Source organism: Pteronotus mesoamericanus, unplaced genomic scaffold (genome assembly GCF_021234165.1).
Source record: "Pteronotus mesoamericanus isolate MK-2021 breed Mesoamerican mustached bat unplaced genomic scaffold, CSHL_Meso_final scaffold_409, whole genome shotgun sequence".
NCBI lineage: Eukaryota > Metazoa > Chordata > Mammalia > Chiroptera > Mormoopidae > Pteronotus > Pteronotus mesoamericanus.
The window spans coordinates 950,885-1,011,433 of NW_026555316.1; the positions used below are offsets into that span (position 1 = coordinate 950,885).

The following is a 60,549-nucleotide window of genomic DNA, read 5'->3' on the forward strand; positions in this document are numbered from 1 at the left end:
CTTGCATATAACTTTGCTGTGAACATGGGTGTACAAGTATCTCTTTGAGAGTTTGTTTTCAGTTCTTTCGGAGGTACACCCAGGAGTGGAATTGCTCAATCACACGGTAATTTTATTTTTAACATTTTTAGGAAACACTATTATTTTTCACGGGGGCTGCACTGTTTACATTCTCACCAACACCGCACCGCGTTCCAGTTTCTCCACATCCTTGTCAACACTTGCTTTCTGTTTTATTTCTAGTGGGTAGGTTGTGGTATCTCATTGTAATTTTGATTTTCATTTCCCTAGTGATTACTGATATTGAATACCTTTTCATGTGCTTATTCATATATCTTCTTTGGAGAAGTATCTATTCAAATCCCTTACCCATTTTTGAATTGGGTTATTGTTTGTTTTGTGGTTGTTGGGCTTTAGGAATTCCCTATTTATTCTGGATATTGATTCCTTATCAGATATGTGATTTACAAATATTTTCTCCCATTATTTGGGTTGCCCTTTTACCCTGTTGATAGTGTCTTCTGATGCTCCCAAATTTAAAAAAATTCCTAATGTCTCTTTTGTCTATTTTTTCTTTTGTGCCCTGTCCCTTTGTTGTTATATCCAAGAAATCGTTGCCAAAGTCAGCATTGTAAAGCGTTCCCATTTTGTTCACATGTTGCTTTCTTGACTTTCTCTATGTCATCCTGTGGTTCTTCAAACATCTTTAAGACAGTGGTTTTAAAGTCTTCACCTAGTTTGTTTGCCATTAGGTCTCTTTCAGGGACAGTTTGTGTTGAATTATTTCTTTCCCTTGAGTACACTATACTTTTCTGTTTCTTTGTAGGCCCTGTGATTTTGTTGTTGTTTTGAACACTGGACATTTGAATCTAATGATATAACTTTGGCAAGTTCCTCCTTCCCCAGGGTTTGCTGTTTTTCATTACTTTATTATTATTTTTATTGTTGTAGGCCGTGTGGAAGGATCAGCCTGAGGTGCAACTGAATGTCCTCTCGGGTGTTTTCTGAGCCTTTTTCTGGGCATGTATGGTCGCTTTCTAAGTCTCTGTTTATGCATTTGCTTTTTATGTTGGGCTCCTCAAGGGGGAAAAAGTCTTTCTTACAAAATCTTCCCTGAATTCAACCTCAGGTATCAAACATATTATTGTAATTTTTAGTAACATCTTCCCCATTTTGATCTTTAATTCACCTGGAACCCACCTTTGCATATGGTATACAGTAGGAACCCAGCTCCCCCCAATATAGAGAAGTAGTTTCCCCAACAATTATTTGTTAACCAAGTTCTTTCCACACTGACTTGCGGTAACTTCTCTCTCATGAACCAAATCCTTGTATATACAGGGGTCTATATCTGAGCTCTCGATTTTGGTTTACAGTGCAATAACTTTACTATTTTATTACTATGGCCTTGAAATACGTCTTTATATAAGATAAGATCAATTTCTTTTTACCCTTAAGTTCTAAAATTACCTTAGTAATTTGGGAACTTTTATTCTTCTTTATAAATTTTAGAATAAGTTTAATTCCCTAAAAAAGTACAGTTGGAATTGGTTAGTATTATAATTATGATAATACTTCGGTGGCAATGACATTTTTATGTTAAGTTGTCCCATCCAACAACATGATTATTCTGTTTACTTAGATCTTCTATTATCTCATTTAATAGAAGGTAAAAATTTCCTCCATCAATGATGGTATATTTTTGTTATATTTTCAGATATTTTATAGGTTTTATTGCTATTAGTAATGGTATCTTATTTTCTGTTATATATTCTAGGTGGTTATAGTGGTCTAGAGAAAGCGCTATTGATTTTTGTAGGTTGATCTTGCATCCATCCAATAACCCTTTTATTAGTTCTAATAATATGTTCAAATTTCTATGTAGATCATCATGTTGTCTGCAAGTAATGACATTTTTATCTCCTTCCTCCAAATTTCTATGCCTCTTAATTCTTTTTCTTGTTTTATAGCATTGGCCAGGATTGCCAGTTCTTTGTTACATAATAGTAGACATTTTTATCTTGTTGTTCATCTTAATCAAATGTTTCTAAAGTTTCTCCATTTATTATATTTGCTGTTGGTTTTGATACTCAACCTTCAAAAGTGAGGTGGCTCCATTCAAATTCTAGTTTTCAGAATTGCTGAGTGACTCCATGACATGAAGGCCTGTCTGTCCCTATGCCCCCAGCCCCACGCCGTGGCCTCACTTCAGCCCTTGGCTCCACACTGCAACTTCATGACATAAGGGCTTTTTAAAGTAAAATGGTATTTTACCTATAGGATGTCCCTACTCCTGAGAAGCACCCTCCATCATGGTCCTGGATGGACGTGGCTCAGCCCAGGTGGAGAGTGGTGATGCCTTCCTGTTTTGCACAGACATCACCTGGGCACACCTGGTGTGCAGGCAGGAGGGTGACAAGGAGAGAACACTGGCCGTGGATCAGGCCGTCTCGGGTTCAGAACTAGGGCCTACCACGTACTAGCTGTGTGACAGTGACAAGTTATTTAACCTCTCTAACCCTGGGCGTCCTCATTTGCAAAACTGGGGAAATAACTGTACCTTCTTCCCCAGGGAAGCCGCATGGGAGGTTGTCAAATGAAATCATCCAGAAAAGCATTTAGCCGAGAGTAGTAGCTGTCGCTGTTGTATTAGGAACCCATACAAGGCATATCACTGACACATGAAGTTTCACAGAACTTTCAATGATACGCAAAATGCCTTTGATAAAGATTAAGTGAGAGCTATAAACGGACTAAGTCGACATTTGTTTAAAAATCTCTAAATCTGCATAAAGGAGAGACGGGAGAGAAATATTTTGAGACGAGGGATTGCAGGTGATTTCAAATGATCTTTCTATTTTTCTGTGTTTTTAAATTTTTCTCTCATGTGCACAGGGTGGCTTTTGTAATCTTTAGGACGTGTTTTCTGGGAACAAAGAACTCAGGGTGACTCAGCTAGGACGAGGCTGCCAAGAGAGCTGGTGCCATCCCCGGCAGCCTCAGGGAGCCAGAGCGCCCGGGGCCGGAGGGAGCGGTCTGCAGCGGCTGGCACCGGCCAGGCCCTGCCTGGGTCCGCGTCTTGTTTAGCTCTGAGCGTAGGTAACCATGGGGACCTTAAATGTCACGGAGGAACAAACATGTGGCCAGGGTGTGAGGGCCTCAGAATCTAAGGGGAAAACAGGGAGAGAGTGACACCTGATTGGGAGAAGAGGGGTCCCCAGCTGGGGTGTGGGGGACAAGATGACACGTGGGGGTGGGGTGAGGGGAGAGGAGAAGGGAACAGAGATGGGGGAGGGGGGAGGAGGGAGGGGGAGAGGGGGAGAGAGTTAGAGACAGACGTGGGGGGGTGGGGAGGAAGGGAAGAGAGCGGGAAACGTCAGTGCCGGGGGAGCAGTCCGTCTGACCCCAGGGCCCATCCATTGCTTTGCCTGTACCCGGGGCCTGGAACATTCTCCCCAGCACTGACCTGCTCCATCCCAACCAAGTGCTGATAGACCCTGCCCACCGCCCCGTGGTCCATCGATCGCGGCCAACGCCGTCCTTCGGGAGAGCCTGCAACCCGGCCCTAGCTGTGCCGCTCAGGCGAGCATGAGCTCACCCGGGAGGGCCCGGGCGCCCGGCCAGACCCTGACCTCTGGCGGTGGGCCAGGCCTGGGTACCAGCGGACGGACGTCTTCTCTAGGGCCTGGTCCCCTGACCCGCCTGCGCGGGGAGCAGCGCCCACACAGCCTTTCAGGGCAGGTTTCTTTTTCTTGCACCTTATTCGGGCTGGGTTTTATCACTCGAAACCAGAAAGGTCCTGAAGAACACGACATGACAGACGTTAGTGGCGAAGAGGAGCTAAAATGAGAGGCTCTAAGGAGAAGGTGGTGAGTGAAAGACAATGTGAAAGATGCGTCACCTAGGGGCCAGGCGCGCTCGCCTGCCTTCACCCCTGCCCGCGCTCCCTGTCTCTGTCTGTCTCTCTGTGTCTCTGTGTCTCTGTCTCCAACAGGCCCCCCTTCCCTGCCCCCCTCCTGTGTCCCTCCGTTTCTAGGTGCCCGTGCCATCTCCACACGCAGCCTTGAAGCTTTTGCCTCTCCTTCCTTGTCTACCTCCCGAGCACACCCTGGAGCTTGGCCTCCTGGATTGCTCGGGAATCAGCCTCTCTGTTCTAACCCTCCCATCCCTGCCCTGATTTAGTGCCTTATCATCTCTCTCATGAAGGTTTCCAGCGTTTTAAATGGTCTCTCTAACTCCACTCTTGTTCTTCCCAAATCCACCCTCCTGGCTGTCACCAGGGCCAGCTCCTACCGTCACAGATGGCATGGCGCCCCTCCGAGGCCCCATCACAGGGAGGGCATCTCAAGGTCGCTGCTTCCCCCTGCCCCCCCCCCCCGCCAGCCTGCGCTAGCAACTCCTGGCCCCACGGCAGGGCTCCCAGCTCCGAGCTGGACGCTTCTTCTCTGCTTCTCTTCTCTGCGTCTCGGCTCAACCTGTCACCCTCTGTCTGAGCCCTCCCCTCCCAACCTGGGTGGCCCTCCCCTGTGGGCTCAGGTCTCTGCCACCGCCCCCACCTGCAGCTGGACCCGCCACGCCCGCGCACCCAGGGGGGGGATGTGCCTGCACTCCCCCCACTCTTTCCAGCGATGCCCTCAGGGATTGTGCTTCCCGCCGGAGGGGGCGCATGGTGGGCCGGGCCTCTCACAGCCCCTCTCTGGAAGGTGGTCCAGAGCCAGGTGCCACAGACACTCAGCAAATGTCAAAGGAACCCACGGGGCCAGGCACTGCGGGGTGAGGCTGTCACACCAATGTCATGACCACTGTGCAGCCTTGGCTGCTATAGACCTGTCCTGAAGGGCTTGACAAATCAGGTTAATGGAGTCACATTTCCTCCCAAAGGACAGCAGAGAGCTATCGAGGCTTTGACCAGGAGGGTGACGTGGTTTGCTTCGAATTTTGGAGTGGCAGCGATGTGGAAATGGTCGGGAGGAGGTGAGACTCGGGGGGACGCCTTGGCCTGAGGCGACGCGCAGAAAGTCACCGTGGGAAAGGGAAGGTGGAAAGGATTCAGGAAGTGTGAAGAGGCGGGATCTACAGGGAAAAGGGATGGAGTGGCTTGAGGGGGTGGGGGCAGTGGGTGCCCTCGATGGCTCCCGGTTCCTGGCTTAGGTGGCAGGGACGCGATGAGGGGATCCTCGAGCTGTGGGGGTGGGGGGGGGCGCGGCTGGCTCCCAGGTGTTGGCTGTGAGACTCCCGCAGGGCACTTGGGTCTCAGAGTTTAGGAGAATCTGAATGTGAACACACACTTGGAAGCCATACCAACTAGGGGTTGGGCCGCGAGGGAGGCCTCTGTCACCCCGGTGTCCAGGCGTTGGACAATCTGCTGTGCGGATACAACAGAATTCCCGGTGGCATATAGTAACATGTGGCCGACATTGCTAGTTGCTTTTGGCTCTCTTTTCTCACATTCTGCTTCCAAACGAAACCCTGAAATTATCTGGGGTAGCAATGCTCAGGTAAAAGACTCTGATCCCCAGCCTCCCTGTCTGGCCAAGGACTTGTAAGTAGAAGTGATTCTCTGAATTCTGGGAGAGTTCCTTAGAGTGTGCCATTCCTCTACCTTCCTCTATCCTACCTACAGTCTGCTACTCAGATGTGATGGCTGGAGCTCCAGCAGTCACTCTGGATTAGGAAGCTGAGGGCCACATCCTAGGTGGCTCTGCTGAAGAGGAAGTGGCTTGGTCACCTTCGTGGGGCTCCTATACCACCAGTTCCAGGCTGCTTTTTTACATTAAACAAAACTTCTCTCTTGCTGAAGCCACTGGTTTATTTTCCTGTTAAATTCAGCTGGACTTGGTCCCAAGGAAACACTGTGATTCTGCGATATTTGGTCAAGCTACAGCCTGGCCCCAGGGGGCATCTCCTGGGTCTGCTGTGTTGATCTCTGGGGTGGGTACCCGGCGAAGGCCGGCAGCTGCCCCAGGGAGCGGACCGCCAGGGTGTGCTGCGCCACCTGGTGGACACAGGACTGATGGCATTTCTTGCAAGGAAGACGCAGCACAGAGCTGGAAGCTGCGACCCTCTCCTGGGTGGTGAGGCTTTGACGGGAGGTCCGCACCCCAGTTTGCTAATTTGACCTCCGCCCCAAGTCATCTTTAACCAGCCACCAAAGGAGCGCTCCAGAGTCCTGACCGTTGCGGAGCCCTGAGAGCTCCAGGGATTCCCCACTGTCCTGAGATGTTCAGAACCAACGGGGCGGGCAGCGGCGGGGCGGGGCGGGGTGGGGGTCGGGGGCGGGGTGGGAGCGGAGGGCTGTTGCTGGCTACCTCGGGGGAGTGCTGCCCTCCCCCAGGTTGAGGACTCCTGTACTAAATAAAGGATCCCCTGTGGCCTCTCATCCTGCGGACTCTGGCCTCAGGGCAGGAGTCTGAAGGGGAGGGGCCAGGCGATGATTCACCAGGAGCAGGAAATGAGCAGGAAATGAGCAGGAAATGAAGGCGGAGGGGGCCTGGAACACAGCGGCCGCGCGCCTGCAGGTGTCCGAGCCTCGGGAGAGGTGGGTTCTGGTGGGCTCTGATGCTTGCTTCCTCCTGCGGACGGCAGGTACAACCCCGGCATGGCCAGCCCCGTCCCAAGGAGAGTTCCCACTGCCACAGCCAGTCCTGGAGCTCCAGAAACCCGAGAGGCTTGGGGGAAAGACCCCTGGCACCTGGGCCCACACGTGTCCCCTCGCCTGCCACCCGCGGTGCCTGACCGGAGCCCACCTTCTCTCCCGGGCGCGCTCCACTTGGTGCCGCAGGTGGCCGGGATGCCTGAACACCTTTCAACCCTGGCCTTGTGTCAATGCTGCGGCCTTTGCAGGGAGCGTGGCCCTAAGTCACGAAGGCGACAGAGCAAAGGCTGTGGGGAGAAGCACAAACGAGGACAGCAGGAGAACGGCTTCCCTAGCTTTCACCCCAGAGCAGAAGGGGGGCGGGGCTGCGTGTCCGTGGTATGGAAAGTGGGAACGCGGAGGGGTGGGGTTCAGCGGGTTCACCGCGGTCCTTGGTTCTCTCTGGAGGGATCTGTCCGCCCGGGTCGGGGTGGGGGCGGGGGTAGGGAGGAGATGGGAGGCAGACAGAGAAGCCCCAGGGTCAAAGGCAGTGGGTATTGAGAAGGCGGAGCTGGAAGGGAGGAGACAGGGTGGGGCGGGGCGGGGGGCGGTGCTGATAGAAAGCACCCCCGTGCGGAAGCGGCAGCGGCGGCCCTCAGGGCTGCAAGGAAGGACGGTAGAGTCAGCCGTCATTTTGCGCTGGAGCAAACTGGGTCTCGGAGGCTCTGTGACCGGCCTGGCTTTGTGCAGCGTTTGTGGGCGGAGCTGGGCTCAGGCCAGACCCGCCACGGGTCCCAAGACCTGCTTGCCTGGAATCAGCACCCAGACAATGGGGAAGCCTCGAATTCTTCATCCTTTTGCTATTTAAAATGACAAAAAAGGGTTTGCATGTGTCAGCCAGCTGAGGTGGGTGCTCCACTCCCCTTTCCTGCCTTCCCAGAGCTCCCCAGGATTTGACACCCCCTGAGGAGGGCTCTAGAAGCAACAGGTCCTTGGTTCCCTAAATTGCCTGGCTTCCTCCTCCCTATGTAAAGCAATGGTGGTCTCGCTCAGCTTCCCCTGTTTGCATCTCCACCTGGACGCCAGGAGCCACAGGCAAAGCCACATCCTCTTCCGTGCCTGTGTGGTGATGCTGGGGGGGGGGGGCGGGGGATGCAGGGTTGGAGGGAGCAGGGCGGGGAGAGGATGGAAGTCCTGTTTTCTCTCTTCTCTCCCTTCTCTTGGGTCTCTGTGGTCCTCTGCATAGAAGGTTCCAGAAGGCTGGGGTGTCGTTTCCCCCTCAGAGCCCAGTGTCGCGCTTCTCCTTCCGCCACTCCCCCTGCCCCGCGCCCTGCATTTCAGCCCGTCCTGGGGGAAATGCACAGGACCCCTGACCCTTCCCAGGGCTGCAGGGCTGGAGCGTCCTGCAGGGATGAGGAAGCAGAGGTGTGTCTAACGAGGGTGTCCCTCCTGCTACGTCCCTGGCTCACAGACAAACCACTGGAGACGTCCAGGCTGTTGGGGGAGCGTCCCTGCCACTGCTCCTATGTTCTGGGACCCGCGCGCTGCCAGAGCGCAGGTCAGTCTGGCCGCGTGGAGGCACCCATGACCCCAGCGGAGTAATCTGCCTGCCCCCAGGGGAGTGGCCAGGGGTCCCCTCGGAGGAGGGAGCCACGTGACTTTGGGTCCAGACCACCCTGGCACTGTCTGAGCCCTGTTTGTCCTGTTTCCCGGGGCGGCGGGGCCGGGAACCTGTTTACTGAGCAACCTGAGCTAGTGGAGTGCAAAGTACAAATGGAGCTCCCTCCTTTTCCATCTCTGCCATTCAGCCTGCCCCGTAGCTCCAGCTGAGGACAAACAGGCCCCCAGGCCACGGAGGGGTGCGGGGCGGATCTGGCTTCCACAGGGACGGCCCTCCCTCCCTCTGTCCCTGCTCCTGGGCCAGACATGGCGCCTGCTGCGGCTGTCTCTGGGCTGCCTGGCCCCACCTGCTCCCCCAGCCCTCCGTCCCCTGAGTCACTGGGCGCCTGACTTCAAGGGCCTCTGTGCTCCGCACCCCACACGGTTCTGGTCCCCACATCATATCCGCCCAGGTCTCCCATCCTGGATCGCAGACGGGGCAGACCCTACGGGCAGTGTGTGATTTTGTTCGGGTATGAAACAGCCTATCAAGCTCATTTAAATCCAGTTCAACATTTTTCTTCCCCGTCCAGCCTGACTCCCGGCCAAGCGTCCTGCCTGGGATGGGCAGGGTTTGCTTTTTGCTCCTTGCCTCCCCTCCTGCTCAGGGTCCTGGCCGACCAGGCGGGGCCGGCAGGGGACTGAGGAGACATCCCGCTGGCCCAGAGGAGGACACTTCTAGGCTGAGGACTGGGCAGTGCGCAGCCAGTGGGGCACCTCTGGGGAGCCTTCGGGCTGGCGAGGCTCCAGGGCACCCAGGCGGTCTGGGAACTGCAGCCTCACACATACTGTGTGTCCATGTTTCCGGCGTTGGGCTTCACGCAAGATTCAGAGACACAGACAACGTCCTGCTCAATGATCCGTTGCCTCTTTCTCATTTTCCTCTTTTAACTAGCTGCCCTCACAGCGAGGCTTCGTGCATCTGCCCAGGCTCACGGTCAGGTCGCAATCTGCCCAGTTACCTCCTGGCAGTTGACTCTCCTGCAGTGGGTGGGACCTGACCTGCCGGGTTGCCGGCACTGAGCACTCCGCTATACGGCCAGCGGCCGGCGCTTCGGGTTTCGCTTCCATCCTGACGCTGCCTCCCTGTGGTGACGCGGCTTGTTCATGGACCGTGGCCAGGCATCCCAGCGCAAGGTCAGAGCTCGCTGTGGCTCAGGCACAGTTACTCCCGAGGCCACACCCTGTGACAGGCGCTAGAAGCAACGAAGAGGGTTTGAGTGCTTCTCCTAGAGCCAAAAAGGCCCCCTCGCTTTCTTCCTCTTTTTTTTTTTTTAAAAATAACAGCTTTATTGAAATATAATTCACATATAACATAACACACCCATTTACAGTGCACAGTCCAACGATTTTAAATATATTCACAGAGCTGCAACCATTGCGCACTGAATTTTGGAACGTTTTTGTTATCCCAGTAAAGAGGGCTTATAGCCAGTAGCCGGCACCCCCAGTTTCTGCGCGGTGCTCTCCAGCCCTCAGCGGTCACCGTTCTACAGAGGGTGGGGAAGAGGCCGCGCCATCCCACGGTCCTGCCAGCTGGGGGCGGTGCGCATGTGCACCCGCCCTTGATATTGTCTGTCTTTGATTCCAGCCCTTCCTAGTGAAAGTGGGTTTGATTTGCATTTCCTCTAATAAACAATAACGTTGAGCATCTTTTTACATGCTTATTGACTATTTTATTTTATCTGCATCTGAGGACAGTTTTTTTCCCCCTTGCTTTTAGGGAGAGGAAGGGGGAGAGAGAAAATAGTGAAGGGAGAGGGATGCGTGAGATTGATTGTTTCCCACACACACTCAGACGCGGGATCACTGCCTGGACCAGGGGCTGCATGCGCCTGCACCCAGACCGGGGATTCAACCCGCAACCCAGGTATGTGCCTGGACTGGGAATCGAACCCTCAGCCTTTCAGTTACAGGACGATACTCCAACTCACTCAGCCACATCTGATTGGCCACTTCATATCTTCTTAGGAGAACTATATGTCCAAATGTATCTGTTTATCGAGTTGTAAGTGCGCGCGCGCATGTGTTCTTTCTTTCTTTTTTGTTTTGTTAACCTAGGGGTTAATAATACCATATGTCAGATGTTAGAAATGATGTGAGGACATGGATGCTATTAATAGGCACACTAGCTAATGTTGAAGACACTCAATTTTTAACTCAAGGGAAACATGATCAGAAACAAAAGAACTTTGAAAGCACAGTGATCAGCTTTTTCAGCAAGGCTGAAGGTTACAAGTGGGCAATTTCAAAGCAAAGACGTTTCCTGGCTCTTCTTCACAAGAACTGATTGTCTATTGAACCACTAACCCTTTTTTGTTTAGGAAGATTAGGGTTCCCCCCCCCCCCCCCCCCGCCGCCATGCTAAAAGAGTTGCTATTTCCCTTTCCTTTTATGGACATTCATAATCCTGTCTTTTGGTAGTTTCAAAGCTTTGGAACAATGTTTAGACGACTTCAAAACTTTTTAAAAAATCACCAAGATAAAAATTGTCCATGTTGTAAATATTGTATCAGTTGTTATAAAAGCGCTTTGTCAAATCCCAGATTGTTTGTCTTAATGGTGTGAAGATGAAAGGTGAAAAGTTTAGGATTCACCTTCTTACTGTCCCACAAGTACACACTCTTCACACAGGTTTCTGGAATATTAAGCATAATTGAAAGTTTGCTTAATCTCTTGGACACCAGGGGACCCAGAATAACCCTGCCCCAGACCACTGCCACACCTTCCCACAGAGTCTTGGGGACAGAGCTAACCAGGGTCAAAGGCATAGGTAGGTGAGGCCACACGGGATGGTCAGCAGGGCCTGGGGAGGGACCCCACACAGCTTCCCTTTAGGGGACAACAGCAGGTCATGGAGGGCTGCTTGGTGCGCCCCCCGCAGCCCAGGCTCAGACCTCACCACCGGCCGGCGCTCAGAAAGGAGAGGAGTCGCTGGCGACCAGTGTGCTGGGCTGCTCCCCTTCCCTCCCCAGTTTGGACAGAGGATGACCGACCAGGAGGGGAGGTGGAAGGGAGGCCAGCCCCCAGGCAGCCTCATGGAGAGGGAGGAGTTGCTGCGTCATCGCCTCTTTGAGAACAGAGTAGAAATTCTGGGTCCGTCTTTCATGGTCTCTTGTTAACCTGTTGAGTTTGGCAGCCACGTCTGGTTGGCCAGTGTCTGGATGGCTGCAGAAGAGTTTCTCCTGTCCCTTCTGGAAACCACTTGTGCAGTCCCGGCCGCGGCCCCTGGCTGGGCTCCCGGGACGAGCGAGGTGGGTAGCCGGCACGTCGCCCCGAGATGCCCGATTAGTTCACTGCAGGCCCGAACTCCCGCTATCCGGTCCTCTTTTGTGGTGGCCAAGGACTCAGGCAGGGCAGCACCGGGTGCCCACGACCCGTTCTCTCTTTACGCGTAAGCTGGTGGGAGGTGGCTGTGTTACTCCAGGTAAAGACAAGAGGAGACTAATCTACGGAATTAAACTAATGCACTGGTTCAGCAAATGGTGCTTTCCTTGCTAATCAGAGAAGCGCTTGTGCTTTTGTGGGTTTTCCTTCCTGCAAACGTGTTGTGTGCACGATTCAGTCACCGGGGATCGGAGACCACCCGGGAGGTCTGGGAAGAGAAGGGAAGTCCCGGTCTCTGAGGGCCTGGAGATGGGGAAGCCAGTGGGGCAGGGAGTAGGAGTGTGAAGTGTGAAGATAAAACAAGTCCGTGCCTGGGGCTTTGGAGAAGACCCTCCCTACAGGAAGACAGGCATCTGGCCACTCTGTCTTCAGCCTTCCAGCCCTCTCAGTCCTCCCCAGATACTCCTGCCTGGACCCTGAACTTGAACGCAGTGGTGCAAATATCAGGGCGGCCTCCTAGCCCCAGATCCGGCGGGGCTGGCAGCAGCTCAGGGGCGCCACCTAGCGCCCAGCAGGCGGCGGCGCCGGGAAAGTTCAGCGCTTCCCAACCCCCACTCCCAAAAAAGCGAAGGCGGGGAGGCTAGAAGCAACCCGCCCTCAGTGCCTGGAAAGCCGGGGAGGTGACCTGGAAAACAAGCTTAGGCGCAGCCTGAGACCCCTTTCTCTTTTGACATATATCCTTGAATCCATGTGTTCTTGTAACATGGTTATTCAACCCCTGAGATTTTAAATTCTTGCTTCTTTTCTCTTTCCTTCTTCATTACTTCTAGTGAAATAGTAGTTGCTGGGTTACATAGATGCAGGGTTTTCTTTGTCTTATGCAGCTCCTGAACGGGGGCAGTGGGGGGTGTTTGAAATATCCCCACCCCAATATTTGCTCATTCCATACCCCTTTCTTTCTTTTTACATTTTAATTTCCCGCTTTTCTTGAGCTGTAGTTGACGTGTAACACTGTATTGTCTTAGGTGTATGAGGCCATGATTTAATACGTGTAAATATTGCAAAATGATCACCACCCTAAGTCTAGCTAAGATCTGTCACCTTCACAAAGTTACAATTTTTCCCCTCTGTGATGAGCACCTGTAGGATCCGCTCTCCTGGCGGCTTTCAAGTAGATGAGACAGGGGTGCTGACGATAGCTGCCACGCTGCATGTCACCTCGAGGACTTACTAGTGTTCTACCTGGACGTTTGTCCCTCTGAGCTCTGACAGCTGTCCCCGTTTCTGGCCACCCGCCACCAGTCTGTCCCGTGCCGGTGGGTTCCGTATCCTTCCCAAACAACTGCAAAGAAAGGGAAAAGAAACCTGAGAAAGTAACAAGAGTTCTACTCTCCTTTGCTTGCGGACGGGGACCTGTAGTTTTTCCAGATTAAAGCGATCCTTTTACTGCAACATAATAATAATAAACTCACAAGGGATCGTAGAAATAGTACCAAGCGTCTGAGTCCGCATCATCCTGATATCCCCAAGGGTGACGTCTTGCAGCGTCGCAGTGCGACACCCCGGCCGGGACCTCGACCCTGGGACCCAGCTGGGAACTGGGCCACACGAGTTACTCAGGCTCCACCACGTAGGCGGATCTCAAGTGCAGACCTCGGGATCAACCGCTGCGATCAAGGTAGAGAATCGCCCCGTCACCGGGAAAGAACCCCTCTCCCCTCCCTCTTCTATTCACACCCCTCCTCCCACTTCCCTCCTCTCCATCTGGGGGGGTTTTCTCATGTTGAGGTGCCGTCCGAATGAAATGATACTGGAGGCGACACGTGGCGAACGGCTTCTTTCACTCCTTCACTGAGCAAATGCTTCACGAGGCCCATCCAGGTCGTTGTCTGTAGCAGCTCATTTCTTTTTACTGCCGACCAGTGTCCTGCGGTGCCCGAGTCTGTCCCGCGATGTCTCTGCTGAGGGACATTTGGGTCGTGTCCAGCCCGCCCTGGTGAACGCTCTACTGTGAGCAGGAGAGCGCAGGCTGCCGTGTGAACACGGGAATCCATATCTCTGGGCTGAATGCCCCCGGTATGATTGCCGGTCAGGCGGTAAGTGGTTTAGGGTTAGTTTTACTCATTTATCTAAAATAGAAATGAGAAATGCCAGGTGACAGGATGTGGTTTTGGAAACGGGCCCAGGACAGGGGCTCATGCAACGCGAGGTCACTCCTCTCAGGTGCGGTGACGAAGGGCAGACTCTCGCCCTGACTTGGAGAGCGGAGAGAACCGAAGAGGAGAGATCCGTGAGACAACTAATAGGCGTGCTCTGGGCAGCCGCCTGCCGCTGGCCACGCGTGTAGGATTCGGCCTCGACGAATCTCCAGTTGAGAACAACGTGTGGCGAATCGTGCCTTCTTAGCAAAGACAATGTTTTCTCCCATGATAACTTAGGGTTAAGTGTGTAATTGCTGCAATTTACATAAGCTAGGGTTGACTTCGAATGACGTATTATGGCCATGGGCATATTGATTGAATACTTATTTCCTTTTGGTGGGCAGAAAATGCTTTGTTTTATGGCTGCGCAGAACTGCCTGCTCTCTTGCTACATGACTCCTAGAAACAACCCAGGAAGCAGCCTGTCGTCTGGGCAACGGCTGAGGCTGGCTGGGGGTATAGGCGGCGGTCTTGGTGGACAGTGGTCCCCAGCAGGCCAAGCTAAGGCCTATCCTGCATTAGGTCACAAGTTAGGAAGCACAGGTAAGCACAGGTGGCTGCTGGTGGAGTGTGTCCATGGGGAATTTTTTAAAGGATTTTATTTATTTATTTTTAGAGAGGAGAAGGGTGGGAGAAAGAGAGGGAGGAAAACATCAATGTGTGGTTGTATCTTGTGCACCCCCTATGGGGGACCTGGCCCACAACCCAGGCATGTGCCCTGACTGGGAATCGAACCGGCGACCCTTTGGTTCACAGGCTGGTGCTCTATCCACTGAGCCACACTAGCCAGGCCCCATGGGGAAGGTTGAAGGACACCCAAAGGCCGAGGGGGATGGCAACAGAGGCTTGGTCCACAGGGCAACCTGGAGGGTTAGGCAAAGGCCACCGGCACCATCTCGATGACCTGCTCAGAGCCCCAGGAATTGATGGTTAACAGCCCTCCAGCAAGGACCCTTAAGCTGTAGAGGTTTGTCCTGTCTGTGCTGCCTTCAGGGCGGAAGGGCTGGCGGGCTGTTGTCAAGAAGTTCCGGCTCCCTGGCTGGCCAGGCGGGGCCATACCATCCCCCCAGACTTGAGGGCTGTCGGGGTCATAGAGGATCAGTCAGACTGTCGTGAGGATTCTAGGGTGCTGCTGTCCTGAGTCAGGGACTGGGCGCGGGTGGGACACCTGCTGGTCTTCTTTCTCCCACCTGAGGGCGGTAGAGAATGCTGGGGTCACATTCGGGCTTCCGGTCGGACCGGACTTCCAGCCCCTACAACAAGGTGACCGTCGAGGACAGCACCCCCAGGCTGCGCTGCTCTGTCTCTCTGGCCAGTGTCCCCACTGTGACCGTGGACGTCTGACGAGGGGGACTCCATCTTCCGCGACTGTGTGTCCTTTTGGACCCTGGGTTTGCATCCTGCTCAAAGCCAGGAGGGGCACCGAGAAAAGCCGTGGAAAGCAGACGCCAGGGACTAGAAGGGAAGTGGCCTCCTGCGAGGACCCGCGGTGACCCGGAGCTCATGAGAGGGAGACGTAACCTCTCTGGGGAGCTTGGGGATGCCTTCTCTGGGGGAGATGCAGGTTCTCTTGACATCTCATGGGGGGGGGTGTGGAGATGGTACTGTCGTAGCCAAAACCATGAGCAGGGCCAAGGGACAAAAACTGGACACAGCGGGGGAAGGGAGGGTATGAGGAGTAGGTGTCATTTGGAATTTGCGTTTCCTAAGCTGTCGGTTACTCTGTCACTCAACAAGCCCTGCGCTGGCCCTGGCCGGGCAGCTCAGTGGGTTAGAGCACTGGCCCGATACGCCAAGGTTGTGGGTTCAATGCCTGGTCAGAGCACATACAAGAATCAACTGATGAATGCGGCAATAAGTGGGACAACAAATCCCCCTCTCTCTCTGCTCCCCTCCCTCCCCCTCTCTAAAATCAATAATTTTTAAAAAAGCACTGCAGAGTGCCCCCTGCCTGCAGCACACAGTCACTGCGACAGAGTGTGAAGGTAGTAGGAGGCAGGGCCCTTGGGAGGGGCTTCGCCATGAGGGCAGAGCCTCCCAGGCAGGACTGGTGCTCTTACAGACTCTGGACAGCCCTCTCAGTCCTTGCGGACCGGCCCCTCACTCCTTCTGACGTGGGAGCGCACACAGAAGTGAGAAGCCTGCCAGCCAGGAGAGGGCCCTCCTGTGGCTTCGCTGGGGCCCGATCTTGGACTTCCAGCCTCGGGCACCGTGAGGGATGAGCTCCCGTTGATAAGCCCACTAGCCAGTGGTATTCTGTTAGAGCAGCCTGAAGGGACTAAGACGAGAGGGAGTCAATTTGATCAGTATCTTGTGTATCTGTCTTTTTTAAAAAAAGATCTTATGTATTTATTTCTAAAGAGAGGGGAAGGGAGAGAGAAAGAGAGGGAGAGAAACATCGACGTGAGAGACAAACATCGATCAGTTGCTTCCCATAAGTGCCCCAACCGGGGACCAAACCTGCAACCTAGGCATGCGCCCTGACTGGGGATCGAACCCGCTACATTTCAGTTGTGGGACAATGCCCAACCAACTGAGCCACACCGGTCAGGGCCGTAGGGTTTTTATAAATCAATATGAATATGTATATATACGCGCACTTCTAAATAAATGTATAGCCTCCTCTCTTTTATGAAAGGTAGCACACTGTGTCTATTGTCCTATACCTATTGTCTTTTTGTCCTTAGGTTTCTTCCCCGAATCAGTGCAGAGAGCGTCCTCATTCCTGTGTTTCTCTTAGGACCGCCTGGCACCGCCCTGCGCGGCTGTGCCGGAGTCTGTTCGGCTCTACAAGATCTCTCCCCCAGGTGGACGTTTGGGTCGTTTCCAGACTTTGCTGTTACTAAGTGCTGCCGTGACTCGCCGTGCACACATTGCTTTCCGTGTCTGTCGGTGGATCTCTGGGATCCACCCCTAGTCATCGGGTCCGTGTGTCGGCGGGGAACGGCGTGGGCGACTCTGCGAGGGCTTCCCATAGCGCCCCCCTGTGGCCGCACTGCTTCGCCCGCCCCTCGGTGACCCGGGGGCTTCCGTACAGGCTCCCAAGTGGTCGCGGTCCGTCTCAGACTTTCAAAACCGACCTGAGAGGTCAGGCGAGTATTGCGAGGGGCGCCGACTGCCTTAGCGATGGAGACCTCCCTGTCGGGTGGGGTGGACCGGAGTGGATGGAGGCCAAGGCCGTGGGTGCGTCTTGCCCACGGTGCCCCTCCCCCCGCAGGAAGCAGCACGTGGAGCTGAGCACTGAGAGGTTTATTATCTATCTCTGGGGCTGGGGTGGGGGCACAGGCTTCTAGTCAGGAGTTAGCTGGGGGCAGGGGACCCTTCACACAGGCATGTAGGTCCCGTTGAAGATAAGGGGGGGAGGGATCAAGCAGCGCCCCCTCTCCTCAGGGATCCAACGCTGGACGTAGTGGGGACCATTGACTCGAGGCCACACGACCACAGTGTTTTTGGATGCTGTGGACGGGTCCTCTGAGAAGAAGTTGAAGGGGCGGATGATGAAGCTCACAGAGTTTCCCGGGGTATCCGTGTTGGGGATGTCCTCTGCTTGGGGGATGTGCAGGAAGCCCAGCGTCACCCAGGCCACCAGATCCTGCGGGAGAGAGGGGCGGGCAGTGCTGAGGAAGCTGAGAGGAGAGGGGTGGGCAGCCCCCGCAAACCCCCCTGGTAAGGAATGGGCAGATCTGGTGATGAGCGCAGAGCCAGCCTGGGGCACGGCCGCAGTCTTCGTCTGGGGCTGGAAGAAGGAGGGGCCGTACCTCATTTCTAATGTTCTCGTTGTTGTGAAGAAACTCCTCAAAGACCACGGGCGGGTCCCAAGGGTCGTTCTGGTTATAGATGCTGCTGCTGTACAGCTCAGACTCCCGGTACTTGGTCACTGCCACGGGGTACCTGCCGGGCAGCGAAGCCAGGTGGCTCCGGGCACCGGGGGCTTCCCAGCCCCTCCCAGGGCACCGCTGCGGGGTCAGCGGTGTGTCTGTCCCCCGGCTGCGAAATTATCTCCTGGGAGACAGCCAGACTGACCGAGTGTCAGCCGGGGCTCCGGGGCTCAGAAAGGGCCTCCCCTCCCCCTCCCCGAACAGAGCCACGCCCTGGAAACCCACGCACATCCAGAAATGCTGCCACCCAGACTCAGAGTCTCACGGACAGAAACACGGACACACTGGACACGAAGATACAGGGAGGAGCCTCTAGCCCTGCTCAGCCTCCCGAGCCTCCTCACCTGGCCCAGGTGATGCCCTGCTCCTCCTTCCAGCCAGGGGCCAGCACCTGATGGGCCATGGAGTTCAGCTGCAGTCGGTAGCTGCGGTGGTGGCCCCACAGGTTCTTCTTGGGGCTGGAGAAGAGCAGGTGCTTGGGCAGAGGCCGTCCGAAGCGGAAGGCCGCCTGGCGCTCCTGGCGGTACCACGTCTGCTTTAGAGTCGGCTGCACCAGCCGGTCTTCCGGGCTCCAGGGGCAGGTGATGTTCTCCAGCTTCGTCTCCAGGCTCTGTAAGCTATTCTTGGTGCCTGCAGGTGGACCGGGGGACGCAGAATGAGAACCTGACACCCCGAAATGGCACACTCTCATTCTGTGCTGGGATCTCCGTCCCAGCTCACATCCAGCAGCGAACCTTCGGGGGCGAAGGGGGCCCTGGGGGCGGGGCGCAGGGAGCCAGCTGCGGGGCGGAAGGAGGAGGTTAAAAACAAAAACACAACAGAGGGACCAGAAGACAACTCCAGCTGATCGGTCACGGCGGCTGCAGTGATTCTGGCGTTGAGTCTGGGGAGTCCCTTTCGAGGCCTGCCTCCCAAACCCGCGGGCTGCACTGTGGTCCGCCAGAAGGGGCGGCCCTCTTCCCCAGGCGGGGCGCTGCCCACTGCCCTCCGCACCCAGGGGGTGCGAATGGGGCTGAGCCAGTGGGGGAGGGGAGGGGTGAGGAAGGGAAGCCACCTCTTTGGTCCTGGGGGCCTGCTGTGACACGTGATTTGGATGCCAGGCTAAATCCTGACACGATGCCTGTGCTGTGGGGACACCATTAACCCGGGACACACAGCAAGTGTTTTCGGTGATACCGCATTCATCGCCAAGTACCAGGCAGCAGCAACATGCCCTACACGCCCAGGCATTATCCTCTCCCCTACCCGGAGACCACTTTTCCACCCAGCCCCCAGCTAGGAAGTCCCCGGGGCCCCAGCGCAAGGACAGCGTCCCCGCTGCCACGTCCAAGGCAACACTGGGGCTCCGTTTGCTTGCCCCATTTTTCAGGGGCGCACAGCCGGCAGCTCTGCAGGTTTCAGAGGCAGGCTGGGCCCCCCTCCCCCCGAGCACATTCCTCCAGGGACTTGCACCGCCTCCCGCGAGTGGGAGTTAGCCCCCGGGCGGGGCCCTGTGGCCCGGCAGTGTCGGTCCTTACCTGCCACGTCCAGGTCGACGCGGTAGTGCACTAAGTGAGTGTGTATGTTGCCCAGCAAGTGTGTGTGCATGCGGGTCCCGTAGCGCAGCCCCTCGGGGGTGTAGAAGGTGGCGTGGACATAGCCTGAGGCGGATACCTTGGCCTCCATCACCCCGTTGGAGTAGAAGATAAAGTCCCAAATGTAGTCATAGTTGTAGACGGTGGAAGTCGTTCGCAGCACCAGCACCTGGCCCTCCAAGCCCCCGTAGAAGTTGAAGCCGCCATTGAAGTTGGAGTCAAAGTGACGCCGCAGGGGCAACCCCGTGGGCATCTCGAAGAGGCAGAGGGCTCGGGGGTAGCGGGTGGGGCCGTCGGAATCGTAGTAGTGGAAGGCGTCCAGGAAGGTGGCGGTGCTCGGGCAGTCGATGCCGGGGGCCAGCTCGTGGTTGACGGTGCCCAAGCCCCAGCCCAGGTCGAGGTACTTGGTCTGCATGCCCGCAGGTGTGTGGCCCCCGTACAGAGCCACCGCCTCCTGGATGCTCACCTCGTAGGCAATGCGCTCTCCGCCGAACTGCAGGTTCATGATCTGCAGCCCCGTGGAGGAGCGCAGCCGGAAGGCGAAGCTCCACCCGCCGTAGAGCACCGCGTTGCCCTCCAGCTTGTAGCGGGGGCCTTCGGGGTTGATCAGGCGGGGGCCGTTCACGGAGAGCGGGCTGGAGAATTCCCCCCGCGGCTTGTAGGAGGAGAAGAGGGGCTGCTCCTCCGTGCCCTCTGCCCCGCTGCCCTTGGCGAACGGGTCCTCCAGGATCACAGCGTCCACCTGCCCTTCCTCGTACTTCTGAGCCAGTTCTTCTGGGCTTCGGTAGAACTTCCCGTTGTACCAGACCTGCTCCACCGTCCAGTCCTCGGGATTCATGCTTTCGTGGTTCATGAGGAGCTCCAGCCCAGTGGGGTGCAGGAAGTAGCCTTCCACGGAGAGCTGCAGGATGAACCAGGAGCGGCGCTGGCCCGAGGCAAGGCCCCGAGGGGCCACGTCTGTGAACGTCAGGCATCGGTTCTCACAGTTGTGGAAGGAGAAGCCTGTGGTGTTAATGAAAAATTGGTGCAGGGGCCTGGTGACCTTCTGCAGGGCTTGGCTCAGGAGGGTAGTCTCCACCGAGGACATGGGCCTGGAGGTCCAGGACACCCGGTGCCCAGGCCTGGGGTGCAGCCTGCGCATATAGTGGGGCTGTGGCAGGGGCCCCACAACAAACTCGGTGATGTTGGGGTGCTCCTGGGCTCCGAAGAAGATGACGGCACGTGCCTCCCGGACGGGAAGCCTATGCCCGTGGTCCAGGAATTTCAGCACCCTGTGCTTCTTGGGCAGCAGCATCTCGATGAGGAACACGGAGTTCTTGGCCATGGTCAGCGTGCTGGAGGGCGCCAGCCTCAGCTCCTCCCGGGACCAGAGGAAGTCGTGCACAGCCTTCAGCTCTTTGACGCTCAGGTCCGCGAATACCGCGGCCTTGCTGCGCGGGGTCCCCCGGGCGGGCTTCGCCACGGCCAGCGCCTGCAGCAGCAGGACGGCGGCCGCGGCTGTGCCGAGGGCCAGGGTCTCTCGCCTCATGGCTCTAGAATACAGAAGAGATGAATTCAGTTGTTCTACGGGAGGACATGGGTGTCCACTAGACGGGGCGGGGATCCGCGAAGTCCCTTGGCCTGTAGTTTTCCTAGGCACAGCTCCCCCCGACCAACCAGCCAGGGGCCACCCTGGGGGAGCGGGGGCCCCACACGGCGCGGACCTGCGCTCTCCTCGCTCGTCTGTAAGCCTCGTGCAGCGCTGCAGGTTTTCCGCCCTGCCTCACCCCCCCATGGCCCCGTGGCTGTGCGCTACGTCAGCCCCGCTGCACCTCCCCCTGCACGGTGCTCAGCCAGGGCCTGGGACTCAGGGCGCCCTCTCCAAATGCCACTGAGCACTTCTTGTGTCCTGGGGTGGATGATACAGGGGTGCTGCGATACATCGTAAACCCCTCCCTGGGCAAGGTCACGCGGCAGTTGCGGCCCAGGCCTACGGCTTCTTTAGTGAAAGGTGTTTAAGCGGGCCTTGCCCCGTGTGCTCATCCGCTCAGATGAAGACACCTTTGAAAAGCAAGAGTGAGCCTCTTTTTCACCACCTCGGAGGGGTAACCAGCCTCCCGAGAGCACTCCATCTTGCCAATGGAACCCTGCCCTTGCTTTCTCGCATCCCCCAGTAATCCTCCTTAATTCCAGGTGTCTAGCTGAAACCACGAACAGTCATTCTCGGCAGCATTTGAGATCCTGCGTCCTGTCCCTCGTCATCAGATGAACCCCAACAAAAATCATCCACAGGTTTCTATATGCCGTACGTCGACACGGCTCTTAATGGCAGGACTACATGGTGGAGAGAGCAGAGTATTTTTTCACGGAGGTAAAATCTGCATGTGAAGGGCAGAAGGTCAAAGAGGGGGCACTGCAGCCAGGCTGCCCGGGCTCCTGTGCTCGTGTGTCCTGCCCCTACGGGACCAGACGTGTGGCCTTGGGCAGGTCGCTTCAACTCTCTGGACCTCTGTTTCCTCAAGGGAAATAAAAACCATAGTCCCTACTTCCCAGGGCGGCTGCGAGACACTGATTGGACAATAGGACGCGGTGCTTGGAACCTGCTTCCCTCCTGGGGAGCGCTTGAGAGCCCCCGGCCGCCCTTCTTTCTACAGCGGACTCTGCGCAGCTGCTCACTGACGCCAGAAGATTTAAAATGTAAGCAAGGGAGACCGATTTGGCTGAGATTAGGTGGTAAGCCTGGGGCTCCGACGGGGAGGACCAGGTGGCCAGTCCTGCGCCAGCCACTTTGCCCCTCTTGTGGGGCACACGGGCTACAGCTGCTTGACCCTCCAAGGCTCCCAGGAGGGCACCTCCAGGTGGGGCCACCCTAAGGGGTGATGCAGGCAGGTGCCCTTTCCCCTTCCATTTTGGGTGTGGGCGTGGTCAGAGTCTTCACATCATAGCCTGTCCCCCGCAAGCGGCCACAGCAGCCCCCCTGCAGTGCCAAGGCCGGAGACTCACTTGATTTTGTGCTGTCCAGCCTGAACCGACAGGCGAGACCTAGGGACATCGGGCAAAGCCAGAGCCAGCAGAGAGATCTGGGGTGAGCTCTGTTTTACTGTCCAATTGTGGTTCAGCCTCTCTTTATCTATTTCCTTTTAAATAGCCTTTACTTTTTAGAGCAGTTGTAGGTTCACCGCAAAATTGGGCAGAAGGCACAGAGATTCCCCCTCTATCCCCTACCCGCCCCCCACCCCCCACGCCCAGCTTTGCCCATTACCAGCAGCTGCTGCCGGAGGGGAGCGTTTGTCACAATCCACGAGCCTACACGGACATGCCACCATCACCCCAAGGCCATGGCTGACCTTAGAGGCCTCTCTTGGTGTTGCGCACTCTCTGGGCTGCACAGACGTATGACGACATGCACTCCCTGTTAGAGTCTTGTCACTGTGCTGACCTTCCTCTTTGCTCAGCTGTTCGCCTCCCCGCCCCCGGCCCAGCCCCCCCCGCCCCAGGCAACCCCAGGTCTCCACTCTCCTGCCTCCTCCAGGCGGCACAGGGCTGGGCTCGCCCCGTCTGCTGCCTTTTCAGACAGGCCCCTTTCAGCCAGGAGCACCCACGCAAGCTCCTCCACGCGTTTCCCCGGATATTGTTCTGCTCTGGAGAGGACTTGGCTAGTCCTTTAAGCTTATCTTCCCCGGGACAGGCCCGTGTCCAGGCTCTAAGCAGGCGGCTGGTGAGCGGACGATGGCAGGGACCCTGGCAGCCAGTCTGCACATCCACCTCCTCTCTGCGCCTTTTCTGTCGGGCCCCTGAGTGGCGGGCTGCGCTTTTCGGTCCTCCCTCTTGTGTGCTCTTCGTTTCTCCTGGCCCCTCACTCCAAACCTTTCTCCCCGCCCCCCACCCCAGCCACCTCCTTCTCCACACTCCCCGTGTCTCATCGGAGAATACCTGTGCGCTCTGCTCTGCTCACCTCTCCTCCGCCGTCAGTCTTCGCCCCGTCTCTTCCTGGAGCTTTAAGGCTCCCTGGGGCCCGCCCTGGAGGGAGGGGCAGGGTGAGGGCGGGGCCAGCCAAGGTGGGGCTCAGGGGGCACAGGGGCCTCCACTGCGGGCGGGGGTGGGCGCCGATGACTGATGAGGGGCTCTGGTTTCCGGGGAACCCACGTTGGGAAACGCCCCCGTCCTCCCCCGCTTCACAGCCCCATTCTCGCCTATTTGTCCCAACCGCACACACGTCCTAGGTGTGTTTTCTATCACTCAGCAAACTCTGAGGTGCCCTAATCTATTAAGGTAAATATTGAGTTTCAGAGGCCGGAGATAAGGACCGGGGGACGTTTACTAGCAAGCAGTCCCGGCTCACGGCCGGCCGCGCGGCGAGGGCGAGGGGCTGGCTGAGGCGGGCACCCGCATCAGAAGCCGGGAATTTATTTGTCTGGTTTTCGCTTTTGAGCGGGTGTGACTCTGTGCCAGTAACACTTCGTTCGTGGACATGGAAGTGCCAATTTCGCATAACTTTTACGTGTCCCGAAACTTCGTCCTCCTTTTGATTTCTTTCACTGAGCCACGCTGGCCAGGGCTGCCCCCGCTCTTTTGCCCAGTTCACCCCGCTCTTTCCCTGCTCTCCGCGCTCGGGTCTGCGCACTGGCCCCCAATGCTCAAGTTGACCTCGATTTCTGAGGTGTGATTTCTCCCTTCGTGGGGTTAATGATTGGTAGGTAGCTGTTACAGGGAGCACTTGGACAAAGATTGTGCCCTTTAACTTCTGGGCTGTCTGCCCTTTTTAAAGGAGCAGGCCCGGAGGCCTTGGGTGCGAACAGGTTGAATACCACAAGGACGCCCCGTGTGCGGGAGGAGCAGCGTCATCCGTGACGATCAATTCCGTGCCTGGGTTCCCGTCCAGAGACTGCAGCTCGCGGCTTCCCCGCGGCTCGACTTTGGTATTTCGTTTTCATGATGCCACAGCACATCGGAGGTCATGGATTAGATCTAGAAAGCAAGACTGTGTTCACGGAAGCACAGAGAGCAACGGCTCCCACGGGGGCCTGGGCGTGGGCGCGAGAAGTCCCTCAGTTAAATCTCCAGGCTGAACAAGCCAGTATCACGGCTTTCATCGCCGATGAGGAAGGGCCGGTTTACAAAGAGAAACCCCTGCTCTTTTTCCCAAGGCAGGGCCTCTGGTCCCCAGGGGCCCAGGCGGTGCGGATGTTTCGAGCCCAATAGCTCTTCGCTGCGGGGCTGCCCCTTCTGCATCCCATGACGTGGAGCAGCATCCGCGGCCTCTGCCCACTAGATGCCAGCAGGACCCCACGCCTGCCGCCCCCCCCGCACGCGTTTCATTCACTTTATGGCTGAGTCACATCCCCTTGTATATGTGCACAACTTCTTCTCTTTTAAGAGACTTTATTTACTTATTTTTAGACCGAGGGGAAGGGTGGGAGAAAGAGAGGGAGCGTAACATCGATGTGGGAGAGAAACATCGATCAGCGGTCCCCAGCCCAGGTATGTGCTCTGATCGGGAATCGAACCAGTGACCTTTCTGTTTGCGGGATGACGCCCAAGCCGCTGAGCCACACGGGTCAGGGTTGCACCACTTCTTTATCCATGCCCTATCAATGAACACTTCGGTTGCTTCCATATTTTGGCTATTGTAAATAATGCTGCAATGAACACAGGAAAACATAGATCTTTAGGAATAGTGCTTTTGTTTGCTTCCGATCCATACCCCGAAGTGCACAGGCTGGGTTGTATGGCAGTTCTATTTTTCATGTTTTGAGGAATCTCCATACTGATTTCCAGGGTGGCTGCACCAATCTGTACTCCCACTAACAGGGCCCAAGGGTTCCCTTTTCTCTGCACCCTCACCGGCATTTGCTATCGTTGTTGATTTTTTTTTTTTTTATGACAGTCATTTGGTGTTCACACGTCTGTCTCTTCTACCGCTTCCTGGAAGACGGGAAATATATTTTCATTTCTTTAAATATACAGGGACCAGTGCACAGTGTGGGTCCTTATGCTTTGTTTTCGGAGTCGAAGAATGAAAAGACCGTGTAGATGAAGGAAGTTAGAGAGGTCGGTGATGTGGGCTGTGAACGAATTCACAAAGAGAAGAAAGCGTAGAGAGTAAAGTTTTTATGCTGGGGTGTTGAAGCCGAGGCTGCAGTTTGTTCCGATGTTACCTTCTGCCTGCGGTTGCAAGGGGCAGTTCTGTTCTTGCTCCCAGCAATTTCTGAGCCGAGGGGCATTGAGCTTAGATGAGTAAAAGGGCAGTCATGTTCAATGAGGTCGCAGGCCTGCTAGGCACATGGTGGCCAAGGAGCAAAAGGGGCTGGCTTTGTCCTTTCAAGGGAGATGAAAGAAATGTCAGGAACCCACATGTCAGAAGAGTTTTGATTAATTGTTGTGTGGCATTCTAAAAACAAACAAACAAACATACTTGAAAGCAAACTTCAACCGGTTGTTCACCAGCTTTATTTACTTAATTGACTTACACCATTGTGTATGTTGAAGGTGTGGAATGTGTTGATCTTATACATTTACATATTGAATTTGACTGCTGCTGTCGCATTGGCCAGCACTGCCATCTTGTCACGTGATTACCCTTTCTTTTTCATGGTGAGAACATTTAAGATTTATCCTCTTAGAAACTTTCAAGTGTTTCACACAGCACTGTTATCTACAACCACAAAGCTGTGCTTTCGGTCCCCAGAACCTATTCATCTCTAACTGGAAGGCTGTACTCTTTGACCAGCGTCTCCCTATTTCTGCCACCCTCCAACCCCTGGTCACCACCGTTCTACTCTTCCTTTCCACAAGTTTTGCTTTTTAAACTCCATACATAAGCGAGGTCATGCAGCATTTGTCTCTCTCTGACCTGTTTCACTTAGTGTAATGCCTTTGAGGCCCTTCTGTGCGGTTGTAAAGGCAGGATTTCCTCCTTTCTCCTGTCCTAACACCATTCCAGTGCATAAGCTGCATTTTCCTTATCCAGTCGCCTGCTGAGGGACAATCAGCAGGTTTCCCTAGTGTGGCTATTGCGATATTGCTGCTGTTATCGAACAAAAGGACCCGTGAGGGAGAGGGGTGCCCAGAGGCAATTACTGAAACGACACCCCTCTTCCCTGGGGTCCCTCGGTTGTAGGTCCTTTCCCCGGCGCCCTTGGAATTATGGCTCTGAACAGCAGAGTTTGGTGAACAGGAAAGGAATTATTTATTCAAAGGTTATACAGTTTTGATTAATGGCTAAATGTCGCCCTTAAATCTCAAAATCCCCTTAAAACAACCACCAGCACACACACAGTCCTGCCTTCCCCCCTTTGCCCAGTCAGGCCTGCCAGGGGCACCGTCCTTCAGAAGCGAAAGAACAGAAGTCCGGGCTCGGCCAGGCAGGCCCCTTGCGGTTCTCAGCACCATCCGCCACGTCGCCGCGATCTCCAGCTCTTAGTCCATAACCCTGGGGCACCTGCTCATGGCCCACGAGCAAGAGTCCGTTCTCCCCTCTTTCTTCCCGCGTGGGCTTCACACTGTTCTCCCGAGTCTGTGTGCCTTTTTCTCTCCCGCAGGCGCCTGTCTCTCCTCCTCCTCTCCAGTTACATTCTGTATTAATTCTTTTAAATCTTCCTGAGTAGCTTCGGTGACAGGCAAAATAACCCTTTTTGCATTATGAGGACTGAAGCTATCCTGTTATTGACATGCAGAATGCCTCTCAATGGCCCTGCTCAAGGCTCCCATCCCTCATGGCAGCCCGCCCTGGGGTGGGGAGAATATAGTTTTCTTGGACACCCCAATCTCCGGCCCCATTACAAACACCCTTGGTGGGGGGGTGCCCTGGATGTGCCCGGTCACACTGCCACGAACACAGGAGCGCACATAACTCCTTCGGGCCCTATTTTCATTCCCTTCGGAAATACACTCAGAAGTGTGATTGCTGGGTCATAAAGCAGTTCTACTTTTAATTTTTTTTGAGGACCCTCCATACTGCTTCCATAGTGGCTACATTAATTTACATTCCCATTAACAGTGCAAGACGGTCTCCCTTTTCTCCACACCTTCATCAACACGTAGCTCGTGCCTTTTTGAGCACAGACAGGCCCACAGGTGTGAGGTGCTATCTGACTGGGGCGTTGATTCACATCCCATGGTGACCAGTGACGCTGACCACCTTCCCCACGCCCGCTGGCCATACCTTCTCTGGAAAAATGCCTATGCAGTTCCCCTGCCTGTTACTTAATCAGATTGGTTTTTGTTGTTGTTGTTGTTGTTATTGAGTTCTATGCGTTCTTGACATGTTTTTGATAATTAACCCTTTATCAGGTATATGACCTGCAAATATTTTCTCCCATTCTTTTTAAGTTGCCTTTTTGTGTGTGTGGTTTCTTTTGCTGCGCAGGCTTTTAGTTGGATACGGTCCTTCAACGAGGTCCCTGTTCATTAAGGTGGCCACGTAGCTGGGGTGTTGGGTGATCGAATCGGGGACAGGTCTTTCTGTGGTGTCACAGGCCCCTTGGGCAAGGACAGGCCAGGGTGGTGTGAGGCAGCCCGGCTGCTGGGCGCAGGACCAGCGTGGTCTCCCAGGCCGCACGTTCAGCAGGGCCTCCTGTTTAATGTTCTATTGGCACTGTCTTAAAGTCCCTAACTTCTGAATGAGGGGCCCCCCATTTCCGTCTGCCACTGCGCTCTGCAGCTTAGGTAGGGGGTTCTGGCTTTAGGAGGTCATGGGGGGCGGGGGCGGGGAGAGAGGGGAGGGCAGGCAGGCCAGCGCAAGCGGGGGGCGGGGCGGGGGAGGGTGAAGGTCGATGAAGCCGGGTGATGACAGGAAGGGGTGAGGCTGATGGCAGAGGGGCCTAGGCCAGGGATGTGGGGACAGGCTGCAGGCAGGTGGGGGGCAGCAACAAAAAGGTAACAAGTAACCGAGGCCAGCGGACTCTGGGCACGGTCCTGCCGCCTCCTCTTCCTCATCTTTGGTTTGCCCTTTTAGCCCTGTTCCCTATCCAAGGACGCTGCCCCGGGGCTGGTTTCCCAGGGTGTTGCAGGGAGGCTGGCGAACGGGGGAGTCTGAGGTTTGTGTTTTTGGGCAGGAAGCCCCGGGACTATTTGAAAAGCCATGCTCCAGTCCGCAGCCCGCCCGGAAAAGCAGGAGTCCCGAGCCTCTGGAGCTGTGCCCTGGGTGGTTCTTGCCCAGCTCAGGCTGCTGTGGTGGTGGTTGTCCTTCTTCTTCATCTTCATCATCATCATTTTTTGCTAAAAGCTGGGGGATTTTATAAATAGCAAGAAAAAGACCACCTATATTATCATACATTATCCACATCAGTAGAGGAATGGACGAGGCCCAGGCGAGGAGGTCAGACAACAGCCAGACCAAGAATCAGGGCCTTCGGCCCTGGCGGGGCTGGCCTGAGAGAGCGGCGGGGCAGGCTTCGGGGGCCCGGTTCCACGGGATCCGCGTCCCCCGCCAGTACGTGTCCTGCGCGCCACCCCCCAGCCGTCTCATTTGCTCCCCACCGGCATTTGGTACAGTTTTGTGTAACAAGTTGCCACCCGAGTGAGCTGTGCTGAAGGGCGGGGCTTGTACTGCGAGTTCTTGTTACAGGGAGGTGAGCCCGCAGCTGGGAATCTAAAGGAGGTGACGTTTAGGGGGTGCACCGGGCCCACCGGTCAGGTCTTCTCTGTAGTGAGGAGCGTCCCTTTCAACATGCGGGCCGCTCATGGAGGCCCGGGCACCTCCGTGCCAATAACTCTGTGCGCACGGTCTGGCTTAATCGTAAAGGTGACCCCGCAATCGGCCAGGCCCTGTGGCCTCCCAGCAGGTCTGGGGCAGAGCCGGGATTTGCACCTGGGTCTCTCAGGCTCCCAAGCCTGCAGGCATCCTTGCTCCCCTGTGGCAAGGTGACATCAAGGCCCTGAGGGGCAAACGAACACCTTTCTCTACAAGGGGCATGTCTGAGCCCCTTAGTCGTGGTGGAGAGCCCTTCCAAGTCCGTTTCTGAAGAAGAGCTTTTGTGTCCCTGTGAAGATGGGGGTTTGAGGAGGAGCCCCGGCACCTGGGAGGAGCATGCCACGCCTGTGTGTACATGTACGTATCTTTAAAAAATCTTCAAGTGTTATATCTTGAGTATATCTTTTGCCTTCTTAGTGGTATAATAACTTATCTGAGAAGGCGGGACCTAAATCTGAAATATTAGCTTTTTGGTAAGGATTAGACCTTTTTTTGCACCTAAATCAGTGCTTACTTTCCGATTTTCGGCCATGGACTCTGTCCAGGACAAACCCAGATTCCACACATGAGAGGCCTCCTCTTCAAAGCTCCCAGGCTCCGTCCTGGATGCGGGTCTCCGGCAGAGGAGGCAGCCTGAGGGCTCCTCAAGGTAACCGAACAAAAATGGAGCTTTGGCTGCTTGTTACCACAAAAGTCAAACTCAGGCAGCAGATGCTGGTGAAAAAGGAGAGATTTTTTTCAAGTGCCCCGTGATCTGGGAGAAGGGCAGGCTCCTTTCTCAAAGCCCATCTCCTCTGCAAGACCAAGGCAAAGCCAGAGTTCAGGGCTTCCGCTCCAACTGATAGTACCGTCCTTTGGAGCCTGCAGGCGGCTGCTAAGCAGAGAGTCCCCATTCGGGGGATGTAGCTTGTTCCAGCTGCTGTTCATTTCAGCCTCCCTCCAGGAACCTGCATGTGGAGCCCACGTGGCCGAGGGCCATGCAGCTGCTAGGGCTGAAAGGTTGTGTGGTCCTGGGGGAGAGGGCGCGTGCGAGCACACTGGCGAGGCGCGTCACCGGGTGGGCAAGAGAGCGAGAGGCGTTGCCTTGGGGCCATGGGCCTTGTGACTGCTAAGGCCACGTGGCCCAGGGAGAGAACAAGCGAATGCACTGTGCTAGTGCAAGTTGCAAGCCCGCAGGCCACGAGCCAGAGATAGAGAGAGACTTCCTTGCAGAGGCTGTGGGTCACACAGCTGCTAAGGCTACATGACCCTTGGAGAGAACAGGTCAGAAGAGGTCAGCGCACTGTGCCAGGGCAGGTCACACGCACGCGAGCCATGAAGAAGTGTGAGTCTTTCTTTGTTCCCCTGGGATTCTGTTAGTTTACGCGTGGGATGGGCCAGGTGCTTCCTCAGAATGAGCAATCAACTTTCCAAATGTTCCTTCGCACGCTTCGGGTGGGTCTCCCTCCCAACTAATCCTTTCATTCTGCAGGCTAGGCCGACAGGCCTCTGTGGTCCAGCACCTTCCCCTTCCCTCCCCGCCCCCCATTTTGACTTGTGTGGTGCAAGTGTCTGCTTTCCCCTGGTCCCACCCCCAATCTGGACGCCAGGACGGGCAAGGGATTGGCTTTTTGTATCCAGTTAGCTTTTCCTGTGTCTAGGCCCTATCCATTGATAAGCTTTCTGCACGCTCAATGTAGGAACCGCCTCCCGCCACCGTCCTGGCCAATGGGGGAGACTCCCTGGGCTGTGACTGACCGTCCACCGGTGACAACGCCCATGAAGGACCAACCGTGCACCCAGAGGGACGCCTGCTATTTCTGCAAACGAGAAGCTTCCTTGCTCATGTAGGTTGGCTGGAGTCTAGGGGGTTCCCTGGAGGGATAGTGCTTCCCAGCCCCCAGCACAATGGCCTCGGCCCCGCAGGCTGCCTTTGCCATGGACACAACCTGAGGCTCTTAGACTTGCACGATTTAATGAACCACTGCTTTTCGTTGGCCTCCACGGCTTATGAGATTTACAAGCGCTCAGGGTAGAAAAGCCTTTTTTTTTTTTTTGCAGTAAGGCTCTGTCGTTATCCAGACAAGCAAGGTGCTGGCCATGCTTCCCCTGAGTGGTCACGAATGAGCACATCTTCTCCCACAAACTCACGACTCAACTGTCAGGACTTTTCTCTTGTTAGTGTCTTCAGGTTGGGCCACATGCCCTGGTAGGAAGAAGGCTCTTAAATCAAGTTTCTAGGGCAGCACCTAATTGGTTTCCACACGTTCTATTCTGAGCATCCAGATTCCGCCCACGTGCTTCAGGCAGACTCAACCCATGGGCTTCGGGCAGAAAACGTCACGTCGGGAATCAGGGGCAAGGCTGACCTGAAGGCTCTGGAGTCCCGGAGGAATCCCGCGCCACCTGGGATCCAGCGAGAGTTCTCTACCAGGTAATGGAGTGACAGGAAAATGAATTCTATTCTGAGCAGGAAAAGGGAACCGGCATTGCCGTGGGCTGGGTCGAGCTGGGTAAACTTTTAAGAGACTGTTCCCTGGGACATCCTCAGGTAAGAAGCTGGGAGATGTAAACACACCTGAGCCAGTCCTGACCTCAGTATTTACCGCCTAGTCGGGGAGGGAAGGCAGCTACAAAGAACACACCGTTCTTGAAGAAACAGGGTTTCTACTTAGGCAGGGAAGGAAACCCCCTGTAAAAATGGGGGCTTCCGAAGGGAGGAAAGGTTGTCTACTTGAGAAAGGGCTGTAAACACACGTGGGGCAGGTCTCCCAGTCAGGTGGGGTGTGCCAGGTGCTGCAGGAAGGCGGGGGAGGGGTGCCTGGGGCAGCCCTTGGAGGTGGAGGTCGAGACACTAGGTGCGGAAGGCCTGGGGGTGGGACTGGCTTTGCAGATAGGGGGACCCGTAGAGGCCACATCTCGGCTAGTCTAGGGGATCTGACACTCCCCAAGTCCGAGTTCAAGGACCACTGCTCATGAGGGTGTGTCTTTTCAGTTGGCCAGAGCACAGCTCCCTTCTCATTGGCTGTTAGAGAGTGAGCGGCAGGCAGGTTGTCCATAGGCTATAAGGATATGGTCACTCCACACTCTAAGCCCCGCCTTCTCACCCTAACTGCAAACAGCACCCCCTCCTGTTGGGGTCGCAGGGCTTCGCGGAGTTTCAAAGCCGCTTTGTTCTCCTGGTTTCAGTTTCATCGCACCAAGCTCGAATACGTGTTTGCTGTGCACAGGCTCTATTCCTGCATGGCAGGGACAGACAGGGATCCCTTAAGCCCTTGAGGATGGCACCAGCCTTCTAAATTCTGCTCATCTCTTAACAGGCCTCCAAACCACGTGACCCCTTAGGAATTCAGCGATGGAATGGGAGTTCGTACCTTGGGAATATTTCTAGCTACTGTATTTCTTTACTTCATCCAGTCCTCCTGTCTAGCCCCGGCTTTTTTTCTTTTTTTCTTCCCCCCTGCATTTTCCATTATTTCTGGCTTCAAACATTTCTGGAACTAGGGGAGTCCCAGATGTTGGTTTTATTTTCTTCTGCAAAGTGCTGCTGGGCATACGAATTTCTCTTTTTAAGGTTGTGCTCCTCCATTTTGGGGGGTGCATTTCCTGCTTGCTGAGGCCCCTGGCAACTGGGGTGCCTGGCTGGGATGTTCCTGTGCCCTTGTCTATTACGGTAACGGGACACACGGAACCTACTCCCAGTGTAAAACAAGGACTGTACAACTTAAAGGAGGTGGTCGTTTAGCTTCCCCTCTTAGATGTGGGCTATGTTTCTAATTTTCAAGTCAGATCACAATCGGTGACCTCCTGCCCAGTCGCTATCCCCCTTCGATGAAATCTGCCTTCTTGGCGTCCCAAGGGTTTGTCTAGAGATCTTTGAACCTGGCAGAATTTTGAGTTCTTCACTTTTCTTTTTAATTGTAAAATATAACATATATACAAATGAACGATAAACATATAAATATGGTTCTATGATTACGTATAAATCAAACATACACCTCCAAATCAAGAAATAACTCAAAGTCCCAGAAGCACCCCCATTGTCTAATAAGGACCCCTCCTTTCTTCCTCACCCCTCAAGTGACCCACACAATGGCTCATGTGAAAACCACTTATTTGCGTTTCTTTAGATTATAGTTTTGCAATCTATGTATGCATCCCTAAAAGATATAGATTGGTTTTGCCTGTTTTGAATTTTATATACATAGAATTACCAAAGGTATGTTTTTGTGTCTTGCATATTCTGCTCAATTTAGTTGTGAGTTGTGTATTGTGATGTAGTTTTCTACCCTGGGAATTTGCAACAATTTGTATCCATTCTGCAGAAGATGGATATTAGGCTCCTTTCTGGTTCAGGGCTTGAAGAACCGTGTTTCTACCAACCTTTTTGTAGAAGTCAGCTGGTGACCCTGTTCACCTGGGTGCATAGCTCAGAATGCAGTGGAGCGGCCACAAGCCTTATCACCGACGAGTTCATGCGTGGTTTTCAGAGTGGTTCTTGCAGGCATGCGGAATGGCTTCCTAGTGAATCTGCAGACATGTCTCATGGGCTGGGGCGGGGGCAGGACCAAGCCAACACCTCTGGATGCTCAGGCAGGGCGGGCTGTGACGGGGCTGCCGCCAGCTCCTGACTGGGATCTCTGGTCTAATTCGGGGGTTTGGGGGACGGAATAGCACAATTCTGACCAACTGGCTCAAGCAGTGCAGGTGGCGTGGGGTTACACACAGTGCCAGACACAGAGAAGGTATTAATAAATATTTGTTTGATAATGCATTAGTAATTTTCAAAGAATTGTGTGAAAAATCAATTTTTTTCTTTTCTGGTCTCTCCCAAAGAAAACTCTTTGTCGCCACTAGGCGGCGGTGTAGCCCACATCTAGATGCTTAAAAGGGGGGACTTCAGAGATGGCACCAGGCATTTGACAACTTAAATTCAATCTTGTTTTCCAGTCTGTCTTTGAACGCGTTAGTCATTAGGTTTAAAAAACGCATTGTCGCCCTGGCGAGTGTGGCTCACTTGGTTTGCCCTCTGATCTGGTCCCAGCGCACAGATTCCGGGCGTGCAGGCGGCAACTAAAGGACACTTCTCTCTCACATTGATGTTTCTTCATCTCACTTCCTCTGTCTCTAAAAGCAGTGAGAAAATGTCTTTAGGCGAGGATAAAAAACACAGACAAACCTCACACACAGCCATGCTCTGGCCGGTTAGCTCGGTTGGGTAGAGCATCCTCCTGATCTGTCCAAAAACTGTCAGTTCAACAGGGCATGGTGAATGCATAACTCAGTGGAACAACAAAAATCAATGTTTCTCTCTCCTTTCCTCTCTCTTTCGCTAAAATCAATACATAAAAAAATTAAAAAAATATTGTCATAAGAACCATTGGCAAACTAACACTGAAATAAAAATCCTGGTGAATTACTTTCCTCCTCAAACTAGAGATGCCATGATTTTCTCTCCTACAGTGTTTCTCAAAGTCCTTTTATGGCCCGACTGGGCACACATTCTTTCCATTCTTCATTCAGATAAGTGAATATCAACTCAATTTGCCTTTCTGCTCAGAAAAAGTCTTTTGTTGCCCGCATCTGGCAGCCTCCGTTGTTGAACGCATCTGGCGGATCAGAGCCTCTCAGACGCCCGCTCCCTCTCCTCTGACCCTCCACAGGCCTCCCCCACAGCCCCTCCCCAGCTCTGTCTCACTGGGGGACCCTCCCTCCTTCCCGGCAGCCTCAGAGCCCTGGCTCTTTGGTTTCCTCTTCTGTGGGAAATCAGATGTTACGACACCCCTGCCTTTTTTTTTTTTTTTTTTTTTTTTTTAAAATCTAAAGGCTATTTCATTATTTCCAAATACAGCTCCAACTACAGGCCTTGAGGTTCCTGTTTCTATGGGGAAATGAATATAGGGAACTAGAAATGACCTCGAGATGTTAACGCAGAGATAGGCAAATAACTTTTCCTTGTTGGTAACTTCTCATTATCTATGTATCATTTTAAATTATCATCATAGTAAAACCGACCCCTCCCTGCCCTGTACCGTTCTGTGAACTTTCACACATGTACGGATTCGTGTAACCAACACCATGCTCTGGATAAAGAACAGTGTCCTTACCCTCAAAAAAACTCCCTGCACTACTATTTCTCTTTCAGTCACACTGAGATGCTGCTCTATGGCACTCAATAACCTCCACCAAAAAACCCCGTTCTGCTACTTCCCCTGGCGCTGACAGTGTCTGTTTGGATCGCTCTTCCCCAGGGGTCCCGGGTCATCTTTATTTGGCTGTCCTCACGACTCCCTTCTTTGGTCTTCAGCAGTCTGAGTATGATATGACTGGGCTTATCCTTTGTGGCATTAGTCCCATTCAGGGTTCACTGAGCTTCTGGAGTTTGTAGGTTCATGTCTGTGCGAAGTATTCGTAGTTCTTCACACGCAGACAAAAGTAATTGTTCCGGGTATTTTTCAAACGCCTCTTCCGATGTTCTTTCCACATTTGCCTGGCCTTCCCTGGGCCCCACGGGGCTGTCTTCCATGGATCACATCCTCGGGCTCTCCTGTCCCATGACTTCCTGTTCGGTGTGGCCAATAGGGACACAGGCGGGATCTCCGAGGGGCGTGGTGTCAGGTGTTTCTTCCCAGGATCCCTCCTGGCCAGGGCCGGTCTCGCCAGCTGCACTCCTCTGGGACACCCCAAGCGAGGCACCATCACCGGCCCTGTGCTCTGTCTCTGGCCGAAACGCTGGGATCCCTCCCTTTGCTCCTCCATCGCCCCCGGGGCTGATCACACCCTCCCTGACCGACCTTGGTCACCAGCCCTGGTATGACATTGTGTCACTTACAGTTTTCCTTACCCTTTGCTGCTGTGTTAGTAAATAGTCCTTTTACCCACTTTGAGCCACCTGTTTTCTGCTTGGATCTCAACAGAGGGAGGGTTTCCGGGGGACCATAATTAGCTGTACTCTGACCGCCACGGCCAGGCTGCCTCCCATTGGCCTTTCGGGGTCCGGACCCTTTTCCAGGTTGCGCATCCCGAAGCCAAAAGGTCCATTTGATGGTCACTGATGATTTTCACGCTAATTGATATAATGAGTAGCTTTTGCATGAGACATTGTTTTTATACCTTTGAAGTTAACTCAAGAATAGGAAGTCCAGATGTGTGTTTATTTATTTATTTTTAGAGAGAGAGGAAGGGAGGGAGAAAGAGAGGGAAACATCAATGTGTGGTTGCCTCTGGTGTGCCCCCCACTGAGGACCTGGCCCGCAACCCAGGCCTGTGCCCTGACCGGGAATCTCCCCGGCGACCCTTTGGTTCTCAGGCCGGCGCCCAATGCACTGAGCCACACCAGCCAGGGCCTAATGTGTATTTGTTACTGTGATTATATCGTTCATACAGAAGGTGGTATAAAATGTGTATGTGCAGTTTCAATAATAATAGCGCTGAGTCCGCCATCTAGGTTAAGAAGAGCGGTGGGCCCCGCCCTCTGAGCGGTTCTCGGCAGGGGCCTCTCTGGCCTCCCCGCTGGGCCCTGCCCTGGGAACTGCCGGCCGCCTTCCCCGTTTTTCACCTCCCCACTTCTCAGTTTGGAGATACGCAGGCGTAGCACAGTTCTTGGCTCTGAAGAACCGAGGGGTGCGTGCAAAGCGAGGCACGCCGGGAGGGGTCAGGCTGGCATTGCTGCGCCGGCGTCACGCGCTGGGTCCCGCTTCCTTGCGCGTTGTAGGCACCCCTCCTGCGGGCGGTCCGCACGCCGAGGGGACTGTGAGCGCCCCGTATTCGGGGCGGCAGGCAAGGCTGTATTGCGGGCCAGAAGCAACATGGCCAGGGGGTCCTGTGACGCTCCGGACTGGACTGGGCCAAAGCAGAACACTTCGGGGGCAGGAGACAGGGGTGTCCTCAGCGTGTCCCCGTGGGGATACGGTACGGAGGGGACACGCACAGGGTCCAGATAATTCAAGTGAAACAAGAGCTTGGCCGTCTCTCCCCTTGCTCGGCGCTGGTTGGTCACACCCCAGTTTTTCTCCTCTGATTCTACTTTCTCCACGTCGCCCAAACAGCGCTCCTTCTTTAAAGATATAGAACCAGGTTTGCCTCGGCTACAATCAGGTTGTGCTTTCTAGCGTCTGCGCTGGGATGCCCCCTCTTGAAGTGATGGATTCTATCCATAAGATACTGACTGGACAGACTTAGCTCTCATTATTTTTGAGGTGAAATCTTATTACTTCCAGTGATGTCTGGCTGTGGCAGAATATGTAAAATAACCCCAGTTTCTTTCTCACATAAACATCCAGGCTCTACTCACCTCCTCTCATGGACACGCCAACGTTATGACTAAATTATAGAATGATCAGCTGGATACCCACCTGCAGTCTCGCTGAACGGAGGTCCTACATCTGAAGATATAATGGAGATGCCATTGGAGACGGGTAGGAAGGGCAGAGGTTCAAAGGGGCTGAACCCACGCCCACATGTGGTGGTTGAGAATGAGTACGGGGGATATCTCAGCTGCAGAAGCCCCCCTGAGGAGCGAGGGGTCTCAGCCTCCCCCCCGGGGCCCGTAGCCTGGAACACCAGTGCTGGGAAGAGGCGCTTGCATAACACTTGGCTGCGAACGTCAGCGGGGATGCCACGTGAGAGGGAAGGCTGTTGGAAACCTAGGCGTCCTCTTAAATGGCCCGCGCACAGACCCACTCACAGGCACTCGCCTTGGGCTCCAGCGGAGGGACAGTGGCTGAGGGAGAAACGTGCAGGGAGAAACTGAGTTGTGCGGATTCAGGGTGACGGCTGGAGAGATGGCCACCATTGTCCCTGTGTTGAGTCCTCCCCCTGCAGGGCCAAATTTGAACCTGTGTTAGCTTAGTGAACTCTTCTGGCTCCGCCCCGAGGACCTTGTGAGACCCCACCCCACCCCACCGCACTGCAAAGGTCTGCAGACCCCAGGCAGGTGGCAGCCGTACCCTGAAACTTCCGCGCAGGACGAATTAACATTGTTCAAATGCCCATACTCCCTGAAGCGATCTGTAGATTCAGTGCAATTCCTATCAAATGCCAATGATATTTTTCACAGAACTAAAACAAGTAACCCTAAAATTTATGTGGAACCACAGGGACCCCAAATAGCCACAGTAATCTTGAGAAAGATGAACAAAGTTGGAGATACTGTGCCACGTGCTATCAAACTATACTGCATGGCTATAGTAATCAAACAGCATGGCACTGGCACAAGAACAGACACACAGATCAATGGAACAGAATAGAGAGCTCAGAAATAGACTCATGCCTATATGGTCAATTAATCTATGGCAGGGGATTAAAAAATATAAGAATATACAACGGGGTAAAGACAGTCTATTCAGTAAATGGTGTTGGGAAAATTGAACAGATACATGCAAAAAAATGAAACTAGACCACCTTCTTCCACCACACACAAGAATAAACTCAAAATGGATTAAAGACTTAAAAACGTAGGACTGGAAACCATCAAACTCCTAAAATAAAACAGGCAATGTAGCCCCTCACATCTCTTAGCAATATATATATTTATTTTTAATATATCTCCTTGGGTAAGGGAACTAAAGTAAAAATAAACAAACAGGACTCTAGGAAACTGAAACGTTTTTGCACAGCAAAAGAAAACACCAACAAAATAAAAAGACAACCTACAGAATGAGAGACGATAGTAACCAGTAATACATCTGATAAAGGGTTAATATCCAAAATTTATAAAGAACTCATACAACTCAACACCAACCCCTCCAGAACAATCCAGTTAAAACATGGGAAGAAGAGCTGAGTAGACACCTCTCTAAAGATGACACACAGGTGGCCAACAAACATATGGAAAATGCTCGCTCTCACTAATCATCAGAGAGATGCAAATTAAAACCACAATGACATAGCGCCTCACGCCTGTCAGAAAGACCGTCATCGACGAACGAGTGCTGCTGAGGACGCAGGGAAAAGGGAGCCCTTACGTGCGTTGGTGGGAGGGCAAACTGGTGCAACCACTGTGGGAAACAGTATGGAGTTTCCTCAAAAAATTCAAAACAGAACTACCTTATGATCCAGCAATCCCACTTCTGGAAATAGAGCCAAAGAAATCCAAAAGAGTAATTCAAAAAGATACATGCCCTCCTCTGTTCATTTCAGCATTATTTACAGTAGCCAAGATGTAGATGCAACCCCAGTGCCCACAAGTAGATGAGTGGATAAAGAAGAGGTGGCGCACATATACAATGGAATATTACTGGGCCATAAAAAAGAATGAAATGTTACTCTTTGGAGAACATGGATGTATCTAGAGGGTGTTATGCTAAGTGAAATACGTCACACAGAGAAACAAATACCACGTGATTTTACTTATATGTGAAATCTAAAGAACAAAACAGTCGAACAAACAAAAACAGAAGCAGATTCATAGATACAGGGATCGGACTGCTGGTTGCCGGAGAGGAGAGGGTGGGGGAAGTTGGGTGAAAAACATGAAGGGATTGAGTACAAACTGGCAGTTACAGAATAGTCACAGGGATGTGAAGTACAGCACAGGGAATAGAGCCAATAATATTGTAATAGCTGCGTGTTGTGTGCTGGGTGGGTGCTAGAATTATCAGGAGGGATCACTTTTCAAATGATGTAATTGCCTAACCACTTTGCTGTACACCTGAAATAAATATAAAAGAATATTGAATGTCAACTGTAACTGAAAAATAAAAACAAACGAACGAAGGCCATCTGGGCAGACCACCCCGGATTAGCATGTTATGCCATGGGTCGCGCTTCTTCTGTCCTGTTATTCTCTGATGAAGGGACTCCATTCCCACATCACCTCACTGTCCGAGGCAGCTTGTCCAGCCGTCTCGCCTGCCTTCCGAGCCTCGTAAGAGAGAGCACTGTGGTACGGAGACAGCCCCTCCCTTACAGGGCGCTGCCCAGGTGGTGTGCACGCTGCTCCCTCTTGCGCCTCGTTGCCTGGAGTTACGTCTCCTGGTCATACTTGGCTGCAGGAGAGGCTGGGAGATGCAGTCTGCCTGCTGAGAAGTGATGTGCCCAGTTCACGTCTGGGGGACCCATGACAAGGAGTCAAGGGAGAAAGAAAACTGGGGACAATACTCGTCTGTGGTGCTGGGTGTGCCCCATGCTCTCGCCCTGCGGGAAGGCAGGGTGCATCTGGGGACTCTGTCTTATGCCATTTGAGGGAAGGAGCAGAGAGGATGTGGGGACTGGTGAGCACTTTCTCTTCTCCCAGATTCCATCATCAGTAAGCCACACTTGATTGACTAATTTTTTTTTTTTTTTTTTTTTACTGTGAAGGGTCTGACATTAGCCCTGGGTTTTGGATGTGACTGTCCCCATTTCCCAGGGGAAAAGACTATTGTTCTGGAGGTGTTTATAACTGAGGCCATGCTGATGGGCTGGGAAGCCAGGGGGCTGAGGCCTGTGCTCGGGTCTTCTGGCCGCGAGTTCGGTTCTTGCCCCTCCTCCCTGCTGTTTCCGGTACAGCTCGGCCCACTGGGCACTTCCTGGTCTGAACGCCTGCCTTGTCCAATCCATTTTTCAGGTTTCAAGGGACAGTGACACTGTCTTTGCCGTTCTTGGTCTTTCGACTCTGTATCCATCTGAGAATTGGCTAATGAAGCATTAAGAAAACCCTGTGGAGATTTTGACGGGAATCACATTGGATTTAGGCATCAGTTTGGAGGGAGATACCCTTACCAAACCGAGCCCCCCTTCTATGGACAAGCGTCTGTATTTCCATTTATTTAGGTATGCACACACATTTTTCAGTAATGTCTACGGTTTTATTAATGTCTTGGATGTCTCGGTTTATTCCTAGTTAACGACATTCCTACAGTTCTGTTGCTATTGTCACTGGTTTGATTTTTCTTTTCAAAAAATCAGCCAGGGGTTTATTTTTCTCATCTAAAGATGTTCAAAGGGAAGCCATCCAGGGCTGCTCTGGCACCATCTCCAGCTTGTGGCTCTTGCATATCCTCCTGGCCACGAGCTGTCCCCTCTAGCTGGAGGTATGGGGTCCCGGTCCCAGGAAGGAACGAACGAATTGGGAAAAGGAAGGAGAAAATGGCACAAGACTGACCACACCTGGCCTCCTTATCTCTAAGAATGCTCTTTGCCTTCAAGTCTGACTGTAATAGAGCTGTACCAATTTAACTGCTATGTATTGCCTATCCTCTTACTCTCGATCTTTCTGTGTCCTTGCCTTAGAGGTCTCTCTTGTAAACTGTACATGGGTACATTTTACAAAACCACAGTGGGCCAGCAACTCTCGACACAGAGAGGAGGCTGGGAGTGGGCTCGCTCTCCGTTCATGTCCCACGACCCCTGCGGCCAGGGCAACGAGGAAGCGCGACTATGCGAGAAGCTGGGAGGCACAACTTGAGAGTTTATTATCATGACTGCTCAGAGGGGACAGGAAGCGGGGCAGGGTGGTGAGGGTGTGCAGGGAATGGGCCAGAGGCGCTGTGATAGCTGGTGGGGCAGGGTTGTGGCCGAGGACAACTGGGGCCGCTGCGGGGTTGCATGTCCCGGGCCTGGTGCAGACGCCCGGTGCAGAAGGAGCTCCAGGTGCGAGCACTCAGGAGAGGCAGGGCTACATTTCACTGGTTCCCAGCAGTGCCTTCTGGTCTTTTTCCTAAGGGAGGAGGGGGAGGTGAGCACAGATTCTCTCCTCCACGGCGGCTTAGCTCTGGAGCGACCCAGATCCAACATCACCCTCGTGGTACCTCCTGCAAACAGCCCCAAGGGCCTGGTGTGGGGACGGACTTCCCTGGCTGCCCGAGGTCTTTGGCTTGGTGGCCAGGGGGTCAGGGGCAGGGGCTCTCTGGGCTGGGTGACCCCTGGGGTAGAAAGACGGGCACGATGTGCCTTGGGATTCGCAGTCACGAGGCCTCCTCTCCTGCCCAGGCCCCTGTTCTCCATCCCTGTCTCCCAGCCGCGCAGCCAGCCGCCTGCAAACGCCCAAACACGTGCGTGGGGGACTCACCGCCTTGGGTCGGCATTTTCTCCAGCAGAACAGCATCGGGGGGACCAGAGATGTGAGAATCAGCAGAACCCAGATGCTCAACAGTATGGTCTGAAGGCCTGTGATCAGGGCCTGGGGACAGAGGAGCAAAGCTGCAGGTGGCCGGCTGACGGTGGCCCGACGATGGGCTCTGTCCCCAGCCTCCTCAGCAGCACGCAGCCGCCCTCCCCCCTTCCCCCAAGTCTGTGCTGCTGGAGGGGCTGCGGAAGGAGCGCTGCGTGGGGGCCCACCGGTCTCGTGTGCGAAGAAGGCAGCCCGGCACCCCTCTCCTCGGGCCTCAGCGCCCTCATCTGCACAGGGACGGGCCTGGGCTGTGACTTGGTTTCCCAGCCGTCCCACACGGACGATAGGGATTGAGAGGGCCCAGGGAGGTGTACCCCGCGCACACTGACAATAGGGATTCGCTTGTCATTATCTCAATGTCTGTGGGGCCCCCACAACTGCAGGAACTGTTTCTGTCTGTTCAACGCCACCGTCTGCGGTGACAGTAGTCAAGCATGGTGCAGAACAGGTGACCCTCTTTCCGACGGGCAGCCTCCGCGTTGCCCACCGCCCGCGCTGCCCGCTCCCTTGCCCACCTACCTGGAACATGCCCATGTAGGACTGGCACAGGCGCCACCTGTGGTCGCTCTCAGGGGTGGTGGGGGCCGCGGTGGGCAGCCAGGTGTTGCGGGGTCTGCACAAATTGAAGAACAGATATCTTCCGTCCACGAAATAATATGCCCCGGTGTAGGTGGCGCCAATGGCGGTGCCGAAAGCTGCCAGGGCCAGCAGGGTCTTCAGCAGGGCCTGCGGTGAAGAAGAGACGGACAGACCTCGGGATTCAGTCTCTCCTGGAGCCCAGCCCAGGGCTTGGGGGGGAAGGTGGGCAACGGGGCGGGGGGGGGGGTTTGGCGCGGCCCCTCAGCTTCTGCCCTTCCATGAACTCACCCAGAGGATGCCACCCCGTTTCTCGTAAATGAAGACGGAGACTCCAGCCAGCATGGCCTGGGGAGGGAGGGGTGGCAGCAGGGTCGGTATGGGGTGCAGGGGGCCCCTCCGGAGGCCTTGCCTCTGCAACTCTCCAGGCCCTAGAGCACGCACGCGGGGGCGGGGGGTGGCGGGGCGTGGGCAGGAGGGGGGTTGCGGTTTGAGCTGAGTCCTGTGCGGTAAGGTTGTGGTGAGGGTGTGGAGACCTGGGCCGGGCTCCTCGGCTGGGGGGCCCTCTGTTCCAGTGACAGGGAGAAGCTCTCAGGGCCAGCCAGGTGTGCGCCCCGCCTCCCTGCTGCTAAGCCTTCCTTCCCAGGCCGCACCAGGGCTTTGGGAGAACCGGCGGCAGGAACCCTGGGCTGCTGGAGGAGCTCTCAGCTCAGCAGGAGCCTCCGGGCTGCCTCAGGGGAGCATCTGCCCCAGCCTGGCTCTGCTCCTGGGCTTTCAGAGCCCGACATCCGGGCGGACAGACGATGACTCTGGCCTTTCTTTCAGTCAATATGTCTTGCTGTTAACTCTCCGCATGTGAGTGACTTTATTGAAGGGCCTCAGGCCTGCCACGACCTGCCACCAAGCTGCTCCTGCGGACAGCATGCAGCGCACCCCTCCCGTCCCCCACTGCAGGGCCGCCGCTGGGCAGGACCTGGCGCAGGCAGTGCAAACCACCCAGGACGCGCCCCCTCCTTGTGGCGTCCGCCCTCCCCGCCCTTGTGCAAATGTCTGGGGATGAGCCAGGCTCTGGATCCTTAGTTAACATTTGCTGAAAGTGGGGAGCAGCAGCCGGCCTGGTGGGGGCGCCCTGGGAAGGGAGCTGGGGGAGCTGAGCACAGCGCCATGGCCCTCGGCTATATCCTCTCTTCTGTCTGTGGAAGTGGGATCAGCCTTGGGAACGGAGCACCTTATGGGCTGTGAACCTTCTACTGGACCCCAGGGACGGGACGGTGACAGGCAGCCCCTTCGGACACATCCATCAGCCCCTCCACCCTCCTCCAGCCCCACTTACCACAGCCCCTGCCCAGATACCAGCCTGGGAGATGACCAGGAAGGGCCAGGGCTGGTACAATGAGAGGCAGCCCAGTCCTCCCAAGGCCCCGCTCAGCAGCCCCAGCACGATCTGCAGCACCTGAAAGACACGGAGCCCGAGGGCCTGGTCCCCAACTCTCAGGGAAGCTTTAAGGACCTGCCCCTCCAGGCATTGACTGTCCAAACCCCATAAAGAGAGACAGAGAGACAGAGAGACGTGGGGGGAGGGGGAGGAGAGGAGAGCGGAGGGAGCCAGCCAGGTTTCCACATCAGGTGGGGGGAGGCTGGACTTGGGCTTCCACCGCCTGGGGCTGGCGGTGGTCACGCGTCTGTAGCCCAAAGTGTGCCCACCGACAGCTTTTTATTGAGGCCATACATGGAGCTCAGGGGACCCTGGTTTCCAGGCATCGGGCAAGACTGGCGCTGTGTCTTCTGCAGATGGAGGCTGGCCAAGAGTGAACGCCGCAACAAGAGAAGGTCCCCCCGCCCTTTCCTGACCCAGGGGCCCTGGGCAGCCCAACTCACCGCAGAGGCCACCAGCAGCCGCCTGCTGCCCGCGGTCTGAGGGGGGGCGTGGAGGGCAGAAGGCCGCAGCAGGCAGCTCAGGTTCAGCGCGGGCTCCTGGTGGATGTGCACGTCGATGTGGGTGGGCTGGGGGACCCCACGGGCCCCTTCATCGCCAGCTACGGTCCCCATGCTAGTGGACATCCGCCTGGAGAAAAAGCTGGCAGGTTTTCACAGATTTCAAGCGTCCCATGGCAGGGTGAGGCGTCAGGGCGGCCAGACTGCCGAGCCCCCGGAACCTCCCCCTTCACCTGGTGTCTGCTCTGTCCCCCTGCTTCCCCCCAGGGCCTTGGGGTCTGGACCCTCACCTGTCCACCCTCTGCCCCCAGCTCTCTCAGCCTTTTCTCCAGGGCCCTCAGACCACCAGACAGAAGGACAAGGACAGAACCCCAGGCCCCCGTGCCTGTTGTGCTGCCATTCCTACAGCTGGGCCCCGGGACACCCCTCCGCCCCTCAACACCTCCCCCTCCACCAACGGCCGGCCCGCCGCTCGGCCTGGTGAGGCTCCCCCGCCCCCACGAAGGACTGGATTGTAGGTGAAGGTGAAGGTAAGAGGCCAGGCTGACCTGGCATCCAGTGCAGACACTCCTGGCACCCACCCTTGCCACCTTCCTGGAGTCACAGCCTCTGAGTAGTGGTTGGCCCCTCCCTCCCTTGCAGCAAGCTCCGAGGGGCGAGGTGAGGGGGCAGGACCTGGCGCCCCTGGGGATGGGGTCCTGCGAGCAGGTCCCTGGGGAAGGGTGGGGGCTGGGCGCACCTCACCTGCACTCCCGGGGGTCGGGGGTAGGGGGCGGAGGCGAGTGGAGCAGGGAGGCCAGGAGGAACTGAGAGCAGGCAGAGGGGGAGAGGGGCAGGAGGCTGATAGGGCGGCAGGAAGAGCGGCGTTTTGGTTTTAGCGAGTGTTTCCCAGCATCCAGCTGGGGCCAAGGGGGCCCCTCTGGGGTTTTCCAGCTGCTAGGGAAACACCAGGAGGAGCGAGCGAGGCGGGGGGGGGGCGGGGGGCGACCTGGGGGACCGCGGAGACTAGTGGTCCTGGGAAAGCCCATGAAGCTGTCCTCTCCGCACCGCGCCCCGCGCCCCGCGCCCCGCCCCCCGCAAGGGCTTTCTGAACCGGGCTTTGCCTGCGCTGTGTGTTCACCCCGTGTGTGCTGTCTGAGTAGGTAGGGGTGTGCGAGTGTGTGTGTGTGCGTGCGTGTGTGTGTGTGTGCACGTGTGTGTGCGCGCTTTGCCTTCTCCAGGCAGGCCCGTTATCTGCTCAAGACAGAACCCCCCAGAAGGGCCCCTCTGCCCCTGCTGTTTTCTGGGAAGTTGTAACACGGAAGGTCAGGCCCTCCCCCTCCCCCCTTCATTCCGCTCTTCTCCCTCCCGCTGCACAGGTCCTTGCCCCCTGGCCAGCCTCTCTCAGTCCTGCTCTGGAGCCTGCCAACTTCCAGGGGACAGCAGGTGAGTGGGGACCTCACAGCCCAGGCGGCCCGTCGCTGCGGGATCTCCGTCTCTCCGTGAGTCCCCGGGACCAGTCCCTGAAGCCGCCATCCTGTCCGGCAGGATGCCATTTTCCCACCCCCTCTCCCCCATGCTCCTGGTTCCCGTCGGACTGTCTGGGCCCAGAGGATGTAACCCTAGAAAAAAGGCTGGGGAAGGAGGGCCTGTGCTTGGCATGGTGGCCTGGCGCTGCCTCTTTCTCTCCTGCGCCAGGGCCTCAGGCCTTTTTGCCTTTATTCTGGGTGGGGCGTGGGGTGGCTGAAGCTCAGAAGGTTTGGTGGTGAGAGATCCTTCCAGAGGGAAGCCCAAGGTGGAGGGCCCAAGGTGTGGCGGGATCCCCGTCCTCTCCCCAGCTCCAGGGGCGCTGGGAGGACCCAGGACGCAGGGAAGCGCCCACAGCCTGGAATCGCGGTGGTGTGGGTGGGGGATCTTCAAGGTGCTGGCCAGGTTCCAAGGAAGAGCAGGGGGCAAGGCTGATCTGGGGGTTGCAGCGGGGTGGGGTACCCAGGGGGCTCAGAGGAAGTCGGAGTTCAGGGCGCATTCAGGGCTGTGACACGATGCCGTTGCTCGGGTCCCCTGGGAAGATGTGGTTGGAACCCGGGCTGGACTTTCTTGGGCGTGACGGAAAAAGTCAGAACCTCCTTGTGCATCTGCAGAATTGGCAGCTACCTGTGCTTTGTCCTTTGAAGGAGGCCAGGCAGGGTGGGAGGGGACCTGCCCGCGAAAGCACACAGAATACAGACGGGAAGACTTCAGGGGCGCTGTCATTAGAACTGTTGCGGATAATATTATGATCGAAACAGGGACACTGAAGGAGGGTGTCCGCTGGCACTACCCACAGAGGGTTTCTTTAGGAATGGGGCACGTTGATTCTAACGTGTACACGGAGAAGTAATCTAGCAAAAGTGGCTGTGAAAAAACCAAAACAAAACACGAGGGTGGCATGAAATAGCTCAACTGAATACTAAACTCTAAAGGCGCAGTTAAAAACGTGGTCATGGTGCGTGCCCAGTCAGACCCACCAATGGGCAGAACGGAAAGACTGAAACAGACCTGAATTTCTACGGCAATTCCATTTTTAGTCCACGGAGCATTTCACTTTAGTTTAGTTTTTGAAAGTAATTTTTCATTTTTAAACTACAGTGGACATATAATATTATATTAGTTTCAGGTTTGCAACATAGTGATTAGACATTTATGTAACTTACGAAGTGATCACCCCGATAGGCCTAGTGCCCCATCTGACGCCATACGTAGTTATAACAGTATTGTTGACTGTGTTCTCTGTGCTGTGCGTTACGTCCCCGTGACTGTTTATATAGGTAGCAACGTGCATATCCTAGTTCCTTCCACTTTTTCACTCATTCCCTTTACCCACTTCCCATCTGGCAACCGTGAAGATGTTCTCTGTATCTATGGGTTTGTTTCGGTTTTGTTTGTTTTTATAGATTCGACATATACATGACCTACGATGGCATTTGTCTTTCTCTGACTTATTTCACTTAGGACAGTACCCTCTAGGTTCATCCATGTTGTTGCAGATGACAAAATTTCATTCTCTTTTTATGGCTGGGTAGTATTCCATTGTAAATATGTGGCATCTCTTCTTTATCCATTCGGCTATCCATGGACGCTTAGGTTGGTTCCTTACCTTGGCCATTGTGAATAATGCAGCAACAAACATAGGAATGCCCGTGTCTTTTCAAATTAGTGTTTTGGGTTTCTTTGGGTAAATGCCCAGAAGTGGAATTGCTGGGTCTTTCTTTGTCCCTTGTTATAACCTTTGTTATAAAGTCTATTTTGTCTGATATAAATACTGCTTCTCCAGCTTTTTTTGGTTTCCATTGCATGAAATATCTTTTTCCATTCCTTTACTTTTAGTCTGTGTGTGTCTTTCAATTTGAAGTGGGTCCCTTGTAGGCAGCTTATGTATGGGTCTTGTTTTCTTATCCATTAAGTCCCATATGTCTTTTGATTAGAGCATTTAATCCATTTACATTTAAAGTAATTACTGATAGGTTTGTAGTTATTGCCATTTTTTATTCACCTTTTTAACCTTTTTTTCCTTCTTGAAGTTCCTTTAAGAGTTCTTTTTCTAAAGGTTTTTTAAAATTTATTTATTTTTTTTAAATGTTATAATTTTATTCTAAAATTGTAATTTTTTTTTTTTGCATTTTGGAAGTGATTGCTGCTGTTTAAATATATTTTAAAAATAAATGATAAATAAGCAGACTTAGTGACTGATGCACCGGGGGGCCGTGGCCACCTCCCTTTCCCATCATTTGATGTGTGTCTGTGTGTCTGTGTCACAGACCCTGAAAACAGTCTGGTCCGAGGAGAGACGGTAGGTCCTCGTCTCAGGCCTTGTGGGTCATGATCTCTGGGGCCTGCCCGCTGCCCTTTGATCCCACTGGTCCTGGGTCTCGTGGAGGTGGCTGTGGTTTGCATCACTGTCAGTACCTCGTACTCAAGGGGCGGAGGAGTACCCATGGAGCTCCAGAAGCTGGCAGACAGGTCAGGGGCGACTTGGCGAACAGGAGGCACTACGGAGGGATCTTCTTCCTCCTTTCCCGTTCTCAGGTCTGTCTGTGCTACTTCGAGTACCATCTGGATCCCTCAAGGGAGAACACAGGAAAGATCAACGGGGAAGGAGACACGGCTCCAAAAGGACAGGCGGAAAGCATCAAAGCTAATCTTGGCTGACTTCCTGTGGGAGGGAGAGGGGCAGGCCATTTTTTCCTTTCAGTTGTGGTCTGCGGCCTCGTCCTGGCCTGGCCTCGGTGCCTTTGTGACCTTGTACACACACAGCATAGAGCAAGGGCAGATCTTGCGAGAAGCCTCCTTGCCTCTTCACGGTTAGCACTGCCCCTTCCTCTCTCCAATTCCTGGAGGTGCGGGGGGCGTCCCCAGCTGGAGGGACAAGGGGAGTAAGGGGACCACCTGTGAAGCAGGTGTTCAGATATGCCGGAAAGGGCAGGCAGTGGTGGGAGGTGGCAGTCCTGTTGATCCATCCCCACCTCCAAGCCTGTGGGGCCAGTCTTGCAAGAAGCTCATCGTCTAGGCCCTGCTAGTTAGTACCCCTCGGCCTTGGCTGGAGTTAAGGTTGGCATTGAGCAGAGGGAGCTCCTGGAGAAAGCTAGCCAGTGACCGATGTTGGCTGTTTCCTAAGGGGACAACAAGGCGTGGGCCATGTGAACGTTGTTGGCCTTGGAGAGGGACCCGGGGAGCTGGGCGCGAGGCCCTGCAGAAATGGTGGAATTGCCAAGCTGGGGACTGGGGCCGTCATGCTGCTGGAGGGCCTCCTAGGCAGGGGCTGCGGCAGGGCTGTGCTGGATGCACGGCTCAGGGCTTCTGCTGCCCCTGACCACAGCCCTGCTGCTGCTGAGCCTGCCACATTGCCCTTCTGTGGCATCTATAGAAGCCTGTGGTGGCCCCCAGCACTGTGACCTCTCCTGCTTCTATACTCATTGTTAGCCTACCCTGCAGGGACCTGTCCATAGGCCTGGCTTCTGGACCCTGCCTCTTTTCAGGCCACAGCTGGACCTTACTGGCTGCTGCCTGGCTTTTCTCCTTGGCTATCTTTTCATTGATTTTCCTGGAAGTAGCGACAGGGGCTCATGCAAGCAAGCCAGCCCCCTGGGCGGTACCCATACACCTTCATGGTTCTGCTCTGTCCAAGTCACAGGGCTCCAGACGACGGGCTGGCCTATCACTGCCACTTGTGGCATTCTTGGTAGCACTGGTAGGGCCGCTGCCTGATCACATAACACGGAGCCACAGGATCCACAGGGTAGCTACCCTGAAGCCAGGGGAGGGTTGCAGGGGGCTGTCGCCAGACCTACAGGATTCAAGATGGTGCTGTAAGAAATCCTTTGATGGTATCAGGTGCAGAGGAGGCACTAACAGTGGCAGTCATTCTGCTTATAGGCACCTTTATGGTGGACTCGGCACCAGCAGCTGTGAGAGCACAGGGCTGGTGAGGTGGTGGCTTTGCTTCGTGGTGCCCATCTGTGGCACCACAGCAACGCATCCCCTGCTCAATGCCTGCCACTTAACCTTGGCGGGGCACCAGGCCAGGGCCAAGGGGCCATGGGGAGGTGGGAAGCCCTAAGACACAGGACCTGCATCCTGGCCTTGGGTTATCACGTGCGACTCAGATGCAGGCCCAGAAACGGAACCTGGTCATTAGTGGGATACGGCCACCAAGCAGGACGCAATATGGTTACATACTGTAGCCTGGATCCTTCCCAGTCCTTGAAGGTCGAGGGGTATTAGCAACACAAAGGCCTTGAAAAACACGACTTCCAATTCCAAGTTTTGGGATATCCTTTCTGTCCCACCACCAGCAGCTCCAGTTCCACAAACAAAACAGGGAGTGTGGTGAGACTGCCAAGCACAATAACCATCACTGTGGAGATACTATCTCCTCTTCCCCACCGTATCCTAACGTCAATAAAATGTCCTGTCAGATGCCTGTAGATGGATTTCAAGGTCTAATTTGCGTGTGGCTTTCGCAACACTTGCGTGCTTTGGCAAGGGAGGGTACGTGTGCCAAGAGATTTTAAACGAATCGTCACAGAACTTCTGCGAGGGCCCTCCTTTCTCTCTCCTGGCCGGGCATGTCCCGGTGAGCACCGGAAAAGTGCCAGTCTTAATAAAGCCCTTTTACCGGCCGCTCCCCACGGCCTCTGCGCTGGAGTCTTAACCGGATTTCCAGGGCTTCATTTTGCTCAATTATTTTCATGGCAACTCCAATGTTGAGCTTTAAGAAACGCGATAGGGATTCACATTTGTTCCCGAGAACAGACTGGGATGGTCCCAACGTTTCGAAGGCGTAAGGGGAAAACCTGAAGAGTAAAGGGCCATGCCTGCGTCTGCCTCCTACCCCTTCAAGGAGCCAGTCTAACATTTATTTTTTAGAAAGAGGGGAAGGGAGGGAGAAAGAGAGGGAGAGAAAAATTGATCTTGCACGTCTTCAACGGGGGACCTGGCTTGCAATCCAGTCATGTGCCCTGACTGGGAATCAAACAGGGGACCTTTCAGTTCACAGGCCAGCACTCGATCCACTGAGCCACACCAGCCAGGACTAAGATTTCTTGTAATACTAGTTTGGTGGTAATGAGCTCATTTAGCTTTTTCTTGTCAGGGAAGCGCTTTATCTCTCTGATTCTAAATGATGGCCTTACTAGGTAATCTTGGTTGCAGTTCCTTGTTTTTTGTCACTTTGAATTTTTTGTGACAGTCCCTTCTGGCCTGCAAAGTTTCTATTGAGGAATCAGCCGACAGTCTTACAGGAGCTACGTTGTAGGTAACTAACTGCTTTTCTTTCTCTGCTTTTAAGATTCTCTCTTTGTCTTCAACTTTTGGCAATTGAATGATGTTGCGGTGTGGCTGTGGGCCTCTTTGGCGTCCTCTTGTTTGGGACTCTCTGCACTTCTTGGATTTGTATGCCTATTTCCTTCACCAAGTTAGGGAAGTTTTCTGTCATTGTTTCTTCAAATGTGTTCTCAATCACTTGTTCTCTCTTTTCTCCTTTTAGTACCCCCCTGATGGGAATGTTGTTATGCTCCATGTTGTCCACAGGTCCCTTAAATTATCTTCATTTTTAAACATTCTTTTTGTTGTCCTGATTGGGTGTTTTCTGCTAGCTCATCTTACAAATTACTGATTTGATCCTTTGCCTCATCTCATCCATGGTCGACCCCCACTAACGTATTCTTCATTACAGTTACTGTATTCTTCATTTCTGACTGATTCTTTTTTTATGTTTTCTATCTCCTTTTTTATGTTTATTATTCCTTTGTTAAAGTTCTCACTAAATTCATTGAGCATCCTTACAACCCGTGTTTTGAACTCTGTATCTGGTAGGTTGCTTGTTCCATTTTGTTTAGTTCTTTTTCTGGAGTTTTGTTCTGCTTTTCATTTGGGACATGTTTCTTTGTCTCCTCATTTTGGCTACCTCCTTGTGTTTGTTTCTGTGTATTAGGGAGCTGCTACATCTTCCGTTTTGGTAGAGTGGCCTTATGGAGTAGGTGTCCTGGGGGGCCCAGTGGGCCAGTCTCCCCTGTCACGTAAGCTGGGTGCTCCAGGAGTGTCGCTTATGCGGGTTGTGTGCTTGCCCTCTTGTATTTGGGCCTTGATTGCTGTTGGCCTGTCAGTGGGAGGGAGGGACCCTCAGGCCGACTGCCTGGGAAGACTGGCTGTGATTGCCACGGAGGAGCTGTTGTGCAGGAACTGATCCCGCAGGGCAGGATTTGCTTCAGTGAGGCTCTGGTGTCTGCCAGGTCTGCCCTTTCGGTGTGTCACTTGTGAAGATGGCTGTGTGGTGCTCTGGTGTGGCCTGAAGCTGGCCACCCGGTTTGCTGGGTATGGGACCTCTTGGGAGGGGTGCTGATGCAAGGCAAAGTCAGAGGCTGCCTGTGCCCTGCCCAGGGCTACCTGGTGTGAGCGACAAAGTGATCTTCAGATGATTGCTACTTTTTCTGGAATCCGAGGTGCCTGGGAGAGGCTAAGCTGCAGACCAAGGCTGGCTGCCACTAGTGCCGGGCCTGGGGTTACTTAGTAAGAGATACAGGGCATGCCTAGGCCGTTCAAGTTGACTAGGGTGGGGTCTCAAGAGATCAGCGGGGTGGGCGAACAGTGTGAGCCAGGTTTATGGAGACTCAGACACGGTACCCACCTGCTGCCTCTGTGGGGGCAGGGTCTCAGAAAAGGAACAATGGCTTCTGCTAGCACTTCTCTCTGGGAGAAAGCTGCTCTTTTGATTCTCGTCCTGAAGCCAGACAGTTCAGTTCCTTCCTGTATGTTCCTCATTGTCTGAGCAGCTGTCTCAGCACTGCAGCTCAGAGTGAGTGAGTTCGAGTAAGTCCGTACATGGATCCATTAAGAGGAGCTGCTTGGGACCCTAGAAGCTTCGGTCTCCCTCAGCTTCAATCCCCACTGGTTTTTACAGCCAGGGATTATGAGGACTTCTTTTCCTGGCTCTGGAACCCTGAGCTGGGAGACCTGCTGTGGGGCTGGAGCCACTCACTCCTTAGGGGGAATGTCCACAGCCGAGGTACCCCTCCTGATTTTAAACCACCACACGTGGGCGTGAGACCCCCTGTTCTGCGACTCCGCCCCTCCTTCCAGTCTCAATGTGGCTTCTCCTGCATATTCTTAGTTATAGGACTTCTGTTCAGCTAGATGTCAGGTGGTTCTGAAAAAAAAAAAAACACACAGTAGAATTATTTTATCATCTCGAAATGGGAAAGTTCTTTTTAAGTATGATGTTAAAACCCATTAAAAAAATGGAAAAATTTGATTGCATAAAAATACAAGCAAGGTCCAAAAGCAAATTGCAGATTGTAGAAATATTTGGAACTCCTGCCACAGGTGGCAATTGTTTTTGAACACACAAAAGACGCCCCTAAATACCAGAACAAAGTAAACCGAGGAGGACACAGGGTATGAATGGAGCGCTCACAACGGAAGAAAGAAAACAGCTCTTATCCCCGGCTGGCTGGCGTGACTCATTGGTTGGAGCATCATCCCGTAAACCAAAGGGCTGTGAGTTCAGTTCCAGGTTGGGCCATGTGCCTAGGCTGGGAGTTCGGTTCGAGAGTCAGGGTGTGTGCGGGAGGCCACTATCGGTGTTTCTCTTATATCAGTGTCTCTCTCCGAAATCGAAAAGACAAAGAAAGGAACATGGCGCTTAAACATATGAAGAGATGATCAACCTCAACTATCATAGGAGAACCACAGATTGAAACTGTACTGGAATGGTCCCAGGGAGCCGCTCAGAGGTTGCCTGGGGCCAGGGTCGGAGGTTTACTGGAGAGGGGACCTCAGGAAACTTTGCAACATAGAAATATTCTGTATCTTGATTGTTGTGGGTGCACAAATGTACAAATTTGTCAAGACTTGTTGAGATATACATTTAAAAGAGAGCGTTTTACTGCATAAAACTGATTAAAATGTACAGTGCAATGTAATTTTTCTGAAAGACATTTGAAAAAGATTCAAAAATTTGCTGACACTTGCTGGCCGTAGGGAGGGCAGCAAACACTCTTCGACCTTCTTCCTGCATAGGGATGGCACAGAGGGCAATATAGTAGATTAAAATTACAAACGCATGTTCCCATTGGCCTGCCAATTCCACGCTCTTTGTAAGAAAACATAAACATCTACCTATAGGGGACAGCTTAAAAAAAGTATGATGCATTCAGACAATGGAATACCACGAAGCTATACAAACAAGTGAGGAAGCATTTTATGGACCAATGGAGGATATTTTCTTTTCTTTTCTGTTCTTATTTTATTTTATCATCACCTGAGGACATGTTTATTGATTTTAGAGAGCAGGGAAGGGAAGAAGAAAGAGAGGGAGAAAAACATTGATGTGAAAGAAACAGCTGGTTGCCTCTTGCACGTACTCTGACTGAAGACCAAACCTGCACCCCAGGCGTGTGCCCTGACCAGGAATTGAACCTGTGACCTTTTGGTTTATGGGATGATGCTCCAACCCACTGGGACATGCTGGCCAGGGCTGATGGAGGATTATTTTAAAAACATGGTTCTGTGAACACATCATTGTGCAGAAGAGTGTGAGCAGCGTTCTGCCATTTGTGGGAAAAGGGAGGGAAAAGAATATTTCACATGCTTCTATATGCAAAAAGTGACACTACAGGAAAATAACAATATCAGCTTCCGTCTGGAAGGAAACCAGGGGGTGAGGAGAGAAGGGAGGGAGAGGAGGCCTCAAAGGTATACCCTCCTAAGTCTTTTGGAACTTTTAGCCACATAAACTATTATGTGTAAACGCACAGTTGAATCTTGAACAATGTAGGGGTTAGGAGCGCCCACTCACAGCACAGTTGAAAATCCACGTGTAATTTTTGACTTCCCAAAACTTAATTTAGAGCTGACTGTTGACTGAAAGCCTTAGCGAAAACAAACATACTTGACTGACAAATATTTTGTACTTGTATGTGACAGGGACTATTTGCTGTATTCTTACAATAAAGTTAACTAGAGAAACAGAACTGTTACTAAGAAAATCATAAGGAAAAGAAAATACATGTACAGTATTTACTGAAAAAAATCCACGTGTACGTGGACCCGCGCCGTTCAAACCCAGGTTGTTCAGGGGTCAGCGGTCGGCCCTAAGTCACTGAGGTAAATAACACAGATGGATTTCTTTGTCCAGCCGAAGCCCCAGACAAACTGTCTTAGACCGTTTAGGGGAGGGTCCCAGGCACACGTGCGGTGGAGACCTCGAGAGGTCGCAGCCCAGGTCAAGGTCATGGTGACACCGACGCTGCGCTGGGAAGACCCCTGGGGCCTTAACAAAGAGATGGTGTTCTGGCCTTTCCTTCCTGCACTGTGTTCCTTGTTACCGCCCCACCCCCCTGCCGCCCAGTTCCCAGACTTCCCTTCTGCCTGTCTTCTCCCCCGCAGGCAGGATGACCCAAAACATGGTGACCGTGAACGGGGTTGAAGTGGCCTCCACCCAGTCCCAGCCCACCCACATCAGCATCCACATCCACCAGGAATCGGCTCTGCTGCAACTGCTGAAGGCGGGGGGCTCCCTGAAGGAGTTCTTCGCTGGCAAGCGGGACCCGGGCTCCGCCAAGCCTAGGATCCGCTCAGGGCTGCTGGCAGGAGGGGTAAGAGCGGGCGGGAAGGCTGCGCGGGCGGACCGCAGGCGGCGGCTCTCCTTCTTCAGTAGGGCGCAGAAAGGAGAGTGGACTGAGTCCCATGAGAACTCACTATTTACATCCCCTCTTGTTTGGGAAAAGAAGGTTTTGGAAGTTTCCCCATGGAGATGTGGATGGAAAGGAATGATGGAAGTCTTCTTTGGTGCCGGGGGGGGGGGGGGGTTTGGGAGGCAGTCCCACCCAGAGGTGGATGGGTTGGCGGAAGATCCCAGGAAACTGTTAATTCATTTTAATTGAACCCCTGTGGACCGTGGACCGACAAATAAAGCAACGTACATAGGCGCCTTGGGAAAACTCCAGAGAGAATCCCTGGGCTATAAACTCTACCAGAGGGGATCAGGCAACTACAGAAATGCCTAGAATTAAAGGTAGATCAGGCGACGTCCTTGCGGGGACAGGACGGCACCCTGCAGGAGTTGGCCTCTGACCTAGACCTTGAACAGAGAAGAGCCCGGTTTGGACAGATGGGGAAATGCAGGCAAAGGGAAGGTGGCAGCAAAGCAGCCGGCGGCACAGGCCGAGTTCCAGCAGAGCCAAGGGGATGGGGCTCTCGGCTGGTCTCACTGAGCGGGCAGACCAGGGCCGCGGGGCTGAGGGCCTGTGGGACAAGGTGCGGGGCCACCGTGAGTCAGCTCCCACAGGGGGGCGCTGTGGGCGGATTCCGAGCGGGAACCTGGGCCCTAGGCTGCCCCATGGCCCGGAGCTGTCCCGGTAAGAAGTGGGCAAGATCTGCACCTGCGCGGTCATGGCAGAAATGACAAGAAAAGAGGGGAGTGCAAATCTTTTGTGGATGGGGTCCCTGCGAGTTGGGAGTGAATGGGCTTGGGGTACACGGGAGGGGAGGGGTCGGAGAACGCGCTGAGTCTCGAGGCTCGGAGTGGGGGTGGCTGGGAGGCTGGAGCCCTGGCCGTCAGGAGAGGTGCGCCTTGGGAGTGCGGGATGGGGCTGGAGGTGGTATTTGTATGTGCCGACTCCGAGGCGTGGGCAGGGCACGCAGGCGGTGCTGTGCAAGACACGGTGGCCGCTGGGAAGCAGACATGTGTCGGAGTCGGGGGTGCCCAAGGTTTGTTGGGGTCTAACCACCTATGAAACGAAAAGAGATGGAGCAGGATGGGGCAGGGAGGGACGTCAAACCATGATGCAGGCCTGACGAGGCCTCAGCCAGCCCAGCGGGGAGCTGGGGAGCAAAGGAGCAAAGGCTGCCCCCTGCGGAGTTCCCGCCTGTGATGTGGGCGCGGCCCTGTGCCGCCGCCTTGCTTCGTCCCTGGCCAGGTGGCCATCCCCAAAGATTGTGCCTTTGGTGAAAGATGAGGGGACCTGAAGGAGCTGGCCCCTGGAGGCTGTGAGCGGGCCATACTCCTTTCTTGAAGGGGGTCTTTGCAGCCCACCTACGACAGGATGATGGTTCTCCCAGGATGGCGGTGGGTCCGAAGGGAGAACCGTCAGGCGGGATGGCCAGGTGCGGTGTTTAGGGAAACGTAATGAAGGCCAAAAGCCTGGCATGTCTGAGGGATGGAGGAGGACGAGGCCATGCTGCTTCATGGGTGTTAAGGGAACAGAATGTTCCAGTGTCATAGCTGCAGAGAGGTCGAAACAGAGGAAAAGGAGAGGAAGGCCTCACGTGGGAGCTGGGCGGCTGGCCCCGGGTGTGTGGGCCTGTGCAATGGCGCTGACTTTTGACCCTGTTTGGCAGGTGACCCAGATTTTGCTGGGAGCAGTGAGCTGTGTCTTTGGAGTGCTTCTGTACTTCGGACCCTGGACCGAGCTGAGAGGCTCGGGCTGTGCCTTCTGGGCAGGGTCTGTGGTGAGTAAGGAACGCGGGGCATGTGGTTATAGGCCAGGAGAGAGTTCCTCTGGGTCTTTCTGGATCGGGGATTTGGAGAAGAGAACAACACCCCAGAGCCCACGTGCCCTTTGCCAAGAGAAAGCTGACCGAGGCGGGGAGCAACACCCTTCTGCTGCACATGTCCCTCCTTAAGGCGAGGGTGGGAAGGGCGGGGCCGTTGTGGAGCCCGGTGCCCGCGCTAGGGGCCCTGGGTTTCCTTGCCTGTCCCTTGGCTCATGCTGCGCACTGGCTGTTGTGGGAACTGCTGGGGGAAGGTCGGTGTCGGGGATCATTTCAGGGGGGGTAACCGGGAGGCCTTTGCTGGGTCTTCTCCTCCCAGGCGATCGCAGCAGGAGCTGGGACCCTTGTCCACGAGAAGCGCCGGAGCGTCCTTTCAGTGAGTTGGGCATCTGTGGTCCCCACCTTGTTCCCTGCCCCCTCCTAGGTCTCAGGTGTTCAGCTCCATTTTCTCTCTTTTCCCCTTTGGGTCCCCATATCCGAGATCTTTCCTGGAGGCATGGGGATGGTTTCCTGGGCCAGAAAGCTGGGGAAGAGGAAGTGGTTGGAGGCTGGGACCCCATGGCTCTACCGTCCACAGAGAGAGTCTGAGGGTCTGCGTCTGGAACCTGTCTCTTCTAGGGCTGGGTGTCCAGTCTGTTCACCCTGGCTGGCATTGCCACGGCCGTGGCTGCTATAGTCCTCTGTGCGAATAGCATAACCTGGGAAAATTACAGCTTCTCGAACTCCATATGTGACTTCCCGGACGCTCCCACCGCAGCCACTGACTATGGATGGGGTTGGCGAAACAATTACAGAGCCTCAGAATGGCAGAAAGATGAGTGTGTAAACTTCATTGAAATGCTGCATGTGAGTACGGCGGGGGGGGGGTCCCATCTTCCAGGGACTCGCCACAGCTGTTTGTTCCTAAGGAACTGAGCACTGGCGGGCAGAGATATAGGCTTTTTGAGCTTGGACCTCATCCTAGGTCTTTGGTTCAGGAGGTTTTAACTGAAGCCGAAGACATTTCTCAGACCGTCATGGTATGAAGCTTCTCCGAATCAAAGGAGATGAGGGGCAAAGAGGAGACATTTAAGAGTGGATATCATAGTTCTCCCATCCCATGTGTCTTTTCTGGTCGGTGGGTGTCCTAGTTATCCGTTGCTGTGTAACACACCTCTATCAAATGTAGTGGCTTAAACCTGTAGGTTATTAGCATTTCTCACAGTGTGTGGGTTGAGTGGGCTCAGACGGGAGTCCTCACTTGGATTTGCTTGTGAAGTCACAGTCAGACGTCAGCGGCGGGGTGAAGCCATCTCACGCCTGGCCTGGGCCGGGCATCTCCGCTGGCGCCCTCCCACGGCTGGCAGCCGATGGCTCTTGGCTGGGTGCTGAGTTTGGACTGTCAAGCAGACAGCCCACGATGGCTTCTCCACGTGGCTTGGGCTTCTCACGGCGTGCCGACGAGGTGTGGACTTGGAGCATCGCACTGTGAGCCCTCCGGGGGATTGGAACGCTGCCAGGCCAGCTAAGGGCTACCCTGCAACTGGCCTCGTGTCATGTCCCTGGTATTTTATTGGTCAGAGTGCTCGCAGGTCCTTCCAGGTCTCAGGGGTGGAGAAACAGACCCCACCTCTTCATAGCGGGTGCTACAGTCACAATGCAGACAAGCCAACAGTGGGCTCTGCTTTGGTGGGAAGAAGTTAGCTGGGTAGAGTCCGGTTCTTGGAGTGGGGAGAAGAGGGATATAATGTGGTAGTCAGAGCAGAGTCAGAGGGGTGGACTCCTGACTGTTCCCCTTTTTCTCCCTTTGTTTCCAGAACTTGTTCCTAGGAATCCGCATTCTGCTCCTGGCCATCTGTGCCCTGCACCTCATCGTGTCCCTGGCTTCCCTGGGCCTGGGGCTGCGAAGCGCGTGCAGCCAGAGCTCCCAGCCCACGGTGAGCTGTGCGGGAGGCACTGGGGCCGAGTGGGGCCGGTCGGTGAGGCCTGGGGACAGGGACGGACGCGGGGCCAGGGACACTGCTGCTCAGAGCTCAGGCCCAACCTGCCTCGGCTTCTTCCCAGGGCTGGGCTCTGCCCTTGGCTGACGGGGGCCGGGGGCCCGGCCCTGGGACTGGATCCTCCGCGGGCCTCCGCCCCTCCCCGCCCTCCTCTACTTCCGCTTTCCCACCATCCCTTCCTCTGTGTCCTACATCTCTGTCCCTCGCCCCTTCCTCCCTCTCCTTTTCCTCATTTCAAGTCCTGTGGCGTTGCCTCTGCCCCATCCTTTTTCCCCCAAGAGCTGATTTTTACCCCTGTCTGTTTTAGGATGAGGAAGACTCAGAGAAGAAGCTACTGGGGGAGAATTCCATGCCTCCCTCCCCCGTGAGGGAGAAGACCATGCCCGCCATGGTCTTGTGAGCGGCCAGAGACCCGGCCTGAACCGCCGCGTGTCCCTCCAGAGTAGCCCGGGGCCTGTGGGGACAACAGTGTCTGCTCCCGGGGCCCCTCACTGCCCTGTCCCTCACACTTGCCTCTCCTTTGGCCACCATCAAACCTCTCCCCTCTCCCCACCATGCTCGCCCCAGTGTGTTACATTCAGTGAGTGCTGATTAAACAGGCAATCGCAGCACGCACGCGCTATAAACCAGAAAGGATGTGGTGTCTTGTGTTTAAACACACGGTGTGCCGTGCAGACCTCTCCGTGTTGATGTGTATGGGATTCCATGAGAGCGGCCTGTGACGCGGAAACAAGGTCCCAACAAGGTACATAGCACTACGTGCTGCTCGGTTTCCCAAGCGGCAAAACTGCTTTTGATGCATCCAACGTGAAGGGAAAATAACTCTGATACACCTAAAATGTTTGTGCCTACTGAGATTGTCTATAAGCATCCACTACCTTGACCTGTGGGTTCTATAGAGCTATGTGAAGCGCGAAACAGGACTTTCCCCTCCCTCCCTTCCTTCCTTCCTTCCTTCTTTGCTCTCTTTCCCTCCCTCCCTTGCAGTCATTACTGTTGGTTCTCTCTCTGCACACACACACATTATTATTCCTCACTTTCAGTATAAATAATATGACCGATTTGTTTTTTTACTTTTTTAATTCTCTCTACA

The 60,549-nt window shown here is 54.4% G+C and overlaps 3 protein-coding genes across 7 annotated transcripts; 1 reads left to right on the plus strand and 2 right to left on the minus strand.

Moving 5' to 3' along the window:
- Positions 1-16,999: 16,999 nt before the first annotated feature.
- AOC1 (amine oxidase copper containing 1) lies at positions 17,000-23,178 on the minus strand. The gene is made up of 5 exons (XM_054593427.1): positions 23,126-23,178; positions 19,157-20,745; positions 17,984-18,269; positions 17,520-17,652; positions 17,000-17,353 (listed from the first exon to the last, which is right to left on the minus strand). Exons 2-5 carry the CDS (start codon positions 20,739-20,741, stop codon positions 17,084-17,086), a joined length of 2,274 nt encoding a protein of 757 aa, XP_054449402.1. The 5' UTR covers positions 20,742-20,745; positions 23,126-23,178; the 3' UTR covers positions 17,000-17,083.
- A 17,484-nt stretch (positions 23,179-40,662) lies between these two features.
- Positions 40,663-45,353, minus strand: TMEM176A (transmembrane protein 176A). Of its 2 annotated transcripts, none has more exons than XM_054593478.1 (7): positions 45,214-45,353; positions 44,413-44,611; positions 43,868-43,987; positions 42,826-42,882; positions 42,478-42,684; positions 41,857-41,967; positions 40,663-41,505 (listed from the first exon to the last, which is right to left on the minus strand). In XM_054593478.1, exons 2-7 carry the CDS (start codon positions 44,593-44,595, stop codon positions 41,464-41,466), a joined length of 720 nt encoding a protein of 239 aa, XP_054449453.1. In that variant the 5' UTR covers positions 44,596-44,611; positions 45,214-45,353; the 3' UTR covers positions 40,663-41,463. The 2 variants fall into 2 exon arrangements, with proteins under 2 accessions (XP_054449453.1, XP_054449454.1); XM_054593479.1 differs by having other exon boundaries at positions 44,413-44,599; positions 45,214-45,347.
- TMEM176B (transmembrane protein 176B) lies at positions 44,785-60,089 on the plus strand. Of its 4 annotated transcripts, none has more exons than XM_054593474.1 (8): positions 44,785-44,999; positions 45,828-45,894; positions 55,372-55,580; positions 57,325-57,435; positions 57,797-57,853; positions 58,096-58,323; positions 59,274-59,393; positions 59,764-60,089. In XM_054593474.1, the coding sequence occupies exons 3-8, from the start codon at positions 55,377-55,379 to the stop codon at positions 59,854-59,856; spliced, it is 813 nt and encodes a 270-aa protein (XP_054449449.1). In that variant the 5' UTR covers positions 44,785-44,999; positions 45,828-45,894; positions 55,372-55,376; the 3' UTR covers positions 59,857-60,089. The 4 variants fall into 4 exon arrangements, with proteins under 4 accessions (XP_054449449.1, XP_054449452.1, XP_054449450.1 ...); XM_054593477.1 differs by lacking the exon at positions 44,785-44,999 and adding an exon at positions 45,111-45,129; XM_054593475.1 differs by lacking the exon at positions 44,785-44,999 and adding an exon at positions 45,593-45,611.
- The last annotated feature ends 460 nt before the right edge of the window (positions 60,090-60,549 follow it).

Coding starts and splice junctions, on each gene's coding strand:
- AOC1 (XM_054593427.1), bottom strand. CDS start 20,741: ATGAGGCGAGAGACCCTGGCCCTCGGCACAGCCGCGGCCGCCGTCCTG. Junction 18,270..19,156: donor CGTCGACCTGGACGTGGCAG/GTAAGGACCGAC, acceptor GTCCACCTGCAG/GCACCAAGAATAGCTTACAG. Junction 17,653..17,983: donor CAGGGCATCACCTGGGCCAG/GTGAGGAGGCTC, acceptor GCTGCCCGGCAG/GTACCCCGTGGCAGTGACCA.
- TMEM176A (XM_054593478.1), bottom strand. CDS start 44,595: ATGTCCACTAGCATGGGGACCGTAGCTGGCGATGAAGGGGCCCGTGGG. Junction 43,988..44,412: donor GGCTGCTGGTGGCCTCTGCG/GTGAGTTGGGCT, acceptor CGTGTCTTTCAG/GTGCTGCAGATCGTGCTGGG. Junction 41,968..42,477: donor CCTACATGGGCATGTTCCAG/GTAGGTGGGCAA, acceptor CTCTGTCCCCAG/GCCCTGATCACAGGCCTTCA.
- TMEM176B (XM_054593474.1), top strand. CDS start 55,377: ATGACCCAAAACATGGTGACCGTGAACGGGGTTGAAGTGGCCTCCACC. Junction 57,436..57,796: donor CCTTCTGGGCAGGGTCTGTG/GTGAGTAAGGAA, acceptor TTCTCCTCCCAG/GCGATCGCAGCAGGAGCTGG. Junction 59,394..59,763: donor GCCAGAGCTCCCAGCCCACG/GTGAGCTGTGCG, acceptor TGTCTGTTTTAG/GATGAGGAAGACTCAGAGAA.